The following is a 53,263-nucleotide window of genomic DNA, read 5'->3' on the forward strand; positions in this document are numbered from 1 at the left end:
TTGGTGCATATGCTTGTAATATTGGCATGCATTCTGTCTTTTATGCAGAGGTTTTGGCCATTATTTTTGCCATTGAATCCACTGACCGACATGGCTGGAGGAATATTTGGTTGGAGAGTGACTCTACTAGTGCTATCATGATCTTCTCGAAACCTCATTTGGTGCCCGTATTGTTACGTAACCGATGGCACAATGCTCGAAATCTTGGGGTTCAGGTGATTGCTTCACATATTTTCCGAGAGGGTAACTGTTGTGCTGATTTTTTGTCACATTTGGGTCACTCTGTGGTTGGCGCGGTTTGGCTTGACACTCTCCCTCATGCTATTTCGTTTGAGTTCTTTCGGGACAGATGTGGTTTACAGAACTACAGATTTCCTTAGTCTGTTTTTTTGTATGTTTCTGTTATTGTTGTTTCTGCTGTTTTTTCTGAGGGTTTTGGCCTAGTCCCCCCTCCTTCTGTAAATATTTTTCATTTTTTTTAATAAAATTTCTCTGAGTTTGGCGGTAGAGGATGGAGGCGTCTCGGGGTGCCAACCTAGTTGGGATATCGACGATGTCTCCTGATACCTGTCCTTTCTCCTTGCTTAGCAAAAAAAAGATAGGTAATTATTTTAAATTTGTATGGTTTGAATATAAGTTTGGAGTTGCTCTTTGGAATTCGCAATATTTTATGTTTGGGGTGAGGAACCAGTAGAACTTATTTATCAAAAAGAAAGAAAAAAAATGAAAAAAATGTAGGTTGTCATGGGTCTACATACAAAAAAATAGAAAAAAGAAAAAAAAATCAAGAGCCAAAAACATCAAAATTTTTGGTCTCTTCAAAAAATATATTTATTTATGTTGAAAAAGGATAAATAGTTCTACTATTGTACCCATTTTGTTTGATTCAAGGAAGGAAGATTGGCAGTTCATTAATGTTTAGTAGGAATCATTATGTTGATAATCTAACTCCAACTTCTTTTGTTAGCCAACCCTTAACGTAAGTCACGTTATAACCCTGAAAGACATCAAAATGTGTATATAGTTTATGAGACCTCGGGCTCCTTCTATGCCTTGGGCCGAACTTCTTTGGAGTTCAGCAATCCCTCCCTCTCATTCTTGTATTTACTGGAGGCTTCACCATAATAAAATGCCAACGGATGAAAATCTCAGACGTCGAGGATGCATTGTAGTGTCGGTTTGTAGCTTGTGTATGTCCACATATGAGTCTTCGGAGCACCTTTTTCTTACGTGTACATTCGCCAATCAGCTTTGGGACTGGATAGGTAATAAGCTTAATTGTTTTATTGATCGTTCTACTGTAGATTCTATTCTATATTGTAGACCATCTCGATGTTCTTCGCAAGTGTCGGATATTTATATAGCAGCGGTATTACACACCATACATTCTATTTGGTGGGCTCGGAATTCTGTTCGCTATTCCAATGGTGCGCCTACCTTACACTCAGCTAAGGTACGTATTCATTCATATATAACAATGACGGGTAATATTTCTACGGGTTACTGCCTTCCTTCGGACTCCGGTTTGCTTGATTCTTTCACGGTTTCTCCCCATTGTCGGAAGGTTAAGGACATTATTCCGGTGGTTTGGAAGCCTCCCACCGCCCCGTGGTTAAAAGTTAATACGGATGGCTCGGTAATTGGTGGTTATGCCGCTTGTGGGGGGCTGTTTCGGAATCACCAAGGAACGTTTCTTGGTGCATATGCTTGTAATATTGGCATGCATTCTGTCTTTTATGCAGAGGTTTTGGCCATTATTTTTGCCATTGAATCCACTGACCGACATGGCTGGAGGAATATTTGGTTGGAGAGTGACTCTACTAGTGCTATCATGATCTTCTCGAAACCTCATTTGGTGCCCGTATTGTTACGTAACCGATGGCACAATGCTCGAAATCTTGGGGTTCAGGTGATTGCTTCACATATTTTCCGAGAGGGTAACTGTTGTGCTGATTTTTTGTCACATTTGGGTCACTCTGTGGTTGGCGCGGTTTGGCTTGACACTCTCCCTCATGCTATTTCGTTTGAGTTCTTTCGGGACAGATGTGGTTTACAGAACTACAGATTTCCTTAGTCTGTTTTTTTGTATGTTTCTGTTATTGTTGTTTCTGCTGTTTTTTCTGAGGGTTTTGGCCTAGTCCCCCCTCCTTCTGTAAATATTTTTCATTTTTTTTAATAAAATTTCTCTGAGTTTGGCGGTAGAGGATGGAGGCGTCTCGGGGTGCCAACCTAGTTGGGATATCGACGATGTCTCCTGATACCTGTCCTTTCTCCTTGCTTAGCAAAAAAAAGATAGGTAATTATTTTAAATTTGTATGGTTTGAATATAAGTTTGGAGTTGCTCTTTGGAATTCGCAATATTTTATGTTTGGGGTGAGGAACCAGTAGAACTTATTTATCAAAAAGAAAGAAAAAAAATGAAAAAAATGTAGGTTGTCATGGGTCTACATACAAAAAAATAGAAAAAAGAAAAAAAAATCAAGAGCCAAAAACATCAAAATTTTTGGTCTCTTCAAAAAATATATTTATTTATGTTGAAAAAGGATAAATAGTTCTACTATTGTACCCATTTTGTTTGATTCAAGGAAGGAAGATTGGCAGTTCATTAATGTTTAGTAGGAATCATTATGTTGATAATCTAACTCCAACTTCTTTTGTTAGCCAACCCTTAACGTAAGTCACGTTATAACCCTGAAAGACATCAAAATGTGTATATAGTTTATGAGACCTCGGGCTCCTTCTATGCCTTGGGCCGAACTTCTTTGGAGTTCAGCAATCCCTCCCTCTCATTCTTGTATTTACTGGAGGCTTCACCATAATAAAATGCCAACGGATGAAAATCTCAGACGTCGAGGATGCATTGTAGTGTCGGTTTGTAGCTTGTGTATGTCCACATATGAGTCTTCGGAGCACCTTTTTCTTACGTGTACATTCGCCAATCAGCTTTGGGACTGGATAGGTAATAAGCTTAATTGTTTTATTGATCGTTCTACTGTAGATTCTATTCTATATTGTAGACCATCTCGATGTTCTTCGCAAGTGTCGGATATTTATATAGCAGCGGTATTACACACCATACATTCTATTTGGTGGGCTCGGAATTCTGTTCGCTATTCCAATGGTGCGCCTACCTTACACTCAGCTAAGGTACGTATTCATTCATATATAACAATGACGGGTAATATTTCTACGGGTTACTGCCTTCCTTCGGACTCCGGTTTGCTTGATTCTTTCACGGTTTCTCCCCATTGTCGTAAGGTTAAGGACATTATTCCGGTGGTTTGGAAGCCTCCCACCGCCCCGTGGTTAAAAGTTAATACGGATGGCTCGGTAATTGGTGGTTATGCCGCTTGTGGGGGGCTGTTTCGGAATCACCAAGGAACGTTTCTTGGTGCATATGCTTGTAATATTGGCATGCATTCTGTCTTTTATGCAGAGGTTTTGGCCATTATTTTTGCCATCGAATCCACTGACCGACATGGCTGGAGGAATATTTGGTTGGAGAGTGACTCTACTAGTGCTATCATGATCTTCTCGAAACCTCATTTGGTGCCCGTATTGTTACGTAACCGATGGCACAATGCTCGAAATCTTGGGGTTCAGGTGATTGCTTCACATATTTTCCGAGAGGGTAACTGTTGTGCTGATTTTTTGTCACATTTGGGTCACTCTGTGGTTGGCGCGGTTTGGCTTGACACTCTCCCTCATGCTATTTCGTTTGAGTTCTTTCGGGACAGATGTGGTTTACAGAACTACAGATTTCCTTAGTCTGTTTTTTTGTATGTTTCTGTTATTGTTGTTTCTGCTGTTTTTTCTGAGGGTTTTGGCCTAGTCCCCCCTCCTTCTGTAAATATTTTTCATTTTTTTTAATAAAATTTCTCTGAGTTTGGCGGTAGAGGATGGAGGCGTCTCGGGGTGCCAACCTAGTTGGGATATCGACGATGTCTCCTGATACCTGTCCTTTCTCCTTGCTTAGCAAAAAAAAGATAGGTAATTATTTTAAATTTGTATGGTTTGAATATAAGTTTGGAGTTGCTCTTTGGAATTCGCAATATTTTATGTTTGGGGTGAGGAACCAGTAGAACTTATTTATCAAAAAGAAAGAAAAAAAATGAAAAAAATGTAGGTTGTCATGGGTCTACATACAAAAAAATAGAAAAAAGAAAAAAAAATCAAGAGCCAAAAACATCAAAATTTTTGGTCTCTTCAAAAAATATATTTATTTATGTTGAAAAAGGATAAATAGTTCTACTATTGTACCCATTTTGTTTGATTCAAGGAAGGAAGATTGGCAGTTCATTAATGTTTAGTAGGAATCATTATGTTGATAATCTAACTCCAACTTCTTTTGTTAGCCAACCCTTAACGTAAGTCACGTTATAACCCTGAAAGACATCAAAATGTGTATATAGTTTATGAGACCTCGGGCTCCTTCTATGCCTTGGGCCGAACTTCTTTGGAGTTCAGCAATCCCTCCCTCTCATTCTTGTATTTACTGGAGGCTTCACCATAATAAAATGCCAACGGATGAAAATCTCAGACGTCGAGGATGCATTGTAGTGTCGGTTTGTAGCTTGTGTATGTCCACATATGAGTCTTCGGAGCACCTTTTTCTTACGTGTACATTCGCCAATCAGCTTTGGGACTGGATAGGTAATAAGCTTAATTGTTTTATTGATCGTTCTACTGTAGATTCTATTCTATATTGTAGACCATCTCGATGTTCTTCGCAAGTGTCGGATATTTATATAGCAGCGGTATTACACACCATACATTCTATTTGGTGGGCTCGGAATTCTGTTCGCTATTCCAATGGTGCGCCTACCTTACACTCAGCTAAGGTACGTATTCATTCATATATAACAATGACGGGTAATATTTCTACGGGTTACTGCCTTCCTTCGGACTCCGGTTTGCTTGATTCTTTCACGGTTTCTCCCCATTGTCGTAAGGTTAAGGACATTATTCCGGTGGTTTGGAAGCCTCCCACCGCCCCGTGGTTAAAAGTTAATACGGATGGCTCGGTAATTGGTGGTTATGCCGCTTGTGGGGGGCTGTTTCGGAATCACCAAGGAACGTTTCTTGGTGCATATGCTTGTAATATTGGCATGCATTCTGTCTTTTATGCAGAGGTTTTGGCCATTATTTTTGCCATTGAATCCACTGACCGACATGGCTGGAGGAATATTTGGTTGGAGAGTGACTCTACTAGTGCTATCATGATCTTCTCGAAACCTCATTTGGTGCCCGTATTGTTACGTAACCGATGGCACAATGCTCGAAATCTTGGGGTTCAGGTGATTGCTTCACATATTTTCCGAGAGGGTAACTGTTGTGCTGATTTTTTGTCACATTTGGGTCACTCTGTGGTTGGCGCGGTTTGGCTTGACACTCTCCCTCATGCTATTTCGTTTGAGTTCTTTCGGGACAGATGTGGTTTACAGAACTACAGATTTCCTTAGTCTGTTTTTTTGTATGTTTCTGTTATTGTTGTTTCTGCTGTTTTTTCTGAGGGTTTTGGCCTAGTCCCCCCTCCTTCTGTAAATATTTTTCATTTTTTTTAATAAAATTTCTCTGAGTTTGGCGGTAGAGGATGGAGGCGTCTTGGGGTGCCAACCTAGTTGGGATGTCGACGATGTCTCCTGATGCCTGTCCTTTCTCCTTGCTTGTCAAAAAAAAGATAGGTACTTATTTTAAATTTGTATGGTTTGAATCTAAGTTTGGGGTTGCTCTTTGGAATTCGCAATATTTTATGTTTGGGGTGAGGAACCAGTAGAACTTATTTATGAAAAAGAAAGAAAAAAAATGAAAAAAATGTAGATTGTCATGGGTCTACATACAAAAAAATAGAAAAAAGAAAAAAAAAATCAAGAGCCAAAAACATCAAAAATTTTGGTCTCTTCAAAAAATATATTTATTTATGTTGAAAAAGGATAAATAGTTCTACTATTGTACCCATTTTGTTTGATTCAAGGAAGGAAGATTGGCAGTTCATTAATGTTTAGTAGGAATCCTTATGTTGATAATCTAACTCCAACTTCTTTTGTTAGCCAACCCTTAACGTAAGTCACGTTATAACCCTGAAAGACCTCAAAATGTGTATATAGTTTATGAGACCTCGGGCTCCTTCTATGCCTTGGGCCGAACATCTTTGGAGTTCAGCAATCCCTCCCTCTCATTCTTGTATTTACTGGAGGCTTCACCATAATAAAATGCCAACGGATGAAAATCTCATACGTCGAGGATGCATTGTAGTGTCGGTTTGTAGCTTGTGTATGTCCACAGATGAGTCTTCGGAGCACCTTTTTCTTACGTGTACATTCGCCAATCAGCTTTGGGACTGGATAGGTAATAAGCTTAATTGTTTTATTGATCGTTCTACTGTAGATTCTCTTCTATATTGTAGACCATCTCGATGTTCTTCGCAAGTGTCGGATATTTATATAGCAGCGGTATTACACACCATACATTCTATTTGGTGGGCTCGGAATTCTGTTCGCTATTCCAATGGTGCGCCTACCTTACACTCAGCTAAGGTACGTATTCATTCATATATAACAATGACGGGTAATATTTCTACCGGTTACTACCTTCCTTTGGACTCCGGTTTGCTTGATTCTTTCACGGTTTCTCCCCATTGCCGTAAGGTTAAGGACATTATTCCGGTGGTTTGGAAGCCTCCCACCGCCCCGTGGTTAAAAGTTAATACGGATGGCTCGGTAATTGGTGGTTATGCCGCTTGTGGGGGGCTGTTTTGGAATCACCGAGGAACGTTTCTTGGTGCATATGCTTGTAATATTGGCATGCATTCTGTCTTTTATGCAGAGGTTTTGGCCATTATTTTTGCCATTGAATCCACTGACCGACATGGCTGGAGGAATATTTGGTTGGAGAGTGACTCTACTAGTGCTATCATGATCTTCTCGAAACCTCATTTGGTGCCCGTATTGTTACGTAACCGATGGCACAATGCTCGAAATCTTGGGTTTCAGGTGATTGCTTCACATATTTTCCGAGAGGGTAACTGTTGTGCTGATTTTTTGTCACATTTGGGTCACTCTGTGGTTGGCGCGGTTTGGCTTGACACTCTCCCTCATGCTATTTCGTTTGAGTTCTTTCGGGACAGATGTGGTTTACAGAACTACAGATTTCCTTAGTCTGTTTTTTTGTATGTTTCTGTTATTGTTTTTTCTGAGGGTTTTGGCCTAGTCCCCCCTCCTTCTGTAAATATTTTTCATTTTTTTTAATAAAATTTGTCTGAGTTTGGCGGTAGAGGATGGAGGCGTCTCGGGGTGCCAACCTAGTTGGGATGTCGACGATGTCTCCTGATGCCAGTCCTTTCTCCTTGCTTAGCAAAAAAAAGATAGGTAATTATTTTAAATTTGTATGGTTTGAATCTAAGTTTGGGGTTGCTCTTTGGAATTCGCAATATTTTATGTTTGGGGTGAGGAACCAGTAGAACTTATTTATCAAAAAGAAAGAAAAAAAATGAAAAAAATGTAGATTGTCATGGGTCTACATACAAAAGAATAGAAAAAAGAAAAAAAAATCAAGAGCCAAAAACATCAAAAATTTTGGTCTCTTCAAAAAATATATTTATTTATGTTGAAAAAGGATAAATAGTTCTACTATTGTACCCATTTTGTTTGATTCAAGGAAGGAAGATTGGCAGTTCATTAATGTTTAGTAGGAATCCTTATGTTGATAATCTAACTCCAACTTCTTTTGTTAGCCAACCCTTAACGTAAGTCACGTTATAACCCTGAAAGACCTCAAAATGTGTATATAGTTTATGAGACATCGGGCTCCTTCTATGCCTTGGGCCGAACATCTTTGGAGTTCAGCAATCCCTCCCTCTCATTCTTGTATTTACTGGAGGCTTCACCATAATAAAATGCCAACGGATGAAAATCTCAGACGTCGAGGATGCATTGTAGTGTCGGTTTGTAGCTTGTGTATGTCCACAGATGAGTCTTCGGAGCACCTTTTTCTTACGTGTACATTCGCCAATCAGCTTTGGGACTGGATAGGTAATAAGCTTAATTGTTTTATTGATCGTTCTACTGTAGATTCTCTTCTAAATTGTAGACCATCTCGATGTTCTTCGCAAGTGTCGGATATTTATATAGCAGCGGTATTACACACCATACATTCTATTTGGTGGGCTCGGAATTCTGTTCGCTATTCCAATGGTGCGCCTACCTTACACTCAGCTAAGGTACGTATTCATTCATATATAACAATGACGGGTAATATTTCTACGGGTTACTACCTTCCTTTGGACTCCGGTTTGCTTGATTCTTTCACGGTTTCTCCCCATTGCCGTAAGGTTAAGGACATTATTCCAGTGGTTTGGAAGCCTCCCACCGCCCCGTGGTTAAAAGTTAATACGGATGGCTCGGTAATTGGTGGTTATGCCGCTTGTGGGGGGCTGTTTTGGAATCACCGAGGAACGTTTCTTGGTGCATATGCTTGTAATATTGGCATGCATTCTGTCTTTTATGCAGAGGTTTTGGCCATTATTTTTGCCATTGAATCCACTGACCGACATGGCTGGAGGAATATTTGGTTGGCGAGTGACTCTACTAGTGCTATCATGATCTTCTCGAAACCTCATTTGGTGCCCGTATTGTTACGTAACCGATGGCACAATGCTCGAAATCTTGGGGTTCAGGTGATTGCTTCACATATTTTCCGAGAGGGTAACTGTTGTGCTGATTTTTTGTCACATTTGGGTCACTCTGTGGTTGGCGCGGTTTGGCTTGACACTCTCCCTCACGCTATTTCGTTTGAGTTCTTTCGGGACAGATGTGGTTTACAGAACTACAGATTTCCTTAGTCTGTTTTTTTGTATGTTTCTGTTATTGTTGTTTCTGCTGTTTTTTCTGAGGGTTTTGGCCTAGTCCCCTCTCCTTCTGTAAATATTTTTCATTTTTTTTAATAAAATTTCTCTGAGTTTGGCGGTAGAGGATGGAGGCGTCTCGGGGTGCCAACCTAGTTGGGATATCGACGATGTCTCCTGATACCTGTCCTTTCTCCTTGCTTAGCAAAAAAAAGATAGGTAATTATTTTAAATTTGTATGGTTTGAATATAAGTTTGGAGTTGCTCTTTGGAATTCGCAATATTTTATGTTTGGGGTGAGGAACCAGTAGAACTTATTTATCAAAAAGAAAGAAAAAAAATGAAAAAAATGTAGGTTGTCATGGGTCTACATACAAAAAAATAGAAAAAAGAAAAAAAAATCAAGAGCCAAAAACATCAAAATTTTTGGTCTCTTCAAAAAATATATTTATTTATGTTGAAAAAGGATAAATAGTTCTACTATTGTACCCATTTTGTTTGATTCAAGGAAGGAAGATTGGCAGTTCATTAATGTTTAGTAGGAATCATTATGTTGATAATCTAACTCCAACTTCTTTTGTTAGCCAACCCTTAACGTAAGTCACGTTATAACCCTGAAAGACATCAAAATGTGTATATAGTTTATGAGACCTCGGGCTCCTTCTATGCCTTGGGCCGAACATCTTTGGAGTTCAGCAATCCCTCCCTCTCATTCTTGTATTTACTGGAGGCTTCACCATAATAAAATGCCAACGGATGAAAATCTCAGACGTCGAGGATGCATTGTAGTGTCGGTTTGTAGCTTGTGTATGTCCACATATGAGTCTTCGGAGCACCTTTTTCTTACGTGTACATTCGCCAATCAGCTTTGGGACTGGATAGGTAATAAGCTTAATTGTTTTATTGATCGTTCTACTGTAGATTCTATTCTATATTGTAGACCATCTCGATGTTCTTCGCAAGTGTCGGATATTTATATAGCAGCGGTATTACACACCATACATTCTATTTGGTGGGCTCGGAATTCTGTTCGCTATTCCAATGGTGCGCCTACCTTACACTCAGCTAAGGTACGTATTCATTCATATATAACAATGACGGGTAATATTTCTACGGGTTACTGCCTTCCTTCGGACTCCGGTTTGCTTGATTCTTTCACGGTTTCTCCCCATTGTCGTAAGGTTAAGGACATTATTCCGGTGGTTTGGAAGCCTCCCACCGCCCCGTGGTTAAAAGTTAATACGGATGGCTCGGTAATTGGTGGTTATGCCGCTTGTGGGGGGCTGTTTCGGAATCACCGAGGAACGTTTCTTGGTGCATATGCTTGTAATATTGGCATGCATTCTGTCTTTTATGCAGAGGTTTTGGCCATTATTTTTGCCATTGAATCCACTGACCGACATGGCTGGAGGAATATTTGGTTGGAGAGTGACTCTACTAGTGCTATCATGATCTTCTCGAAACCTCATTTGGTGCCCGTATTGTTACGTAACCGATGGCACAATGCTCGAAATCTTGGGGTTCAGGTGATTGCTTCACATATTTTCCGAGAGGGTAACTGTTGTGCTGATTTTTTGTCACATTTGGGTCACTCTGTGGTTGGCGCGGTTTGGCTTGACACTCTCCCTCATGCTATTTCGTTTGAGTTCTTTCGGGACAGATGTGGTTTACAGAACTACAGATTTCCTTAGTCTGTTTTTTTGTATGTTTCTGTTATTGTTTTTTCTGAGGGTTTTGGCCTAGTCCCCCCTCCTTCTGTAAATATTTTTCATTTTTTTTAATAAAATTTGTCTGAGTTTGGCGGTAGAGGATGGAGGCGTCTCGGGGTGCCAACCTAGTTGGGATGTCGACGATGTCTCCTGATGCCAGTCCTTTCTCCTTGCTTAGCAAAAAAAAGATAGGTAATTATTTTAAATTTGTATGGTTTGAATCTAAGTTTGGGGTTGCTCTTTGGAATTCGCAATATTTTATGTTTGGGGTGAGGAACCAGTAGAACTTATTTATCAAAAAGAAAGAAAAAAAATGAAAAAAATGTAGATTGTCATGGGTCTACATACAAAAGAATAGAAAAAAGAAAAAAAAATCAAGAGCCAAAAACATCAAAAATTTTGGTCTCTTCAAAAAATATATTTATTTATGTTGAAAAAGGATAAATAGTTCTACTATCGTACCCATTTTGTTTGATTCAAGGAAGGAAGATTGGCAGTTCATTAATGTTTAGTAGGAATCCTTATGTTGATAATCTAACTCCAACTTCTTTTGTTAGCCAACCCTTAACGTAAGTCACGTTATAACCCTGAAAGACCTCAAAATGTGTATATAGTTTATGAGACATCGGGCTCCTTCTATGCCTTGGGCCGAACATCTTTGGAGTTCAGCAATCCCTCCCTCTCATTCTTGTATTTACTGGAGGCTTCACCATAATAAAATGCCAACGGATGAAAATCTCAGACGTCGAGGATGCATTGTAGTGTCGGTTTGTAGCTTGTGTATGTCCACAGATGAGTCTTCGGAGCACCTTTTTCTTACGTGTACATTCGCCAATCAGCTTTGGGACTGGATAGGTAATAAGCTTAATTGTTTTATTGATCGTTCTACTGTAGATTCTCTTCTAAATTGTAGACCATCTCGATGTTCTTCGCAAGTGTCGGATATTTATATAGCAGCGGTATTACACACCATACATTCTATTTGGTGGGCTCGGAATTCTGTTCGTTATTCCAATGGTGCGCCTACCTTACACTCAGCTAAGGTACGTATTCATTCATATATAACAATGACGGGTAATATTTCTACGGGTTACTACCTTCCTTTGGACTCCGGTTTGCTTGATTCTTTCACGGTTTCTCCCCATTGCCGTAAGGTTAAGGACATTATTCCGGTGGTTTGGAAGCCTCCCACCGCCCCGTGGTTAAAAGTTAATACGGATGGCTCGGTAATTGGTGGTTATGCCGCTTGTGGGGGGCTGTTTTGGAATCACCGAGGAACGTTTCTTGGTGCATATGCTTGTAATATTGGCATGCATTCTGTCTTTTATGCAGAGGTTTTGGCCATTATTTTTGCCATTGAATCCACTGACCGACATGGCTGGAGGAATATTTGGTTGGAGAGTGACTCTACTAGTGCTATCATGATCTTCTCGAAACCTCATTTGGTGCCCGTATTGTTACGTAACCGATGGCACAATGCTCGAAATCTTGGGGTTCAGGTGATTGCTTCACATATTTTCCGAGAGGGTAACTGTTGTGCTGATTTTTTGTCACATTTGGGTCACTCTGTGGTTGGCGCGGTTTGGCTTGACACTCTCCCTCACGCTATTTCGTTTGAGTTCTTTCGGGACAGATGTGGTTTACAGAACTACAGATTTCCTTAGTCTGTTTTTTTGTATGTTTCTGTTATTGTTGTTTCTGCTGTTTTTTCTGAGGGTTTTGGCCTAGTCCCCCCTCCTTCTGTAAATATTTTTCATTTTTTTTAATAAAATTTCTCTGAGTTTGGCGGTAGAGGATGGAGGCGTCTCGGGGTGCCAACCTAGTTGGGATATCGACGATGTCTCCTGATACCTGTCCTTTCTCCTTGCTTAGCAAAAAAAAGATAGGTAATTATTTTAAATTTGTATGGTTTGAATATAAGTTTGGAGTTGCTCTTTGGAATTCGCAATATTTTATGTTTGGGGTGAGGAACCAGTAGAACTTATTTATCAAAAAGAAAGAAAAAAAATGAAAAAAATGTAGGTTGTCATGGGTCTACATACAAAAAAATAGAAAAAAGAAAAAAAAATCAAGAGCCAAAAACATCAAAATTTTTGGTCTCTTCAAAAAATATATTTATTTATGTTGAAAAAGGATAAATAGTTCTACTATTGTACCCATTTTGTTTGATTCAAGGAAGGAAGATTGGCAGTTCATTAATGTTTAGTAGGAATCATTATGTTGATAATCTAACTCCAACTTCTTTTGTTAGCCAACCCTTAACGTAAGTCACGTTATAACCCTGAAAGACATCAAAATGTGTATATAGTTTATGAGACCTCGGGCTCCTTCTATGCCTTGGGCCGAACATCTTTGGAGTTCAGCAATCCCTCCCTCTCATTCTTGTATTTACTGGAGGCTTCACCATAATAAAATGCCAACGGATGAAAATCTCAGACGTCGAGGATGCATTGTAGTGTCGGTTTGTAGCTTGTGTATGTCCACATATGAGTCTTCGGAGCACCTTTTTCTTACGTGTACATTTGCCAATCAGCTTTGGGACTGGATAGGTAATAAGCTTAATTGTTTTATTGATCGTTCTACTGTAGATTCTATTCTATATTGTAGACCATCTCGATGTTCTTCGCAAGTGTCGGATATTTATATAGCAGCGGTATTACACACCATACATTCTATTTGGTGGGCTCGGAATTCTGTTCGCTATTCCAATGGTGCGCCTACCTTACACTCAGCTAAGGTACGTATTCATTCATATATAACAATGACGGGTAATATTTCTACGGGTTACTGCCTTCCTTCGGACTCCGGTTTGCTTGATTCTTTCACGGTTTCTCCCCATTGTCGTAAGGTTAAGGACATTATTCCGGTGGTTTGGAAGCCTCCCACCGCCCCGTGGTTAAAAGTTAATACGGATGGCTCGGTAATTGGTGGTTATGCCGCTTGTGGGGGGCTGTTTCGGAATCACCGAGGAACGTTTCTTGGTGCATATGCTTGTAATATTGGCATGCATTCTGTCTTTTATGCAGAGGTTTTGGCCATTATTTTTGCCATTGAATCCACTGACCGACATGGCTGGAGGAATATTTGGTTGGAGAGTGACTCTACTAGTGCTATCATGATCTTCTCGAAACCTCATTTGGTGCCCGTATTGTTACGTAACCGATGGCACAATGCTCGAAATCTTGGGGTTCAGGTGATTGCTTCACATATTTTCCGAGAGGGTAACTGTTGTGCTGATTTTTTGTCACATTTGGGTCACTCTGTGGTTGGCGCGGTTTGGCTTGACACTCTCCCTCATGCTATTTCGTTTGAGTTCTTTCGGGACAGATGTGGTTTACAGAACTACAGATTTCCTTAGTCTGTTTTTTTGTATGTTTCTGTTATTGTTTTTTCTGAGGGTTTTGGCCTAGTCCCCCCTCCTTCTGTAAATATTTTTCATTTTTTTTAATAAAATTTCTTTGAGTTTGGCGGTAGAGGATGGAGGCGTCTCGGGGTGCCAACCTAGTTGGGATGTCGACGATGTCTCCTGATGCCAGTCCTTTCTCCTTGCTTAGCAAAAAAAAGATAGGTAATTATTTTAAATTTGTATGGTTTGAATCTAAGTTTGGGGTTGCTCTTTGGAATTCGCAATATTTTATGTTTGGGGTGAGGAACCAGTAGAACTTATTTATCAAAAAGAAAGAAAAAAAATGAAAAAAATGTAGATTGTCATGGGTCTACATACAAAAAAATAGAAAAAAGAAAAAAAAATCAAGAGCCAAAAACATCAAAAATTTTGGTCTCTTCAAAAAATATATTTATTTATGTTGAAAAAGGATAAATAGTTCTACTATTGTACCCATTTTGTTTGATTCAAGGAAGGAAGATTGGCAGTTCATTAATGTTTAGTAGGAATCCTTATGTTGATAATCTAACTCCAACTTCTTTTGTTAGCCAACCCTTAACGTAAGTCACGTTATAACCCTGAAAGACCTCAAAATGTGTATATAGTTTATGAGACCTCGGGCTCCTTCTATGCCTTTGGGCCGAACATCTTTGGAGTTCAGCAATCCCTCCCTCTCATTCTTGTATTTACTGGAGGCTTCACCATAATAAAATGCCAACGGATGAAAATCTTAGACGTCGAGGATGCATTGTAGTGTCGGTTTGTAGCTTGTGTATGTCCACAGATGAGTCTTCGGAGCACCTTTTTCTTACGTGTACATTCGCCAATCAGCTTTGGGACTGGATAGGTAATAAGCTTAATTGTTTTATTGATCGTTCTACTGTGGATTCTCTTCTATATTGTAGACCATCTCGATGTTCTTCGCAAGTGTCGGATATTTATATAGCAGCGGTATTACACACCATACATTCTATTTGGTATGCTCGGAATTCTGTTCGCTATTCCAATGGTGCGCCTACCTTACACTCAGCTAAGGTACGTGTTCATTCACATATAACAATGACGGGTAATATTTCTACGGGTTACTGCCTTCCTTCGGACTCCGGTTTGCTTGATTCTTTCACGGTTTCTCCCCATTGCCGTAAGGTTAAGGACATTATTCCGGTGGTTTGGAAGCCTCCCACCGCCCTGTGGTTAAAAGTTAATACGGATGGCTCGGTAATTGGTGGTTATGCCGCTTGTGGGGGGCTGTTTCGGAATCACCGAGGAACGTTTCTTGGTGCATATGCTTGTAATATTGGCATGCATTCTGTCTTTTATGCAGAGGTTTTGGCCATTATTTTTGCCATTGAATCCACTGACCGACATGGCTGGAGGAATATTTGGTTGGAGAGTGACTCTACTAGTGCTATCATGATCTTCTCGAAACCTCATTTGGTGCCCGTATTGTTACGTAACCGATGGCACAATGCTCGAAATCTTGGGGTTCAGGTGATTGCTTCACATATTTTCCGAGAGGGTAACTGTTGTGCTGATTTTTTGTCACATTTGGGTCACTCTGTGGTTGGCGCGGTTTGGCTTGACACTCTCCCTCATGCTATTTCGTTTGAGTTCTTTCGGGACAGATGTGGTTTACAGAACTACAGATTTCCTTAGTCTGTTTTTTTCTATGTTTCTGTTATTGTTGTTTCTGCTGTTTTTTCTGAGGGTTTTGGCCTAGTCCCCCCTCCTTCTGTAAATATTTTTCATTTTTTTTAATAAAATTTCTCTGAGTTTGGCGGTAGAGGATGGAGGCGTCTCGGGGTGCCAACCTAGTTGGGATGTCGACGATGTCTCCTGATGCCTGTCCTTTCTCCTTGCTTGGCAAAAAAAAGATAGGTAATTATTTTAAATTTGTATGGTTTGAATCTAAGTTTGGGGTTGCTCTTTGGAATTCGCAATATTTTATGTTTGGGGTGAGGAACCAGTAGAACTTATTTATCAAAAAGAAAGAAAAAAAATGAAAAAAATGTAGATTGTCATGGGTCTACATACAAAAAAATAGAAAAAAGAAAAAAAAATCAAGAGCCAAAAACATCAAAAATTTTGGTCTCTTCAAAAAATATATTTATTTATGTTGAAAAAGGATAAATAGTTCTACTATTGTACCCATTTTGTTTGATTCAAGGAAGGAAGATTGGCAGTTCATTAATGTTTAGTAGGAATCCTTATGTTGATAATCTAACTCCAACTTCTTTTGTTAGCCAACCCTTAACGTAAGTCACGTTATAACCCTGAAAGACCTCAAAATGTGTATATAGTTTAATCTTGACTGTCTGTTTAGAATTGTCTCAAATTTACAGCAAGGTACATTCCTGTGACGACTTGAGTGGGAAAATGTTGTGACCAACCCTACCGGCTTTAGGAGATACATACGTATATCATGGAAAAGTGTGTGGTTGAGTATATGAGCAACGTTCTCCAAGTCGGTCCCGCTTGAGTGTAACGAGATAAGTTAGTCAATGTTGTAGACTTGATGAATGATTTTCTGAGCACAAGACCAGGAAAGTTATGTTTTTCCTGAAAAAAAATGTAAAGAATAATTTATTTTTTTCTTTCATTACTTGATGACAAAAAACAATTTAAGAATAATTTCAGTAGGTTTAACCCTTGTTTTTAAAATTGTGTTAACTTGTGGTTTAAGTGCACATTTTTTTTCTCTTTTCAAAGGTCTAAGGACATAAGTTAAAAAGTTAAAAAAGAAATTAAAAATAACTTTTATATTTGACATATATATAAAACTTTAAACTTTTAAAATATTGAATGCTAAAGAAAACAATTATATATTTAGTTTTTATACTTCTGTTCTAAGAGAATAAGTTAGCATTTATTTATTTATATTTGTAACAGAAGACTTTTATGTTTACCAGAAAATAATGTCTATGTTTGTTTTTGTGGTCATAGATCACTTTTACATATCCATCTATCTATTATCATAAAAAGCCAAGTAAAGAAAAAACTCCTTTGAAGATTCCACCTCCTTTGGCCCCATTTTAACATTAAGGGCCATGACATTTCCTCGGTAAGTCACGCTACTATTGGGTGCAATGATTGAATGAGAATTATGACTGAATTATGAAAACTTCAAAGTCTAAGTTCTAAATTCTAAATTATGAGAACTTCAAAGTCTAAGTTCTAAATTGCATACACACAGAGATGAGATTGCGTAGAATATCATGAAAGTTCAAGATATGGATTGAAGGGTACAAAAGAGGAAAAAATGGACATTCTAGCTGGAACAACTTTCACATAAATCATTGTTGCGAGAATTTGATCTAAAATATATATTCATTGTTTACTATTTTTTTTTCATATGTGAGCATCCCTCCATGTGTTCAGTTTCAAGAATTGCATTCATTCTCTATAGCTTATTGTTCTTTACATTTACACACGTTGAGGTGTTTTTTATTGGTACATAAAGCCTTTTCAAGCCACCATATGCATATTATTATCCTTTGCTAAAACCCTTTAACACTAAAGTTATTCCCAAACCTCACATAATCACTTGTTTGTAGAACATTCAGACACCGACGTTTCAATCGAAAGTCCCAATTTTCAATCCTTGATTACCCAAAATACGTTTCAACAGAAGTTTCCAGGTTCAATTAAGCAATATAGCAATCAAATAACATAGAAACATGCATCAACAACACAATTCATCATATTATAGCAATTAACCTAAAACTTTCTAACCCTAATACCAAAACACCACAATCATCAAAAATCAAAATTATACATATTATTAGTGAAAGGAATCCCACCCTTACCTTAATTCAGCAATTCTACAGCAAAAACGGTTGGATTCTCTCTTCCTAGCTCTTCTTCTAGCTTTCTCCTCCTTCTCTCAAAAACCCCCTTTTTCTTGTATGTACGTGAAAAATGTTTTGTCTGCTTTTCTTTCTTTTTCTCAAAAACTATAACCTCTCCTTTTCTCACTTAACTCCCACTAATTTCCCATAATTACTACTTAATTCCCAATAACCAAAATAAATAATAATTTCATATTATTTCTATTTCTCATATTATCTTATCAATAATAAAACAATATTCATTCAAATAAAACACAACTCCATAAATCATACAATAAAATGTAATTACACCATATATCGCATAAAATCACACAAAACATATATTTCACATATAAATCATTTATATAACAAGTAAAGTCATATAAAAAAATATTCACACATCTACTAAAAATAATAGAATAAAAATGGGGCGTTACATCTTACACTAAAGTTAGCATTTCTATCTCTTTTTTTTTATTTTAACAGAAGACATTTATGCTTACCAGAAAATAATGTCTATGTTTGTTTTTGTGGTCATAGATCATTTTTACATATCCATCAATCTATTAATTAACATAAAAAGTCAAGTAAAGAAAAAACTCCTTTGAAGATTCCACCTCCTTTGGCCCCATTTTAACATAAAGGGCCATGACATTTTCTCAGTAAGTCACCTATTAATTAACATAAAAAGTCAAGTAAAGAAAAAACTCCTTTGAAGATTCCACCTCCTTTGGCCCCATTTTAACATAAAGGGCCATGACATTTTCTCAGTAAGTCACGCTACTAGAGGGTGCAATGATTGAATGAGAATTATGACTGAATTATGAGAACTTCAAAGTCTAAGTTCTAAATTGCATACAAACTGAGATGGAATTACGTATAATAAATATCATACATAAGAGAAGAAAAAGGGTAAGTAAAAGAAAGGCATTGCGTCCTTCTCTTTTCCAGTACAAGAGTTCCTATTTTGTGCCCGAGACGAAGGATGGATTGATTGCCTGACTATCAGCAAGAGTTGACTGACTTCCAGGAACTCCTGCAACGTTTTTGGTTTCTTTCTTAGTTTTTGGTTTCATGAAAGTTCGAGATATGGATTGAAGGGTACAATAGAGGAAAAAATTGGACGTTCTAACTGGAACAACTTCCACATAAATCATTGTTGTGAGAATTTGATCTAAAATATATATTCATTGTATACTATTTTTTTCCTTCATATGTGAGCATCCATCCATGTGTTCAGTTTCAAAAATTGCATTCATTCTCTATAGTTGATTGTTCTTTACATTTACTCACACTGATGTGTTTTTTATTGGTACATAAAGCCTTTTCAAGCCACCATATGCATATTATTATCCTTTTCTAAAACCCTTTAACACTAAAGTTATTCCCATTTTCTTCGATGACAAACTGTATTATAAGTATATCTCACCCTTTTTTGAGTTAGGTAGAAGCGTTTGGATGTAATTGCGTTCCAATTTTTTGTTTTGAAGAATCATTTTTTGGCAACGAAAACTGATGTTGGACGAAAGTGCGTTTGGAATCAATTTTTGATAATCGTGTTTGCACAATCACTTTTTCAAAATTATGTTTGAAGAAAGTGCGTGTTGAATAAAAAACACTATTTTGGTTGAAATCTTTTAGGATTGACGTTTCAAAATTTGTCAATGTGAAACTACAAAGTACAAGATGAAGGTGTGCTGTGTTGATGGACAATTTCCATCTCACTTCTCAACATGCTTTCTCACAATAAGGTTGGGTCTCTAGTCAATGCCTATTTTTTATTTATTTTTTACTAGTTTATCCCCTATTGTTTACTGCATACCATTTTGGGCCACCATTTTCTCTTAGTTTTGGAATTTAGATTTGTAATTCAAATTAAAGTAAAAAATTTCTTACCTTAAGTTTGAGGGGGGACGTGTTAAAATAGTTGGAAGATATGTGGAGTTAGTTAAGGTAATTAAAGTTGGTTAAATGTTAAGTAGGTAAGATTTGGTTATTCAAGTAGCTAGTGTAATTGAGATCTATAAATAAGACCCATCCATGTACTTACTACCCATCTTTTTATTAAAATGTATCTATATGAATCCTTTTCTTAATCAAAGCTTTGAAGCTCTTTTGGCTCCAATATTCCAAATTCTCAACTTCTCAACATTAAATTTGAAATTCACATATATAAAATTAAACCTTAACTGAGCTGGTTTGATGATGTTGGCATGTTTGAGCGTGTTTCTTTTAAGGTATCACGTTCGATTCTTTTCAGTATATATTTAGGTGGACTAGTTTTGCTTCTTAAAAAACAAGAATTTAACATATACTAATGATACAATAAACAAGTGTAAAATATTTCAACGATACATAATATATTATCTTTAATTTGCTGCTGGATGATTTATTTTAAACAAATGCTAAACCACAAGAAACAAGGCTAAATCACAATAAAGGAAAAAAATGACCATCCAAACATAAAAACAGGATGCTTATTAATTAAGATTGACAATACGTTTCTTTGCTGCTGAGCGTTCTGAATTCTTACATCTTGGGAGGTCGTCGAAATGGCCTTGGAGGGTGTATATGTGGTACGCCTGGGACCGGTATAGGTACAATAACAGGAGAATTGCGACCATTGGTAAGAGAGATAACTGCCAGAAACAAAACTAGCATGGATAAGTAATAAGACATGACACAAATAATCTGTGTATGTATAACAAACAGCTTTAGAGTTTCCTCTCAAAAAAAAAAAAAAGGCTTTAGAGTTGACGTAGTAGTGTTTGGGTAGGGTTTGTATATATAACCAATACTTTGTACTGTTCACGTAACAAAGTGCAGTATAGTGTTAGGAGAAAACTTATTGTGCAGAAATTAAATTCCCTTTTTACGGGGAAAGTCCAAGGGAAGAGAAGAGAATTTTGAGGATTAATTTTTCATGTCTTTTCATTTCATAATAGGATCCTTATAAGGTCCCTTTCATGATACAAAAACATCCTTTATTGTAGGATCTGATGACAAATGTCCATATCCTATAATTGCATAAAATAAAACATAAAAGAAATTATTGGTCCTTTTCAGGTACAGCTAACCATGTGACAATTTAGGGCTAGCTAATTGATCTTATCTAAAAGATGATTCTAGAGACCTCTAGTCTCTCAGCTTGATAGGAATCTTGGTGGCCCTTTTGGATCTTCTAGTGGGGCCGTTTGGATCAGCAAAATGCTTAGGCCCATTGGACTTTTACGAGCCTCCCTTCTGGTTCCTATTTGCAGCTTCATTTGTATCATATAGCTAGCTCTTTAACTTTTTCTTAGCATTTTCCTTTTCGGGTTATGTTAACTTTATCTCAACAGTACAAGTTAATAAATTAAAAATTAATTATATTAAAATATAATTATTTAAACTTTTGAAAATTGAATATGAATACACAATTTTTATGAAAATATTTTTATCCTTCAAATTTCTTAACTTGTGACTTCATATTAATCACTTTGTATTATTTAGTGCTATTTTCCATTAATTTAGTTGACCCAAAAAAAAAAAAAAAGTTAAAAGTGCTAGTAGATTATTGCACCTTGATGATACTTCGAAGAAATTATTAAAGTCAAAAGAAAATATGGATGCTAAGCTTCGATGGACTTATTGCAGCCATCATAATAGTTCATATGTTATTTTTTTTTTTTTGGGTAATAATAGTTCATATATTGCAAAGGATAGTATAGCCATGTACCACTGATGTTCATGCTCTAAATCTGCTGCTTCAGACATGTATGGAACAGAGCAAAGGAAATAAGAAAATGAAAAGAGGAACCGTTAATTACCATATTGGTAAATATTACCATCAATTACTTGATGGGAAAGGTTAATTTGTGCCTTAAGGCACAAGTAAACGAGTAAAAAATGAAAATCATTTTTAGTGATAAATGAATTTGAAGTTAATTTTTTTACTTTTGATTAATTGAATGCATAAAATTTAAGAGAATATTTGTGTTGCTTAACATATATTCTTAGTACACAAGTTAACATGATTCTTATTTTATTTCGAGAAATTTTGGATGTTAAAATCATCATGTGACTCTTAAGTTTAAATGAAATTAACGGTTATGATTTGACGCCAAATTAACTTTCTCAATTTTCAAAAGTTAATTGAGTAAAGGGTCGATTTAGTGACTATTGCTCCCTCTCCAATTTAGTTTATAAAGTATGCTAAAATACTAAATACTCCTTAAACTATTTTTCCATCCTTTGATTTCATCCACATGTTATCTTTGACCGATAAGTGCCAAGTTGACACTCTTTTTCTCTTTCTTACATGTAATATATTCATCAATTTAATCCCTACCTTTTATTACTTGCCTTAACCTAGCTTGAAATTGAAATCATCATCTCTTCCATTCACAGTTCACATTACATGTTAGAATATCTTGAAAGGACTATGCTATATCACGCGAGAGTTTTATCCCGAATACCTCAAGAATAAAAAACTGCAGTTGTAACAAAAAAATAAAACAAAAAAAGAGGTCCCACTTACCAAACATGTGGTTACCGTATTAAAAGAAATAGTGGTGAAAAATTCGCTCAAAACAGCATTTTCCATCTTGAAAATATGTTTTCATATTGTTTCCTATTTCGTTTTTCTTTGATGTGGTCCCTTCTAAAGTTTTATTAGTTTTATGACTAATATTTTGATGACTTTACAAATACTATGAATGTGGTGTAGAATATCTTGTTAATAAGTGAATGCGTGTAGGGTATATGGATGACTATTGAGTATGATATTTGTAATACTCAATTTTTGCTCATTATTTTATTGTGAGTTAAAATTGTGGTTTTCTTTTATATATTAATGTTATATACGGTATTATATGTGTATTAGAGTTTTTTTTTTGTTGTAACCAAATCTATTATTCAATATTTTTAATTTCCAACGTGATATTTTTGTTTTAAATTGAAGAATTTAGTCTATCATGCTATATTATATAACAAAACTAGCTTATGTTTTTATTGACGTACCAATAGCTTCATTTTTTAAAGAAATTAGTATACGGTATTATATTGGTATCGTACCTGTAACTGTACAACAACATAGATTACTTTACAAAAGAAATTAGTATGCCTTTTTTATATATAAAATGGAAGAGTGGTTTATTTAGTGGTGTGATAAATTAATTTATTCCTACTTCCTATACATTTTTATAATCAAAATAAGTTTTGAACAATGTCTCTGAAGTATTGATGATAACATATGAAACAAGAATTGTATATACTAATGTGTGTTCAAGTGTGCAGGTCCATAGAATTAAATTCTGACTCTCATAGTCAAGTTTTTTTCATTATTTTCAATTTTTATTAATTTTCCCTCTTTTTTTTTAATTTTTTCAAAACAAAAAAAAAATGGAAAAAAAAAGAAAATAAATTTAAAAAAATAAAAAATAGGCTTAATAGCACTTTTGGCCCCCTATGTTTGCAAAAGTTGTGATTTTGGCCCCTCACACAAGTGATGTGGGTGCCATGTCAGCATGGACCAGGTCAAAAATGACCATGGGGTCAAACCTGCAACGAAAACGAAACATAAGGGGCAGTTTTGTAGTTTTCAAAGATAGGGGGCCTTAATCGCAATTTTTGCAAACATAGGGGGCCAAAAGTGCTATTAAGCCAATATTTTTATCCTTCAAATTTCTTAACTTGTGACTTCATATTAAGCACTTTGTATTATTTAGTGCTATTTTCCATTAATTTAGTTGACCCAAAAAAAAAAAAATAGATAAAAGTGCTAGTACCGTGGATTATTGCACCTTCATAATACTTCGAAGAAATTACTTAAAGTCAAAAGAAAATATGGATGCTAAGCTTCGATGGACTTATTGCAGCCATCATAATAGTTCATATGTTTTTTTTTTTTTTTCTTGAGTAATAATAGTTCATATATTGTAAAGGATAGTATAGCCATGTACCACTGATGTTCATGCTCTAAATCTGCTGCTTCAGACATGTATGGAACAAAGCAAAGGAAATAAGAAAATGAAAGGAGGAACCGTTAATTACCATCAATTACTTTATGGGAAAGGTTAATTTGTGCCTTAAGGCACAAGTAAACGAGTAAAAAATGAAAATCATTTGTAGTGATAAATGAATTTGAAGTTAATTTTTTTACTTTTGATTAATTGAATGCATAAAATTTAAGAGAATATTTGTTTTGCTTAACATATGTTCTTAGTACATAAGTTAACATGATTCTTATTTTATTTAGAGAAATTTTGGATGTTAAAATCATCATGTGACTCTTAAGTTTAAATGAAATTAACAGTTATGATTTGATGCCAAATAAACTTTCTCAATTTTCAAAAGTTAATTAAGTAAAGGGTCGATTTAGTGACTATTGTTCCCTCTCCAATTTAGTTTATAATGTATCATAAAATACTAAATAGTCCTTAAACTATATACTAAATGGTCCTTAAACTATTTTTCCATCCTTTGATTTCATCCCTGTGTTATCTTTGACTGATAAGTGCCAAGTTGGCACTCTTTTTCTCTTTGTTACATGTAATATATTCATCAATTTAATCCCTACCTTTTATTACTTGCCTTGACGTAGCTTGACATTGAAATCTTCATCTCTTCCATTCACGGTTCACACTATAGGTTAGAATATCTTGAAAAAATGTTTTCATACTGTTTCCTATTTCGTTTTTCTTTGATGTGGTCCCTCCAAAGTTTTATGACTAATTTTTTATTAGTTTGTTTGTATTCACATGTAATACATGATATTTTGATGACTTTACAAATATTATGAATGTGGTGTAGAATATCTTGTTAATAAGTGAATGCGTGTAGGGTATATGGATGACTATTGAGTATGATATTTGTAATACTCAATATTTGCTCATTATTCTATTGTGAGTTAAAATTGTGGTTTTCTTTTCTATATTAATGTTATATACGGTATTATATGTGTATTAAAGTTTTTTTGTTGTAACCAAATCTATTATTCAATATTTTTAATTTCCAACGTGATATTTGTTTTAAATTGAAGAATTTAGTTCTATCATGTTATATTATATAACAAAACTAGCTTATGTTTTTATTGACGTTCCAATAGCTTCATTTTTTAAAAATTGTCGTATTCTCGTGTTAGTACTCGTATTGTAATGGGTATCGTACCTGTAACTATACAACATAGATTACTTTACAAAAGAAATTAGTATGCCTTTTTTAAATATAAAATGGAAGAGTAGTTTATTTAGTGGTGTGATAAATTAATTTATTCCTACTTCCTATACATTTTTATAATCAAAATCAGTTTTGAACAATGTCTCTAAAGTATTTATGATAACATATAAAATAACAATTGTATATACTAATGTGTGTTCAAGTGTGTAGGTCCATAGAATTAAATTCTGACTCTCATAGTCAAGTTTTGCTTTTAAAATGTCAGGACTCTGAACGCATAAAAGAGTATATGAATCAAAAGAGAAGCTTGTATGACTTGAAATAGGATCTGAAGAAAGGTCAACTAGATAGTCAATGTTCTGATCAGAAGAGGCTTTTTATTCAGAAGCTTCTGAAGGAATGAAGACTCTGATCGATGAAGCATCAGAAGATGATGTCAGGAACTGAATACCAACTCAGTTTGTCGTCTTATAAAGGAAGATTGCTATCAGACTTTGAGTAGTACAGTTTGTGGTCTTCTTACCACGTGCATAAACAAACAAGAAAATTCAAGGACAAAAAAATGTAATGGATCATATTAGAAGCAAAGGCAACATTTCGATTTCTCTAATTAAGCTTCCCATTCTCAAAGAATTATTCGATGCGTTGTAACTTTTTCAACAACGGTTCTCTCATTCTCTCATATATAAGGACCTCAACACTTGAAGAAAAATAATAAGACTTCTATCATTTTACAAGTTCCCTTACTCCGTCAAATTATATAACGCACAAACACTTAAGGAAATTCTTATAAACTTTCAATCATAGAATTTGTTAAGATTAATTCTTATACTAGACTACTCTCGGCGGATTGTGAGATGAACCATCTTAATTCTCTCTCTCTCTCTCTCTCTCTCTCTCTCTCTCTCTCTCTCTCTCTCTCTCTCTCTCTCTCTCTCTCTCTCTCTCTCTGTTTCACTTAATTTCGCTGCGTACTCTGTTTCAGACTATAAAAAGAACTCTGCTTCTGTTTAAACTCTAAACTACTTTTGATAAACATTAAGAAAAGTTTTAGAAAAAGCCAACACAATTTAAGCCCCCTTATCTTCTGTTTTCCTCTCCTTCAGTTGGGATCAGAGCCCTTCGTCTGTTGGTTAACACTTAACACTATAACTGATAAAAGATCGTGAAAAAAAAATGTTTGTTTCAGGTGCTACCTCTTATTCTGCTACCGGTGGTACTAGTAACAATAACAATGTTTTATCCTAGTAGGACAGTGGCTCAAAACCCTTTATGGTATCAAAGAGATGAGAAGGAAGACTCAAATTTTCCCATGACATTCTACACAAAATTCAATTGCATTGTTAAAAGAAACTAAAAGGTAACAAAGTTTTAATACCTCAAGTTTTCTTATCACCAGAGATAGAACTTGGGTGGTCATTGTGCCACAAAGACAACATGGGAAAAACTAAGTAGAGTCAATATTATTTACAAATAGAATTTGTATACAATTGAACAATGAAAGTTCTATTTACAAAAAAAGTCGAATCCCTCCAGGGAGTACTCGAAACCAAATCGAGGAACACTTAGAGATCATCCAAGCCTAATGAAATTTGAAGTATAAATCGTTGAAAATCTGGCGGTTTAACGGAACAATAATTAGTACACCAAAATTGAAAACAAACACCATTATCATTTGCAAACTTGCTAGAGGTAGTATGAATACTGTAGAGCCGATATATTGACTTTTAATCATAGACCATTATTTCCTAGGAAGGCATATCTATGACTCTTCAACTGACCTTTTATGTGCTGTTGTTTAGTTAGGTGTAATATGGTAATGAACCAGTTTTAGTTAGGACCAGAGGAAATTGATTCATTTATGTTTCTTCTGTTTCGATTGATTTATGTTAGTTATGTATATGACTTGAATAATGAAAGAAAATGGATCATGGTTACGAATATGTGAAGATTTGGAATGGAGATTGGAAAGCCTACGTTTGTGACTGTTAAGGACTTGGAGATGGGGTTGAAAAGATTGGTAAGAATACCTGATTCTTCTGGAGGAACAACCTGAAAGTTCTAACTAGCATTAATCTGTTGTTTCGATTTATAGTTATTGTTCTCCAACTAATTGCAGTATACAAACAGCACGGAATTGAAGAAAAATTGAAAACTGAGGCCAGCTCATTGATTTTGCATTAAAATTTCATAATATGTAGATGCTAGGAACCTCATCACATAAGAAGTAAAACTAGCATTATTTCATCATGAAGAACCATAAGAGAAAAAGCATTAGTTAGATAGATAACTTGCTACACAAGTTATCTAGTTAGTTAGTTATAACTAACTAATCTAGGTTTCTATTATCTACAACCATTGTAATATAGTTATCATGCTCCTTCCTATGATCTATATAAGTTGTAATGCTACTCTTTTCACAATTAATGAGAATACATTTGATTCATTTCTCTCCTCATAATAAGCATATTGATGTTTGAATATACATTTGAAGTTCCCATATATACACTTTATCAGAAAACGTAACAGATTTAAACATATCGGATAAAATAACTGAGTTCGAAATATTTCAAGTGTCTATATTCCCTTTCTCTAGTGTTGGAATTAAGATTAATTTTATTTTATCAAAACAATGTATTTGTTAAGAAGAGGCTAAAACTTGTAACGACCATTTTTGCAGTATCGTTCCGTTCTTTAAAACCTTGGTCCGTTAAACCAAAAAAGAACGAAGAACAGATTTCCACCCGACATGAAAAGAGGATACAACATACTACAAAGGAAATTTTGACAACATGAAAAATCATAAATTAGAGTCTTATAATATACTGGTAAGATGCTGTACTGCTATATTAATTAGCAGGATTTGAGATTGGAGTGACAGTCCGTTATGAAGTTTATTTTTTACAAGACAGACAAGAAAAATTGACTTAAAAATAGCACAAGATAACAGATGAGTGGATGACAATACAGAACAGAAACTAATAGAAATACAAAGCAATAACTTGACAAATGCACTGCGAACCATGGCACCCCCAAATTCCCATCCAAGATGATACACAAATGAAAAGCCGAATCAAACCGAAAGGAAAGCAAGTTCAGACCTCTTAGGATCTCAGTCCGAGCCACAAACGACCACCATCCGTTATAAAGTGGTGCATTCTTGATTCTTTACTTATTAATTAGGGGGTGGTCGAATTGGCCATCGAGGCTGAATATGCGGTATTTCTGGGCTGCGTATGATAGGATCACTTGTTGGTGGAGGAATCATACGAGGACGAACAGGAGGACTGGGATTGAGATCATCAATTGTCGGTGGCTGGTAATCGGTCAGTCCACCATTGGGTTGCGCTTGTATTTGATGCTTGGTGGTGAGAGTGATAACTGAAACTGTAAGAAACAAAACTAACATGGATAAGTAGTAATACTTCATTCCACCCTTCCCAATGATGATCACCGGTGTATATGACAAATAATTACTGTATACGAGCTTTAGAATGGAGCTAGTACCTTTTTTTCTAGGAGTGTTTCATCATTTTTTGACTAATATGAACTTTGTTAGACTTTTACATTATTGTTTTTAGGGTTAATTAAGTAAATAGTCCCTATAAATATTCAGAATTTTATTTTTGTTCTTACAAAATAAAATCACACTTTTTAGTCCCTATAAAATTTTCCGTCAGCATTTATAGTCTCTATAAAATTTTTCATCATTATTTTTAGTCCCTGTAAAAAATTTCTGTCAACATTTTTGGTCCCTAAAATGCTTAAGGAAAATGTCACAAGGACTAAAAAGTGTGATTTTATTTTATAGGGGCTAAAAACAAAATTCTGAATATTTATAGGGACCATTTACTTAATTAACCCTTGTTTTTAAGATTCATCCTATATTGTGGTTTAAGTGCACACGTTTTTTCTTTTTGGAAAGGCCTAAGGACATAAGTTAAAAAGTTAAAAAAGGAATTAAAAAATAATTTTTGTATTTGACATATAGATAACACTTTAATCTTTAAAAATATTGAATGCTAAAGAAAAAAAATTATATATTTAGTTTTTACACTTATATTCTAAGGGTAAAAGTTATCGTTTCTCTTTTTTTTTAAGAGAAGACTTTTATGTTTAGCAGAAAATAATGTCTACGTTTGTTTTTGTGGTCATAGATCACTTTTACATATCCATCCATCTATTAACATAAAAAATCAAGTAAAGAAAAAACTCCTTTGAAGATTCCACCTCCTTTGGCCCCATTTTAACATAAAGGGCCATGACTAGAGGGTGCATTGATTGAATGAGCACCAAGGCCAAAGTTGATTTTGCTATCTCTCTTTGGCCCCATTTTAGTTATGTATTTATAGTTAATGCATTTTTATTTTAATGAGTCATGACAATTGTTAAGAAACATGGCATCCATTGATGAAGGATAGAAAAGCTTATGAAATTCTTTCTATTGATGGAAAATGAAATATTACAATATGAGAAAGTGTTACCGTAAATCCGCAAGTGCACGGGTTTACCGTAGTAGTAATAAAGAGAGAGTATCGATCCACAGGGAGTTATTTAAATTCCAATCAAAAGTAGTAAAGGTTAGGGAGAAATCGGTAATTAGGGTTTCAAGGTAATCTAAACGACGGTTGAAAACAATAGCTAAAGGCAACCTAGGGATTATTGGTTCATCCTATGGTTGACCTAGACATCCTAATCCTAATCCTTGTTTATGTAAGTCCTAGTTTCTAAGGACGAATCTCTCTAAAGCCTATCCCCTTCTTCGTTCGATATTTGGGGAGTGTGTCTCTCAAGGTGTTAGACCTATTCTCATGGCTAACTCCTATATTAAGATCCTTGATTGTACGAGATTCTATAAGTCCCAAGGTTCACTAGGCTATTCTCATGCTTCGCAATCCTTGTCTAAATTCACTTGTTCGGTTATTAAGACTTCTTCCTTCGATTCATCACCTTAATAACTAGGGTAACGAATTAACAAGTACTAACCCTCCGCGTTCGCATCCAAAGTTTGGTACTTGTTAATATCGTTGTGAAGAACGGTGAATTTAGATAAGAAAAGTAGGGTTACATAAACTAGGGTTTCGGATTAGGATTGTTGGATCAAGCCATAGGACTCTCCCAACAATCCCAAGGTCTAAGGGAATTACTCACTCATGGTTGGTGTTGCCATGAATGAATAAGAAGAAAATAATAAGAACAATTGAATAAAAACGAGAACTTTTATTGAGAAATAGTATTCTGTCACAATATAATATTCAGAATTCAAGATGATAAAACAAGGAGAACAAGCTCTCTATTTATAGCCTACTAATGACTTAAGCCCTAAGAAATAACTGAAGGAATATTCTCTGAAGATCCATGGGCTTTATCGTCAAAGCAGGCTGCGTAGAAAACCGCTGTTCGGAGCAAAAAGCAGCTAAAAGGGATGCTGGCAATCGCGCACGGCCGTGCGCCTTGCAGGCGTGGGCCGTGCGCCCTTCACTGTCTTGGGGGAGCGAATTCTGATTTCTTCAAGTGCATATTTCGGTCCCAAATCTTGGAAATCTCCTATTTTTGTGCTCTAAATCCCTTTTCTTTAGCTCCAAGCCTTGCAAATCATATATTTGATCCTGAAATATAATATTGGATTCTTTGAAGTAAAAAGCTCTTAAATATAAATAAAAACACATAGAATCTAATTAAATCTAAATAGAATTAAACTAAATAACTTAATTAAAATACGTAATAAATCTACTTATCAAACTCCCCCACACTTGAATCTTTGCTTGTCCTCAAGCAAAAGGCATAGACATAGCAGCATAGAAAACATTTAAGTATATGACAAAATTAAAACACATGTTCCCTCCAAGGCCTTGTCCTAAGCATACACTAATCACAACCTCAAGAGCCCCTTATGATTCCTATTCAACCCAACAAGAGAAACTAAGTGAGTGTGTGTGTGTAGTGCATCCCCTTTGCTCCTGTATAAACAGGTATTATGAGGAAACAGGTTCTAACCCCAACAGTACATCAACCGAGAAAAACCTCATTTTCATTCCATATAAGCAAGGTGGGAATTAAGTTTAAGATTGAATTAAATTTAACAATTAAGCACAAGGGGCTGCAGATGCTTAGGGGCTATCTATCCTCATAGGAAGTCTTCTCGGATGTAATTGTCCTTTCCCCCTAAATTCAAAATCACCCTAAGCAGTGCTGCAAAATTTATTTATTTGTTTCATCTCCGCGTAGGAAGTCTTCTCGGATGTAATTGTCCTTTCCCCCTAGCATTGATGAATTAGTTTCACTTTAAGTTCAAATTAGGGAGTCACCACCACAATTAGGAAGTTAGGATGTAATTGTCCTTTCCCCCACATGTTGGTGCCATTCTCCCGCCCCATTTAACATTAACAATTTAAGAATGAATATAACAATTAAGAACAATTTATTATTTTCCCACGCAAACTTATACTACTTTTACTCTTAAGACTTTAAAGGGTCCATGTACCATTAAACTTAGAACGTGGTCCTTAAAATACCTATTCATACACTTACTCAAAGGATGCACTGTGAATTTTCTCATTGGAGAAGTTTTGTTCACCTAGAATCAATGTGGGTCTATTGGAAAAACTTAAGGCAACAAGAAGCTATTTTCATGTACACAACAAGAACATTATCTAGCCTATATTGGAAGAGAACTTAACAAAAGATTATGTCATATTTAACAATTAAAACCGGTAAAACTATCTAGCCGCTTACATGCCTTTCGCAATAAAACAAAACAAAAGATAAGAATTCAAGGGAGTTTGAAACACTACGACTCTTACTACCTAGACACTTTATTGGCTCCCCCCCCCCCCACACTTGGGAGAAACATTGTCCTCAATGCATAAAGGAAACAAGAAATTAAAAGGAAGAGAGGAAGAGAAAGGAAGAGGAAAGCTCACATTTTTATTGGTTCCCCGGTGGAGGATATCGGGCGTTGAGATATTCTTGCATTGCTAGAAGAGCATTATGGGTCTCCTCACGCCTTTGGTTTGTTCTTTGCACCTCATCTTGCATACCGGAGAACTCTTCACCAAATTTTTGTTGATTGGTGTTGATCTTTTGGAGCTCACTTTGCATCCAATTCCATTGCTCATCATCCATTTGTGTTCTTGCTTCATTAGGCAAGTCAGCACCTTCTTCACTTGCATCTTCATCATCTTCGGGTACCTGAGGATTAACAACATACAACAAATTTCCTGCCACCTTTATGTCGGTGCGGGCAGGGTTAGGCAATATAATCAATGTTTCTCCTCGGCTGCCTCGAAACTCAAAGGTCCCTATATCGGTTTCATTTCGGATAAAGTTCATTTGCACAAGATCGTGCTTGCTCAAAGTGTTGTCTCCCTCTATCCTATTGAGTCCTGCATATCTTACCCCAAACTTATTTGCTATGCATGTTATAATACCACCGGCAACAATCACACTATCACTCTTGGTGATAGAGGATAAGCGGTCAAGTAAGTAATAGCATGTGTTCACGGGGTGATTATTAAGTGCAGCCCAAAGAATGAAGAGCTCGGGTGCTCTAACTCTATGTAAGTCCGTCTTACCGAAGATAGTGCATCCCATAATTCTTTGAAAGTAACGGAGGACAGGGTTTTGGATAGCACTAGCTTTGTTGGACCTAGCAACGTAGTTATTCAAACCTGTGATTGTGGTCCAAAAGGCTTCAGGGTCATAGTTCACGGGTTTTGAGTATTGACTAGTTGAATCATGGATGAGCCCCGCATCGGCGAAACCCATGGTTTGGCAAAAGTAATCAAATGTCATGTCATAGTCAGTACCTAAAAACCGAAACGAGACCTTATGTTGGGGGTAATCCGACTTTGTCTTATCTTTTATGAAGCAAAATGAACTTAAAAACTCATAGACAAGGTTTTCATACCCCGGGTAAGTTCTCATCAAGCCGGACCATCCTAGGTTTTCAATTAACGATTCTACTTGCTCTTTTATACCTAGGTCCAACATAGCAAAGAAACAAGGATAACGATTCGGAAATAAAGGTCGAGAGAGAAGTTTGTTATACCTTTTTCTTTGCTCGGAGTTCTTAAATTTGATGCCATGGAACCTTGGTGATGCTTCCTTCCCTTGCTTGTTTGAAGACATTTTTGACCGAGTTTTTGTGATGGGTATACGTTGGAAGTAAGGTTTTTGAGTGGTTGGTTTGATTTGGTTGGAAAAATTGTGGTTTTTGGTTTAGGTTAATGGGGTATACGAAAATTGGGGTTAATGGATTGGATGGATGGAAATTGATTTTGTTTGGGTGTTTGTTTTTGGAATTGATTTTGGATTGGTTTGGGTGAAAGTTTTGTGTGAATTGGTGGAGTTTTGATGGAGATATGTGAGGTTTAAGGTTGAGGAAAAATGGAGGTTTAGAGAGAGAAGTTGGATGAGAGAGGTTTTTGTGTGGTTTGAATGGGAAGAAGATGAAAAATTGATGTTTATGGGAGGGGAGAGTCGCGCACGGCCGTGCGCCTTGGAGGCGTGGGCCGTGCGGACCTTGCTGTTCTGGCTGGGCAATTTTTTTCAAAAAAATCGCCACGCCCACGCGCATTGAGGCGTGGGCAGTGCGCCTGTTTCTGGTCCTCTGGGTCAAAATTTTTTCAAGTTTTCTATATCATATCGGACATGTACCTACAAAACAAGTAAAAACAACACAAAACAAACGAAAACAAAGCGGTAAAAATAGGTGGGTTGCCTCCCACGAAGCGCTCTTTTCACGTCATTAGCTTGACGATAAGAGGGGACCCTCAGATAGGATCGAACACCACATTTTGTGTGGTTGATGCTAGGTAGCGTTCTCTCATCTCATACTCAGCCTTGATGGAGGAAGGAGAGATTTCCTTCAGGTGGTTTCCTAATTCAAACTCCATCCTCTCATTATTCATATGGAACACGATCCAACCATTCAACGCATCAATAAAAGCACCTGTGACCACAAGGAAAGGAAAACCAAAAAGGATTGGAAATTGGGGGTCTTCCTTCGCATTAACTACCATAAAATCAACCGGTATGATAGTGCCTCCAATTTTTACCGGAAGATTTGAAACATAGCCAGCTGGGTCAACGGTGGAATGGTCAAACAATACTAAGGTATGGTCCGCCGGTTCTAATTTTCCTACCCCAATTTTCTTAAAGAGAGATAGGGGCATTAGATTTACGCTAACCCCTAGATCACACCTAGCGTTTTTTATACTTTCCTTCCCTATGGTGCAAGGGATGGAAAAACTACCGGGATAACGGTATTCTGGGGTTGATCTCTCTAGAAAAATGTCGCCACTCTCCTTAGGTGATGCCAGCGTCTCCTTATCCTCTTTGCGTCCTTTAGACAAAATATTTTTCAAAAAATTTGCATAAAGAGGAATTCGGGACAAGGCCTCAACGAATGGGATTTTGGCACATATTTCTCTCATTATCTCAATGAACCTCTGGAGTTGTGCTTTCTTACTATGCTTGGCTAGTCCTTGTGGGGAAGGGTTCATCTTTCTACTAAACTTTAGGGTCATAGGGTTTTTGCTTTCTACCCTAGCATCGCTAACCGCTTCACTCTCAATGACATGGATACCTAAGATGGGTCCTCCTAAAGATTTTTCTTCCACAAGGCTAACAGCATTCACGTGGCTCTTTTGATTAGTCTCAGGTTGGCCTGGGAGGGCTCTAGAGACTTGAGAGGATGAAGAGACTTGTTGGTTCAATTGGGAGATCTGAGTCTCCAACATTTTACTGTGTGTGGCAATAGAATCTACCCTATAGGAGAGTGTGGAGAGGGATTCCTTCAGAAGTTCGGTTTGTTGCTTGAACTCTTAGTTTAGTTTTTCTTGTCCTAGGACAAAATTTTCTATCATGAGTTCCAACTTAGATTTCTGGGGTGCCCTTTGGTTGGTACCGTAGCTAGGCGGTGTTGCTTGTTGCCCAAAAGAGTCTCTGTTGTAAAAGTTTTGCCCTTGCCTAATACCTTGGTATTGGGCGTAGTTCATTTGCTCTTGGGTGAAAGCAACACCTCCCAGCTGGCACTCATTGCCACTATGACCAACGATGCCACATAACTCACAAGAAGGAGAAGGAGAAACAGCATTAACATTCATTTTATCAAGTTGAAGGGTTAGTGACTCTACCTTAGCAGCCAAATCATCATAAGAAGAGACTTCATGCACACCTGTTTCCTTCTTTGATGATGCTCCAGCAGTGTTGGCCCTTTCGTTTGTCCACTGGTAATGATTTTGGGCCATATCCTCTATCAGCACATAGGCGTCGGCATAATTTTTATTCATGATTGCTCCACTTGCAGCTGCATCAACGGTTAGTTTGGTATTATACAAAAGACCGTTGTAAAAGGTGTGGATTATGAGCCATTGTTCTAGACCATGGTGAGGACAAACTCTCAACATCTCCTTATAGCGTTCCCAAGCTTCATATAAAGACTCTCCATCCCTTTGGTTAAACCTAGTTATTTGGTCCCTCATTCTAGCGGTTTTGGAGGGTGGAAAGAATCTAGCAAGGAAGGCTTGTCGCATTTGGTCCCATGAGGATATGGAACCCCTTTCTAGGGAGTGGAACCAAGCACTCGCTCTATCTCGAAGGGAGAAAGGGAAAAGGTGTAGCCTGACGGCTTCTTGGTTGGCTTTAATGGTTCCACTAAGCCTAAGGAAAGTAGAGATGTGTAGATTGGGATCCTCAGCGGGGGATCCCGAGAATTGGTTTTGCTGCACAAGGTTTAAAAGTGCAGGCTTGATCTCAAAGTTGTTCCCTTCGACGGGTGGATAAACTATGATAGCCGTCGGCTCTTCCGTTAAAGGAGTAGCGTACTCCTTGAGGGTACGATTGTCTGCCATGGCTGCAAGCTATCAGAAAGTCAAAAAGAACAAGAAGAAATCGATTAGAGGAAGTAAAGACAAGAGGAAAGTAAATACAGAAAGAAAACCTAACCGTCACCAAAGTTGATCGGAATTTGGTCAACTCCCCGGCAATGGCGCCAAAAACTTGTTACCGTAAATCCGCAAGTGCACGGGTTTACCGTAGTAGTAATAAAGAGAGAGTATCGATCCACAGGGAGTTATTTAAATTCCAATCAAAAGTAGTAAAGGTTAGGGAGAAATCGGTAATTAGGGTTTCAAGGTAATCTAAACGACGGTTGAAAACAATAGCTAAAGGCAACCTAGGGATTATTGGTTCATCCTATGGTTGACCTAACATCCTAATCCTAATCCTTGTTTATGTAAGTCCTAGTTTCTAAGGACGAATCTCTCTAAAGCCTATCCCCTTCTTCGTTCGATATCCGGGGAGTGTGTCTCTCAAGGTGTTAGACCTATTCTCATGGCTAACTCCTATATTAAGATCCTTGATTGTACGAGATTCTATAAGTCCCAAGGTTCACTAGGCTATTCTCATGCTTCGCAATCCTTGTCTAAATTCACTTGTTCGATTATTAAGACTTCTTCGTTCGATTCATCACCTTAATAACTAGGGTAACGAATTAACAAGTACTAACCCTCCGCGTTCGCATCCAAAGTTTGGTACTTGTTAATATCGTTGTGAAGAACGGTGAATTTAGATAAGAAAAGTAGGGTTACATAAACTAGGGTTTCGGATTAGGATTGTTGGATCAAGCCATAGGACTCTCCCAACAATCCCAAGGTCTAAGGGAATTACTCACTCATGGTTGGTGTTGCCATGAATGAATAAGAAGAAAATAATAAGAACAATTGAATAAAAACGAGAACTTTTATTGAGAAATAGTATTTTGTCACAATACAATATTCAGAATTCAAGATGATAAAACAAGGAGAACAAGCTCTCTATTTATAGCCTACTAATGACTTAAGCCCTAAGAAATAACTGAAGGAATATTCTCTGAAGATCCATGGGCTTTATCGTCAAAGCAGGCTGCGTAGAAAACCGCTGTTCGGAGCAAAAAGCAGCTAAAAGGGATGCTGGCAATAGCGCACGGCCGTGCGCCTTGCAGCCGTGGGTCGTGCGCCCTTCACTGACTTGGGGGAGCGAATTCTGATTTCTTCAAGTGCATATTTCGGTCCCAAATCTTGGAAATCTCCTATTTTTGTGCTCCAAATCCCTTTTCTTTAGCTCCAAGCCTTGCAAATCATATATTTGATCCTGAAATATAATATTGGATTCTTTGAAGTAAAAAGCTCTTAAATATAAATAAAAACACATAGAATCTAATTAAATCTAAATAGAATTAAACTAAATAACTTAATTAAAATACGTAATAAATCTACTTATCAGAAAGTTATCCCACTTATGTGGAGGTTACAACTATATATATTAATAGGACTAATACTACTTGTAACTAAACTATATATCTCTAATAGTCCCCCTCAAGTTGGAAGGTGTTCAAAACACTTCCAACTTGAAATGAGAAAATACAAGGAAATACATCAAGCAAATGAAAATACAAGGAAAGATGCCGGAAACACATCGGCTAAAAACCAAAGTCATCAAACAAGTGCTTATCCAACAAGAAGCAACCGCAACTCAAGGTTGAACCAATTGAAGGAAGAAGCATCAAAGCAACGCTTAACCACCATCCGGTAGAAGCCAATATCAACAAAGCCAATTAAGGCACAACGCTTAACCATCAAGAGTGTTCAATCACTCAAGATAGAAGCACAAGAAGAAGAAGAAAACGACGCTTAACCATCCTTGGATAGAAGCACAATGACGCTTAACCATTCATGATGGAAGCATATCAACATGTCTTAACCATCATGAACAGAAGCACAAGACAAGAAAAGAAGTGCAAGGAAGGGCCATAGTCTACAATGGAAGGAGGTCATATGTTGAACAAACTTCACACCAAAGGTACCATGAAGCAACAAGATCAAGGTTCCAAAGATAAAAGTGATGCCCTCCTATGCCGAGCCGAGACAAGAAAATCCAAAAGCAAACCAATAGAGATGCATAGCCATGTGATGTGTCTTCAAACCATAGAAAACAAATCCATGTTGATGCATTCAAACCATAGGCCAAAACCAATACTTCCACAATGAAGCTTAAGAAAATACCAACATAGCCAAAACCAGAACAAAAATGCAGCAGTAATGCTGCACAAAATAAAACCAAAATGCAGCCAATAGACATCAAAATGAACCCAAGAGGATGCTTTAAAGGTCTGCCCAAAATTCATCAACGATCTAGGAACAAAAGGAAAGGTAGTGCATCAGGTATGTACAGAACCAGCAAAGCTTTGTGCAGGAAACATAGTACTAATAACTCCACAATGAATTATCACAAACCGACATATTAGAACTGGAGAAGGCTGCCAAATTGGAATTGAAAGATGCAGCACCAAATGCATCCAAGATTGTGTGGTATCATATATACACGAGCAACTGAATGTAGTTGTGATACCACCAGCCACCAATTGCTGCATATAATTGCAAGAACAATATCTCTCATAGACATAGCCAAGAACACTTGGATCAAATGCAAGCTAGATTTATCAAAATACAACCTCTGATTCATATGTATCTCCAACCAAAATTCATAGATGAACTCTTTGGCCACATTGAATTTTCAAGCAAAACCAAATATGTCCAAATATCTCAAAATCATCTTCAATCATCATATAGGAGTATCATGAGGAATTGTAGAAATTAGCAACATTGTGGCAGTTCAACAGCAATAGCTCAAACCAAAACTAGTGTAAAGTTGAAGCGGAACAAACAGAATGTAGAATGAATTCACAACTATGAAGGAACTTCACCAATGTGTTTTCACTCAAGACTTTTAGCAAACACCTTGTGTGCACAGTACTCAGAGGCTTCAAGAATCAAAGTACAACTTAGAGTCTCAAGCATGTATAGAACTCATCAGAACAGAATTTAAGGTCTCAGTCGAAACATCAAGGAATGCAATAGAATTCGAAACATCAGAAGAAGATGGAATCAAACAGAAATTAGGGAAAATGATAACAGAATTCTGAAACCTTAGAATTGAGGATTAAGAAGATGCTGAGAACAAAATCATGATGAAAATGGAATCACAAAACAGAATTGGAAATGAGAAATCGCAGGTGATAAACTGAACAGAAAAGAAAACAAACCAAAAACGATCAGATCGAAAAAACGAAACCGAATTGAAACACATTCACCAAGTGCGATAGAAACACAATCATGACTACAAGAACAGGAACAAACTCAATCGTGAACTAGTGAAATTGAATCAAACAGAAAGATGATGAATTAGTGTGCGAAGAAGAACAAGAAAATGCAAAACCCTAAGATTTGGGGGGAAAAATACGATGAAAACAGACTCAAATTGAATGTGAAATTAAATCAAAAAATTGATTCCTATCAAGAAATCGTAACCAAATTCGAAGATGAAAGGACGAAAGACCGAGTAATCAGAACATAGGAACGGAAAATAGAGCTCGAGATATCGAGGAAAAAGACGCAAAGGAAATTGATTGAGAAAGAGAAAAACAAAAAAAAATGAACGAGAAAGAAAACATGAAGAGGAAAGTAAAAATTGAAGATGAGAAAATTATATTTTCTCAAGAAAATGCAGCGGAAAATTCCTTCAAGGAGGATACCAGATTTGCCTGATACCATGTTAGGAAACATGACATCCATTGATGACGGAGAGAAAAGCTTATGAAATTCTTTCTAATGATGGAAAATGAAATATTACAATATGAGAAAGTTATCCCACTTATGGGGAGGTTACAACTATATATACTAATAGGACTAATACTACTTGTAACTAAACTATATATCTCTAATAAAAATTATGTTTATTATTAATTAAACTCTAGTTTGAGTATTGTTATGTTCTGGTTGAATATTCTCTCAAAAAAAAAGTTATGGTTGAATATTGTCTGTTATCTTGTTTATTATTAATTAAAATTTCTTTCTATGTAACACCTTTTCAGTTTAGTAATACTTCTGATTAAATTATGAGAACTTCAAAGTCTAAGTTCTAAATTGCATACACACTGAGATGGGATCACATAGAATATCATGAAAGTTCAAGATATGGATTGAATGGTACAAAAGAGGAAAAACTTGCATGTTCTAACGAGAAAAACTTTCACATAAATTATTGTTGTGAGAATTTGATCCTAAAATATATATTCATTGTATACTATTTTTCTTTCATATGTGAAATCCCTCCATGTGTTCAGTTTCAAGAATTGCATTCATTCTCTATATTGATTGGTCTTTACATTTACACACACTGAGGTGTTTTTTATTGGTACGTAAAGCCTTTTCAAGCCACCATATGCATATTATTATCCTTTGCTAAAACCCTTTAACCCTAAAATTATCCCCATTTCGTTCGATGACAAACAACATTATAAGCATATATGACCTGACATTATAAATATGTTTACCCTTTTTTGAGTTATGTAGAAGCGTTTGAATGCAATTGCGGTCCAATTTTTAGTTTTGAAGAATCATAGTTTGGCAACGAAAATTGATTTTGGACGAAATTGTGTTTTTGGATATTTATATTAAGTGACACAATTGACTTTATCACACGTACTAATGTATATTTTTTATCTTTAATATCTTTAATTTTCTACTAGAAAAATTATGAAAATTTATTATTTAAAAAATATTTATTGAGACGAATTCAAAATCTTATATAATATTATTTATCTTTGTATATTATTAGAAAAATATAGTCAAAATATATAAAATCAATAGTGCACATAGTCAAATATGTCATATATTATAGGATGGAGGGAGTAATATGTTCACCAATTTAATCTCTACCTTTTATTACTTGATTTGACCTAGCTTGACTTCAGTTCTATTATTATATTCAATTTTTTTATCAAAACCTTTGCATCTTTCTACCTGTGGTGGTTCGTGAAAATATGTTTTCATACGTGAAAGTCTTTCATAAACACACTCCAAATAAATATTATTTGAATACACTCACATAAAATTAAATAAAAAGTATTTATTCACATCAATTGATATATGGTAATCGATCAGTCCACCATTAGGTTGGCGTGTATTTGATGCTTGGTAGCGAGAGTTATAACTGAAACTGTAAGAAACAAAACTAGCATAGATAAAGAACATGACATCAATCTACCCTTCCTAATGATGATTACCATTTCACCGATATACGAGCTTTAGAATTGAGTTAGTACCTTTTTTCTGGGTATAGCACAACCACGAAGTGCTTCAACATTTTTGACTAACATGAACTTTGTAAGACTTTATATTGTTGTTTTTAAGATTCATGCTATCTTGTGGTTTAAGTGCACACATTTTTTCTCTTTTGAAAGACCTAAGAACATAAGTTAAAAAGTTAAAAAAAGAATTAAAAAAGAATTTTTGTATTTGATATATAGATAAAACTTTAAACTTTTAAAATATTGAATGCTAAAAAAATTATATATTTAGTTCTTACACTAAAGTTAGCATTTCTCTCTCTCTCTTTTTTTAACAGAAGACATTTATGCTTACTAGAAAATAATGTCTATGTTTGTTTTTGTGGTCATAGATCATTTTTACATATCCATCAATCTATTAGTTAACATAAAAAGTCAAGTAAAGAAAAAACTACTTTGAAGATTCCACCTCCTTTGGCCCCATTTTAACATAAAGGGCCATGACATTTTCTCAGTAAGTCACGCTACTAGAGGGTGCAATGATTGAATGAGAATTATGACTGAATTTTGAGAACTTCAAAGTCTAAGTTCTAAATTGCATACTTACTGAGATTGCATTATGTAGAATATCATGAAAGCTCAAGATATGGAGGTTCTAACATGAACAACTTTCACATAAATCATTGTTATGAGAATTTGATCTAAAATATATATTCATTGTATACTATTTTTTTTTCATATGTGAGCATTTACATGTGTTCAGTTTCAAGAATTGCATTCATTCTCTATAGTTGATTGGTTTTTACATTTAAACACGTTGATGTGTTTTTTATTGGTACATAAAGCCTTTTCGAGCCACCATATGCATATTATTATCCTTTGCTAAAACCCTTTAACACTAAAGTTATTCCAATTTTTTTCGATGGCAAACTGTATTATAAGCATATCTCACCTTTTTCTGAGTTAGGTAGAAGTGTTTGGATGTAATTGTGTTCCAACTTTTAGTTTTGAAGAATCATTGTTTGGCAACGAAAACTTATGTTGGACAAAAGTGCATTTGGAATGAATTTTTGAGAATCGTGTTTGCATAATCACTTTTTCAAAATTATGTTTGAAGAAAGTGCATTTTGAGCAAACAAAACGCTATTTTGGTTGAAATCTTTTAGGATTGGCGCTTCAAAAGTTGTCACTATGAAACTATGAAGTACAAGATGAAGGTATGTGTTGTGTTGTGGCGGAATTTTCATCTCACTTCTCAACATGCTTTCTCACATAGGGTTCGATCTCTCGTCAATGCCTATTTTTTCTTTTTTTTACTAGTATATCCCCTTATGTTGACATGAGACATTGAAGTGTACTCCTCTTAAGGTATCACATGTCGATTCTTTTCGATATAAATTTAGGTGGACTGGTTTTGCTTCTTAAAAAAACACAAACGTATACAAATGATACAATAAACAAGTGTAAAATATTTCAACGATACATAATATATTGCCTTTAATTTGTTGCTGGATGATTTATTTTAAACAAATGCTAAACCACAAGAAACAAGGCTAAACCAGAATAGAGAAAAACAAATGACCATCCATCCAAACATAAAAGCAGGATACTAATTAATTAAGATTGGAGTATAACAATACATTTCTTTGCTGCTGTAGGTTCTTAATTCTTACATCTTAGGGAGGTGGTTGATATGGCCCTGGAGGGGTTATATTTGGTGTGCCTGGGACCGGTATTGGAGGGGTATTATGTGGTGTGTTTGGTGGTGTGCCTGGGACCCGTATTGGCGGACTGTAAATGCGACCATTGGTAAGAGAGATAACCGCAAGAAACAAAACTAGCACGGATAAGTAATAAGACATGACACAAATAACGGATAAGTAATAACTAATAAGACATGACACAAATAATATGTGTATATGTAATATAACAAAGACCTTTAGAGTTGAGGTAGTAGTGTTTGGGTCGGGTTTGTATATATAACCAATACTTTTTACTGTTCACGTAACAAACTGCAGTATAGCTAGCTCTTTAACTTTTTCTTAGCATTTTCTCAACCAAAAAAAAAAAACTTTTTCTTAGCATTTTCCTTTTCGGGTTATGTTAACTCTATCTCAACAGTACAAGTTAATAAATTAAAAATTAATTCTATTAAAAAATAATTATTTGAACTTTTGACAATTGAATAAACAATTTTTATGAAAATATTTTTATCCTTCAAATTTCTTAATTTGTGACTTCATATTAATCACTTTGTATTATTTAGTGCTATTTTCCATAGATCTAGTAGTTGGTGTGGAGGTAGAATAAGAGTGTTATTGACCCAAAAAAAAGAAGATAAAAGTGCTAGTACCGTGGATTATTATTGCACCTTGAAGATACTTCGATAAAATTACTTGAAGGTTGCTTTTCTGACAAGAAATAGTTCCAATTGACACATGAAAATGACCTTTATGCCCCTGCGGTAGTTAACAACCGCTGGTAAACACGCCGGTCGTTAACTACCGCTGGGAACACGCCGGTCGTTAACTACCGCTGAGTTCCAGCGGTTGTTAACTACCGCTGTGTTCGTGATATATTCTAGACAGTAGACATATTCCACACACTCCCTCCATCATCACTTTCTCAAAGTTTCACTCTCCCCCTCTAGAAAAACTCTACCAAATCATCCAAAATTTCTTCCACTAAATCACAAGTAAGTTATCACTTATGCTATTGTCATACATTTTAGTTAGTATATGTGTTTATATGTTTATAATTTTAGTTGTTGTTTAATTATTAAATTTTGAATATTTGTTTTTAATATAGTTATGTTGTAGATCTGAAATGCTATTAACATATTTTATGAATAACTGTTATAATGAAGTTATATTGCTTAAATTTATCATTTTTTTTCAAATTTTATAAATTTTTTAGGGTTTGAATATTTGTTTTTAATATAGTTATGTTGTAGATCTGAAATGCTATTAACATATATTATAAATACATGTTATAATGAAGTTATATTGATTGAATTTATAATTTTTTTTCGAATTTTATAAATTTTTTAGGGTTTGTTTAGGATTTTTAGGGTTTATGTCAAATTTTCACTACAAGTGTTTGAATGAGTTTTTCATTGATTATTTTTAATTTCTACGTGTGTAGATTTGAAACAATGGCCGGGTGGATCGACGTTCATGCAGAATTCAACGGCGGAGAACCTCAGAGGTTGAAGGTTCGGTGCCTTGATGTAACGTTAAGAGGTCTCAAGGATCAATTGAATGAATTCAACCAAGGAGTCAACCCCAGAGACACAAGGAGGGTGCAAAACGTCCGGTATAAACGTCCGACGCTCGACGAGGGGAGGGTATCATTCACTTGGGTGGAGTTAAAGAACGACGAAAACGTGACGAGCATGTTTTGGGAGCACAACATGTTCCAGTGGATTGATATGCGGGTGACATTGCTGAGATCAACTGAAGATATCATCAACAGCTTGATTCCGCCAGAAGATCGTCATTAGTTAGGGTAAGGTGCATTCCAACTACAACAATTGTCTTACCTCTGAAATGGGGTGATTCAAACTTGCCAAACGGCGAGGACTCAAGCATTTCGCTGGGCATTAATGTTTTTCCTTTGAAAAGATTAAATTCTTGTTAGGCTGGTTTAGATGAAGCTATTAGGTGTCAAGGAATGGACCTCATTTCATTGGCACTTGAATACCATCATCTAAATCAAGCCTGACAAAAATTTATTCTTTTCAAAGGAAAGCATGAATGCCCAGCAAAATACTTGAGTCATGTTGTTTGGAAAGTTTGAATTTGCCCCATTTCAGAGGTAAGACCTTTGTTGTAGTTGGAATGCACATTCCAACTACAACAATTGTCTTACACTGGAATGTAATGTAATTGTTGACATAAATGTCGTTTATGTAATGTAACGAAACCTCTATCGCAATATTTATTCAAATTCACTCTATCGCAATATTTATTCGAATTCACGCTATCGCAATATTTCAAATAACATAAAATAATTTCTAAACAATTCTTCTAAAATTTTCATCTAATAATACTTAAACATATTCATCCAATATTTAACAGGAACATGGTAAAATTAAAACGCAAGAAATAATATAAAACGAACGAACGTACGTATATGTCATATAAATAGGAAAATGTATCAAACATGTCATAATAACACATCATGATCATCATAGTCAAAAAAATACAAAAAAAAATCCTAATACTAATCAGCCCTGCCTACCCTGCCTCTGCTGCCCCCTGCGCCGCCTGGAAATCTGATAAGTAAGGACGGGCTCAGTAGCACTAACTATCCGCAGGACCTCCTGGACAACCTCCTCTTTGGTCATCTCGCCATGCCTGGCCGCAATATCTCGACCTATGTGAGCCACATCCCGGATGATGGTCAGTGTGTCAGGCATCTCCCTGGCATGCTCCTCCTCAATCAGCTGCTCCACATTCGCCGGCCTGGGAGGGGATCCCTCATCAGGTGGGAGAATGCAAGGGTGAGAGACTGTGGCATACCAAGCCATGTAGGCAGGAACATGATGCCATGGTGTCTGACACCCATCTACCCAACCACCTACTAACCATGCAGCAACGTCCATCAACACGATAGTCAGCATCTGTGTAGGCACCTGAAGGACAGCTGAAGGATGTTTGGGAATGTCCTGCACAAAGGAGAACTACCTCTTCACCCGCTCAGGCAAATGACGGTACACCCTCTCCTTCCTGCACATGAGCCATCCAGAGTAAGTGCACAGCTTCTGAAATGGGTGGACGTCTCTGCGATCACCATAGGTAGAAAACCTGACGTCATCCACCTCCATATGATCCATGCGTGATCGGTAATGGTGCACACTCGTATGGCCTTTGGTAGTGAGCCATCTCCCAGCACATGGTGTCCGCGGGTCCCAATCTGGGTTACGCCTCCTTGGGTAAGGACCCGGCAAATGCTCCAAAATCCATCCCTGCAACAAAATAAATAATAGTCTAACATTATAAATAATAGTCTAACAAAATAAATTATTCGAGTTAAATATTCAATAAATCTAAAACATTATAAAATAGTCTAACATGATAATAAAATTTATAAAATAAATTCATAAAGAACTTAAGATAAATATTACCATCAAAAGAGTCGCAGAGCCAGCCATCGTTCTGTTATTCAAGATAACAGAATCATCCAGATAATCATAGAGGTAGGCTAAGGTCTTCCCTCCCCACGACCACTTCCCAATCGCCCCCAAGTCCGCCATGCAATCCAGATATATCAAGTCGATGTGTCTGTTCGTTTTGTTAGTGAACAGCGCACAACCGACAAGATATAAAAGGAAACTCCTCACACAGCACGCCCTCCTCCTGGCTCTCTCCTGCATCTCCTCCCTCGACTGTGAACGCTCAAGCCGTCTAGCCTCAGTCAGGTGCTCCTCATAAACCCGCTTCAGTGCGGGATAACTGATATGACCAGGAGATTCCTCCCTAACCTGATCTCTGGCATCAGCATCTGACATGCCCAAAAGCCTGGTCATCATATCAATCGATCGGTCCCGATCCACCGACTCATCGTGCTCCAACATGCGGCCGTAAATAGGAATGTGCAGAAGATTATGCACATTGTCCAGAGTGATCGTCATCTCCCCCACAGGTAGATGAAAACTACTCGTCTCCGTGTGCCACCTCTCGCATAGAGCATGTATCATCGCATGGGTCACAGTCGAATACCCAACGTGTATCAAACCAAGGAGGCCAGACCCCTCCACAGGCTCCCAAAACCATATCAAAGCCTCCTCCGGCTTATCAAGCTCCTTCAACCTCTTCCCTGCGTTTACGCACTTATAACCCGCTTAATCATGCCACATCTGAAATTCAAGTTAAATAAGACATTGTCACTATTTTAAATGATTCAAAAACTTACGCCACATTATATTAATTAATTAAATCACTTACGCTACGTTATATTAATTAATTAAATCACTTACGCTACGTTATATTAATTAATTAAACAACTTACGCTACCTAATTTTAATTAATTAAATCACTTACGCTACGTTATATTAATTAATTAAATTACTTACGCTACGTTATATTAATTAATTAAACAACTTACGCTACGTTATATTAATTAATTAAATCACTTACACTACGTTATATTAATTAATTAAATCACTTACGCTACGTTATATTAATTAATTAAACAACTTACGCTACCTAATTTTAATTAATTAAATCACTTACGCTACGTTATATTAATTAATTAAATCACTTACGCTACGTTATATTAATTAATTAAACAACTTACGCTACGTTATATTAATTAATTAAATCACTTACGCTACGTTATATTAATTAATTAAACAACTTACGCTACCTAATTTTAGATAATTAAATCACTTACGCTACGTTATATTAATTAATTAAACAACTTACGCTACCTAATTTTAATTAATTAAATCACTTACGCTACGTTATATTAATTAATTAAATCACTTACGCTACGTTATATTAATTAATTAAACAACTTACGCTACCTAATTTTAATTAATTAAATCACTTACGCTATGTTATATTAATTAATTAAATCACTTACGCTACATTATATTAATTAATTAAACAACTTACGCTACGTTATATTATTTAATTAAATCACTTACGCTACCTAATATAATTAATTAAAACATTTAAAGAATAAAAAACAATTTAAACACTTACATTATTGTGGTTCACCCAAAGAGGGTTCGCCACGTGTCTCGCGTAGTCGGACAACAATGCCAAGGTCTGAGGTCCTCCAGGAAAGGGAGCCTCTCCAGCAGGATAGGGCGGTATCCGCCGAACACGACCACCTCGTCGTGGCTGACGCTGACGCTCAGACTCACCCTCGGGAATAACATTCTGTGCCTCCATATAATCTACCACTACATCCTCTGGCACCCTCTCATCATATCCCATCTCCTCATCCTGTGCCTCGGCCTCCGGCGGCGGCTGATAAAACATCCTCTCCTCCTCCATCCGATCATATCCAGCAAAACCCTCATCCGCATACCCATCATAATCATGCGCTGGTGTCAGATCAACCACCTGGGAGGAGTCATCCACATGTGCCTGTGACTGTGAGCCCTCTCCATGAATCCTCGGGTCCCTGCGCTTCCGAGGCTTAGGGACATACGGGTCATCAGCACTCCTTTCTCTCCGAGCACTAGCGGTACTCACCTCTTTACCTCTCCGCATCCTATCCTCTCTAATAACCCGCTGCTGCTCATCCGTATCCCTAGCCATATATGTACAAAACAAATTTTAAAAAACATATATTAATATTAGTTCTATCAATTTAGAGAATGCATGTACTTCAAAGAAAATTTACAAGTACACATACACATATTTTAAAACATCTCATATTTACACATAGACATAGTTAATAATATATTGAATCCGTAACAGAACATTGTACATATACATGCATTACTCAGAGTAGTTTTAAGTTCTTTATAAAAATAACTAATAACCAACACTAATAACCAACACTTACACTAATCTCAATTCATAGCCAACTCATAAACAACTCATAACCAACACCAATACTAATCGCAATTCATAACCATAATACCAGATACATATATACATTATTAAATTTAACATATTTGGAAAAAAAAATCACAAAAAAAGCAAGATTATTTCACTTAGGCATTTCATCAAACACCTTAAGTGCATTTTAAAATACTAGCACAATTAGTGTTATTTCAACATCAAATTCAACTACATTGAACATAAACCTACTCTAAACAACAATGCCAGCATAACCAAGCCTAAACAACATCTAATTCTATCATAATTTCCAATTTTCATACCTAACCTAAACCTAACCTAAACCCTAAACATTTTGCTAAAATTATGAAAACTAACAACCTAAACAGCCTACATTACATGTAAATAGGAAGAAAGGTACTTACTTGTTAATTACTTGAAGAAATTTGCCTCAAATCCATGCAATTGAAGTTGGTTTTGGGTTGGTTTAGGGTTGTTTTGAAGTTGAACCAGAAACTTGAAGCTGTTTGCGTTCTTAACATACAGAACTCAGCGGTTGTTAACCACCGCTGGAACTCAGCGGTTGTTAACAACCGGCGTGTTTACCAACGGTTGTTAACTACCGCCAGGGGTATTAAGGTCATTTCCATGCGTCAATTGGAAGTATTCCTTGTCAAAAAAGCAACTTTCAAATTACTTAGGCTTTGTTTGCGAGTTGGGTTTTGGAGGGGAGAAGAGGGAAGGAAAGACTTATGGAGAGGTAAACCCTTTTTTGAGAGTTTTAAAAAAACATGGAAAGGTTTTAGGGGGTTTTGAAGGGTTTCATTTGTCCAATTTTAAAGTTCCCCCAAATTAGGAGATTTTGGAGGGTTAAAATACAAATTGACAATTTTGTCCTCATAATAATCCAAAATTCCAATTATACTTTACAAGATAAATTACAAAGGATAACATAATATTGATTTTAAGAGAAAAAAATGGTAAAATAGTAAAATTATCACATAAACCCTCCATCTCTTTTCCTTGTTGGTTTCTTTAACTTCCAAACAAGGGGAAGGTTTTCCCTCCTTTCCCCCTTCCCTCCCTTTCCTTCCCTTCCCCTCCTTAGCCTTTCCTCTCCTTCACCTCAAAACTCGCAAACAAAGCCTTAGAAAATAGAATATTTTCAGATTTAATTATTAAAATTTTAAAAAGTCAAAAGAAAAATATTAGTATAGCCATATACCATTGATGTTCATGCTTAAAAAATACACTTAATGGTCACCAGTTTAACTCCCAGGTTTAATTTTTTTCATTACAATTTTTTCTCAGTATAATATTAATTTAAAAAATACACATAATGGGAGTTGAACCCAAGAAAGAACTTTGTTATACAACACACATTAAAACTAGGCTATAGACATTTATGCTTTTTTATGGTCAAAATACCAATATATATTGTATTTAATAACTCAAGATAATTTTAATTACATATTTCAGTTGGTTTGATACTTCGTTTTTAGTAGCTGAAAGGTTGATAAAAATATTTGTTTGAAGTTGTATTTTCATATCATTGATTAGAATATAGATTTATTTTTGTTTTAGTTACAATGATGATTATTTTTAATGTTTACGAATGGTTTTTTTTTTTTGTTTTGAAGAAATGTTTACAAATGTTTTTTTCAATTTAATTAGAAGACTGTTTTTTTTTTTTTAAAAAAAATTGTGTGTTTATTTTATTATGGACCTTTTTTTTTATTATGGGAGCCGAGTCTTCAATTTTCTTGGAAGGCTCTGAGCAAAGGAAATAAGAAAAGGAAAAGAGGAACCGTTAATTAACGAGTTAACGAGTCAAAAATGAAAATAATTTAGTGTAATCAATTCATTTGAATTTTTTATTTTATTTTTGTGTTGCTTAACATATGTCATTAGGACACAAGTTTACGTGATCCTTATTTGGTGAAATTTTGGATATTAACATCATCATGTGACTCATTAAGTTTAAATGAAATTAACTGTTATGATTTGATGTCAAATTAACTTTCACAATTGTCAAGGGTAATTGAGTTAACGGTCAATTTAGTGACTATTGTCCCTGGATATATTATCTTTGACCGATAAGTGCCAAGTTGACACTCTTTTTATCTTTCTTACATGTATTATATTCATCAATTTATTCCCTACCTTTTATTACTTGCCTTGACCTTTCCTAAAAAAAAATAAAAATTTACATGCCTTGACCTAGCTTGACTTCTGTTCTATTATTATATTCAACCCTTTAATCAAAACTTTCTCACCATTCATAGTTGATAGAAGGCCGCCGCTGCAATTGAAATCATCATCTCTTCTTCCATTCACGGTTCACACTACGGGTTAGAATATCTTGAAAATATGTTTTCATACTGTTTCCTTTTTCGTTTTTCTTTGATGTGGTTCCTCTGAAGTTATATGACCAATTTTTTTATTAGTTTGTTTGTATTCACATGTAATAACTTGATATCTTAATGACTTTCCAAATACTATGAATGTGGTGTAGAATATCTTCTTAATAAGTGAATGCGTGTAGGGTATATGGATGACTATTGAAATATTGATGACTCTCTATAAAGTATTGGATTTGTAAAAATGTGAAGTATCCCTATTGAGTTTTTTTTTTTTTTTAAGGAGTACCCCTATTGAGTATTATCGCATATGTAATACTCAATTTTTGCTCATTATTCTATTGTGAGTGAAAATTGTGATTTTCTTTTATATATTAATATCATATATAGTATTATATGTGCATCTGAGTTTTTTTTTTTTGTTGTAATCAAGTTTATTATTCAATAATTTTTATTTCTAACATTATATTTTTGTTTTAAATTGAAGAATCTAGTTCTATCATTTATTATTCAATGATTTTAATATCTAACATGATATTTTTGTTTTAAATTGAAGAATCTAGTTCTATCATGTTATATTATATAGCAAAACTAACTTATGTTTTTATTGACGTACCCATAGCTTAATTTTATAAAAAATTGTTGTATTCTCGTGCTAGTATCGATATTGTAATGGGTATTGTTCTGGACCGGCCAAAACACTTAGGCCCAATTCACTATTGCATGATTTAATTAAGTGTTTATTGATCATTGGAAAATGAACAAGTTGTTTTACTTTCATTTGATTATATATTATTTGTTGAATATAATCTAACCTCCAGTGATCATTTGGTTGACCACTTGCCTATTTGTATGAATGGGTAGACAACTTGCAGGATTAGTTGATTTGTTTTGCTTGTGAGTAATGTTGTGGCTAACTTTGGAGATACCTCGTCCCTTTTCATCAATCGAGCGTTCACTGATCCCAACATAACACTCGTGAGTGACTGCCATTCAAGGCAACTCCCAAACTGTGGGACTAGTTTGAACTATTCTCAGTTCTAACTTACTGCAAACTTGTCCTTATGGGACCATTGCATCTAAAGGAGATCAAAGACCAAAATCACTGATGCTCTAGGTTATAACTACTCTTCTACTAAGAAGCTACGACACATTGCTTCACATCAAGGATTAGTTTACAAAGTAAACATATTATGCTTGACCCAAAGAAAGACACACAACACATAAGACACTAACCACTTATGCCCACTAGACAAGAATCTCGATCAGCTAATGACACCCGACTCACAACCCTTGAAGTAAATCTACTACCATGCTCTGATGCCACAATGTAACAGCTCGATTTTCAAAACGAGAGTGCATTTTTTTCATTTTAAAACAACTTAAAGTCATGCACTAAAGGATTCACGATCGTCTTTAATTTAAAATCAAAGTACGTAAATCATTTCGAAAGCATTTCCCATATTATGATCTGAATCAATGTCATATTTTTTAAAACCAATTCTAGGCAATGAGCTTTCAATACCGAATAATACACTACAAAGACATAAAATAGTGTATGAATATTCCTTTCTCATGGTAGCATCAATTCCAATGATGTTAAAATAAAAGTAGAGAAAATACACATAAGACTCTACAAAAAAACATCTAAGTTGATCCTTAAATCTAAACTGGCATGACAGGGTATAAAATCCCACCAATGGCATCAAGCCTGACTGCCAAACTGCTACACCTCCAAAGCCTTTGCTATTCCCCGCAAAGTACGCTTCCTATTTGGATGTGGGGAAAAGCCCGATCCACGAATTAATGTAAAGGGTCACGATCTAAAAACAACATAATTACAGAAATAGAATATGCACAACATACGGACATGGTAAATAGTATCATGATAAATATTTCGCATATAAAGTAATATGATACATGATTTGCCTAACAAATGCAAACTATATAATTGTGACACCTATCACGGGTCGTCACATGCATGATTCCTGAATTGATCAAGCCACACACGCATTCTGAAATTAATCAAGCCACACAGGTTGAATAACGTCACAAAGGCTACACCACAAAGGCTATGAAATGTCATGAGGCATGATTTCGGAACTGATCAAGCCACATAGGCATTCTGAAATTGATCAAGCCACAAAGGCTGAATAATGCCACAAAGGGCACCACAAAGGCATGCACACCACAAAGGCTATGAATTGTTATGATAATGTGACCCACCACAAAAGGCTGAATAACGCCACAAAGGTCACTACAAAGGCATGCGTACCACAAAGGCTAAATAACGCCACACAGGCTAAATAATGCCACAAATGCTAAAATGATGACACATAGGCTAAACAACG

General features: G+C 35.9%; 1 protein-coding gene and 1 non-coding gene across 2 annotated transcripts; one reads left to right on the forward strand and one right to left on the reverse strand.

Moving 5' to 3' along the window:
• Positions 1-33,695: 33,695 nt before the first annotated feature.
• Positions 33,696-34,664, reverse strand: LOC146946622 (uncharacterized). The gene has a single exon (XM_085748269.1). It carries the CDS (start codon positions 34,662-34,664, stop codon positions 33,696-33,698), a length of 969 nt encoding a protein of 322 aa, XP_085604395.1.
• A 640-nt stretch (positions 34,665-35,304) lies between these two features.
• LOC146946623 (small nucleolar RNA R71) lies at positions 35,305-35,411 on the forward strand. Its single transcript, XR_015029495.1, has one exon. It is a non-coding gene; the product is annotated as a small nucleolar RNA R71 (small nucleolar RNA).
• The last annotated feature ends 17,852 nt before the right edge of the window (positions 35,412-53,263 follow it).

The sequence above is a fragment of the Medicago sativa genome, chromosome 2, assembly GCF_051527215.1.
Source record: "Medicago sativa cultivar Bolivia chromosome 2, Bolivia_mono, whole genome shotgun sequence".
In the NCBI taxonomy this organism is placed as follows: domain Eukaryota; kingdom Viridiplantae; phylum Streptophyta; class Magnoliopsida; order Fabales; family Fabaceae; genus Medicago; species Medicago sativa.

Excerpts from the sequence above, each read along its gene's own strand:
- LOC146946622 (XM_085748269.1), bottom strand. The coding sequence starts at position 34,664 with ATGTTGGAGACTCAGATCTCCCAATTGAACCAACAAGTCTCTTCATCC.